Source organism: Mesoplodon bidens (assembly GCF_964165515.1).
Source record: "Mesoplodon bidens genome assembly, contig: HAP1_SCAFFOLD_146, whole genome shotgun sequence".
NCBI classification, from domain to species: domain Eukaryota; kingdom Metazoa; phylum Chordata; class Mammalia; order Artiodactyla; family Ziphiidae; genus Mesoplodon; species Mesoplodon bidens.
The window spans coordinates 1202661-1274398 of record NW_027672719.1 but is presented as its reverse complement, the minus strand read 5'-3'; the positions used below and the strand labels follow the sequence as shown (position 1 = coordinate 1274398).

Sequence of the window (71738 nt, the reverse complement as noted above, 5' to 3'; positions counted from 1 at the left end):
CACTTGCCGGCAGAACCCGGCCTCTGCGATGGTGACAATTTCCACATTTGGGAAATTGCAGCGGAATATGCAGGAGGACATTTGCAGTTTCTTGAGCAGGTCTGAGACCAACAGCCAGTTACGACGCCTACACCAGAGAAAGGACAGTGGTTTGAGTTTCCGGCAAAATTAGAGGCGCTCCCAACTATGAACTACCCGTCTCCTGGCGGTGAAAGGGCCTGCTACTTCCACTTTGATTACCCCACCCCCACCCCACTTCTCACTGTCCTCAGAAGATCTACTTCTTCTTCTTTTTTTCTTTAATTTTATTTATTTATTTATTTTTGGCTGCGTTAGGCCTGTTGTTGCGCACGGGCTTTCTCTAGTTGTGGCTCACGGGCTCTAGAGTGCAGGCTCAGTAGCTGTGGCGCACGGGCTTAGTTGCTCCGTGGCATGTGGGATCTTCCCGGACCAGGGCTCGAACCTGTGTCCCCTGAACTGGCAGGTGGATTCTTAACCACTGTGCCACCAGGGAAGCCCGGAAGATCTACTTCTAGCGGGGGAACTCTGGACTCATGTGCATGTGTTAAGAGACCACCTAGGGCGGATCAGCCAACTTAGACAAAAGCAGGAGCAGCGCCCCTGAACGAGCCTCGTTGCAGGCCACCCCAGTGCTGCCTTGGCTCTGGCCACAACTCAGGTCACCCCTCTCCAAGTAAGTGCACCCCGTTCTAGTCACTGGGGAAAACCAGTCTGTATGCCAACCCAAGGGAGATGGCAAACACCTCTTTGACCTCTCCTCTCCTCCGGCCCTCATGGAGAGAGCATGAGAAACACTCGAGGTCACCCGGCTTTCCTTGCCTCTCCCACACCTCCAACCCGCCCCTCAATGCTGCCGGGAGTGAGGCTCTTTCGAGAAGGGAGGTGGTACAATCCTTCCTGATACCCTGCCACACTTTATCATCTCTATCCCGAATAGAATGTCACCACAAAGGCAGACACGTTCCCAGCCTCAGAGTCCAAGGAGGATGCTACTCCTTAAGCACCGGGGTCAACACACAGCAGAGCAAGGTCTCCTGATGTGTTCACTCCAAAGGGTTGGTCATGGGGCACAGTGGCCCGACTGTGGGGACAAGACTCGATCTAAGCAAATCTGAAGACACATAAGATCCCAGGTGCCACATACGGCTTTCTCTAATCTTATACGAGAAGACGGTACACATCAGTATCGTCCCGTGGACCTCACGCGCCTTGGACGGCCCCTATGGTAGCCGTTTGGGGTGGATCCCTTCCCCAAGAGTCAGAACAGGCCTCCTTGTGACATCTCTCAGGTAACTCATCTGTTAAACCTAAAACGGGGGTCATTCTAGCCGCCCATAAGTGCGAGATGGGTTCTGTAAAACCTTTTATGCCCTTTGGAGGACACGCCAATCAAAGGTGACCACTCACTTGGGAGCGAACTAGAATGTTCCATTTGCTTACCACGTGAACCTAATGGGGCATGCTGGTAAACCTGGCCATCGGTGCCCTGTTACTTCAGGTCACTGCAGCAGCTCCCTTCCAAAACAAGAGGAGGAAGAGAAAAGGCACGCCCACGAATGCGTTTCTCCGTTTACATCCCAACCTGCCAGAAAGCCCACAATCCTCTGGGCTCCCAGGCCACCTGCCCCGAGCCCTGGTATCCAGGATACCGCATGAAGCTGCTGCTCTTTTAGCAGGCCCTCACTAGCCAGACTTGAGTGGACGGCTGCAAGCTAATGAGTTGTGTGCCCCAGCCACGGAGAGGCCCTGTCACGTGGCTCTGGGATCAGGTCTGAACGCCACCAACTGCTGTGCACACATCAATTTACTCAACGCAGGGTTTATTTGCTGTGACAATCATGGCCTTCACCTGGAAACCTTCATCACTACTAGGGCAGATTCAAGGGTACCTAGAAATGAAAGGCCGTCCAAGCTGATGGGTAAGTCAACTCTCTTCTCCTGGAAGATGGCAGCAAAGGCAGCAGTAGCCCCACGGCCAGGTCAGACTTTTTGCCACGGGCTGTCCTAACTCAACCACGTTGATCCCACTATTTACACAGTGCTTCTCATTTCCCCAGAAGAGGACGTCTTCTGTCACCCACAGGAACCCAGGAGATAGCAGGAAAGGAAGGTAGTACTATCCTCATTCAACACTTGGAAACTGAGGCCCAGAGATATTAAACCCCAAGTTCAACATGAAGTACTAGACCTATAACTCAGGTCTTTGGTACCTGGTCAGCTGGGAAGATTCAAAAGGCCCCAGAGGGCCCCAGTTAGAGGGATGCAATCCAGCTGTGACGAGCATCCCACAGGCCTTCTCTGTTGGGGGTCAAGTGGGCTAACTACACTCTCCTAGCTAGGAGGGTGATGGCCTCTAAATGGATGGCAACCATCGCCACCAACACTTTCTCTAACTGAAAGGTGAAGAAGCGGGGCGAGTCTGTCGACGCAACAAATTCCTTGGTCTATTTACTCCGCTAGAAATAAACGGGAGTGTCTGAAGGGCAGCCCAGCCATTCCCGAGCAAAGTCAAACTGCTTTTGTCGGACAGCTCTCTGTTCAGCAGCTATAAGCCGAATGCCATTACCCGGAAAATGTAACCATAAAGGCCATAAGCCCGACGTTGTGAGTTAATTAAATGCCTCATTAACTTTTTAAAAAACATGACATTCAATTCATAGAAAATTTAACCATCACCGCTAAAGGCACAAGCATGTGGTTGCACACTGGCGTTTTAGCCTAAGAAATAGAAGCCTTTTTCCCAGGAGGGAAAGGTTTGAGGTCTTTGGCCACACAAGTGATCTATTTAACGCGGATCTGAAGCCAGAGTGTGTTTCTAAACTTCCAGAACCAGATTATCATGACATAAAGATCAGACAGCCTTTATACTGCACATGGTATCTTTGGCTAAGCAGAAGAAAATAACCAAGAATGCTGAAGACAAAACTTCAGGAAAACCCTCCCAAACCACACCCTTATCTGCTTAAGCAAACTGTCCTTCAATTTGAAAAGGTTGAAGCTGCCACATCTCCCAACTGGGCCATCATCCCAACATTTAAAATTCTGCCCAGAGAAATCCCAGAAAGTTGGATTCAAAGTTGAAAGCGTTCATCTACTTGTCACAATGTTCAGCATCAACACTGGTGATGTGTGGAATCTACATATTGAAATTTACATTTGAAGAAAAAAACAAATCCGACCTTAAACATTCCCAAGGCTTCCTGTGCAATCAAAGGCCAGGTAGCCTAAAAAAGGATGGATCAAGTGCCCCTTGGTCCAGGCCTCAGAGCCACCAAACCAAAATGGAAACTGTCTTAGAGGACCAACGAGGGTCTTTTGACCTCTCTGGTCCCAAAGGGAGGCTGCTGGAAATGATGCCAAGTTCACAGGTGGGGCTCGGAGCCCCGCCCTCCACGGCGGGTGCAGCAGCACCCCGCCCCCCCATCTCCAGCATTTGCTGGAAGCGGGAGTCTACTTTCTCAACCCTAACCCAAAAGTTGGGGTTAGGGGTCTCCCCCGCACCTCCAGCGTTTGCTGGAAGCAAGGAGACTATCTTCTCAACCACGGGGGGTCTAGCTCCACACTATGTGCAACAACTGCTCTGTCCTCCTAGGCGCCCGCTCTCAGCTCTTGGGAAACCAACTGGGTGCTCCTTGGACTTCACCTGCAAGTAACTGCGCTAACTACCACAAAGTGCTCTCTAGCTAATGGAGAGGTCTCCAAGAGACGTGCAGATATAAACAACAGCACATTCAACCCACAACAACAACAAAAAAACACCCCAAACTAAGCATAGCCCTAGTGCTTCCAACTACCCACCCACAGGCATGCCTTAGGGCCAAGGCAGGCACACTTCCAAGGGCTCACGGCACTATGGACCGGGGTGGGGGGACACGACGGGAGACGGGGGACAGGGGCACAGAGCTGGCTGAGGGTGTGGGCGCCAGGGCTCCGGGCCAGCCTGGGTCCTGCCACCCCAGTGCTCAGCCACACCTCCACGCTCAGCCTGCTGCACCGCGTTTTACTGTCACCATTCAACTCCCAGAGGGCTGATGCCAGCACAGAAAAATGCCTTTGCCCTGTGGGCTATTACATCACAATTGCTACTGACAAGTATGGTGGGGGAACTGCACAGGGCAGAGAGAGTCATCTGTCTCACAGAGGTTTTGAACTGTAAAAAGGGCAATTCCAGTGTGAGCCAGTCTTGCTGAGGAGCGTGGTGGGCTGTGGAGCACTGCTGGATTGCTACCTGTACGGGTATCAGCTAACCCCTCTGAGGCTCAGTTTCCTCATCCGAGAGTGGGCTAGTACGCGTTACTCCCAAGTGAAGATGTTAACAGGGTGAAAGGAGTTACTACAGATCACACGGGCTTAGGCAGATATCAGCTATCTTTCTATGTTGCTCTAGCAATAGAGGCCATCACTGTCATCAGCCGTGCTGGGTTGGGATACAGCAGTGTGGACAGGGAGTTTTGTGCAAGGCTCAACCCCTGCTCCCCGCCCATCAGCCTTCGGCTCCCGTGCCCTCTCAGAAAGAGACTGCTCAGGTCTGCCCCACTCCCACCCCTACTCTGCACAGACACTTCCCACCCGCTACCCCACAGGGGCATCACTCTGCCCCAAACAGCACAAGTTAGTAGAGCTAATAACTACTCTCCTTCTTGCTATTCAGAATCCAAAAGGGCTCATTAAAATTCCCCTGGTCGCCAAGCCCTGGGTTAGGTCAGATTTTATATCAGAGATAAGTGAGCCGGACTGGCCAAAGCAGCCTACCTGCCTGAACGGGAACGGAACATCAGAGAGGCCTGCCTTTCTATTCACACCACGACTGAACAAGCCACCAAAGAGCCCGCAGTGTGAGCGGGAGCCAACGCAAACACCCTGCTGGAACACCCAGCCCAGCCCGCCACGTGGAGGGGGCTGGGCTCTGAGACCCGCCCCCCATCCCCAGCCAGTGTGTCCCCCACCCAAGGAGCAGCAGCCGGCGGATCCTGATCCGGGGCACCCACAAGGATGCTCACCTCATAGTCAAGCCGGGAGGCCTGCTGTAGGAGGGTCTCGCCCGCATTCTTATTGACAATAAGTCTCCGCGCTTCCGGTGGCATCGGGCGGGACTGGGTGGTCTCTGGAGGGGAGCTTGACCATGTCAGCTGCGAGGCCTGGGAAGCTGGTAACAATTGCTGCAAACAGTCCAAGGGCTTCTGGTCCTGCTTGGCCGGCGAAGGATCATAGTCGGAACTGGGCTCAGGCCGCTTTCAAAATCTCCGGACGGTCACCTATCACGAAACCAGGCAGCGCACACATTTCAGGCTGTCCTTCCTCCACCCGGCTGGTTCGCCTCCTCCCTGAGTTACAAAGCTGAGTGGAGGAAAGCACTTTTCCTCCTCTCTGTCTGGGGGAGGCAGGGTGCGAGGAAGGGGTTGCATTTTTACTCGCTGGAAACTTCACCGCCACCCAGGAGACACGTCCCCTAGGAAGGGGCAGGGACGTTTTGGGGGGAGGGGTTCAGGAAAAGGAAAGCTTTGTCCCCAGAAGCAGAGAAGTAGGCAGGCGGGATGTGCCTGCATGGGCCCGGGGGGCGGGGGAGAGCCAGGGGCAAGAGGTACCTTGCCATCCGCATTGTCCACCTAGGAGTCCCCTGGCAGCGGCAAGCCCCGCCTGGGCTCCTGAGGGATCAAATGCTTGGTTTTGCACGGTCGCTTCCCGGATGGTTTCTCGCTGTTGTCGGTGTATTGCTGCGGCAGGGGCGAAGGCTGCCGATCCATTTCTTCGTCCATGCACAGCACATCTGTCAGGGGAGAAGAAGCGGGCGTTACAGTTGTAGCCGGTGAGGAAACAAAAGCCCATTGTTAGCACTGATCGTTGGAGCAGCTTCAGTTTTTAAAGATATACCAATTATGTTTTCAAAGCACTAATATTTTAATCATCCCACATTCAACCGGCAAATAGGCTAACCCACGAAACGCCAAATGGCAAGTCGCTTCAAAGGGCCGCAAGAGAGGGCAGAAGCCAGCCCTTCGTGCGCTCCCGGCCCCACCCGTGGGGGGCCTGGGTGCTCGGGACAGGGCGACTGGGGACAGCCTGAGGCTGGAATGAGGGCACTGACAAGCGCCCGGGGTCACCCAAGACTTCCCTTCCTGCCCAGCCGCGGGCTGGGTGACGAGGAGCAGCCCAGGAAATCGAGCTCCCGCCTCACTGTCCATTCCATAAGGAAGTGTGCAGGCTGAAAGGACCTCAGGAAGAAAACTCCCCGCTCGCCACACGCTACTCTTGTCAACTTGGATGGCCCTCAGGTCCCCTCCAGGGCCGTCTCCCACAGAGGGCGGGTGATCCAACCTCCAGGAGCGCCCCCCGCCCCGTGCGTACCTTGTTCATTGTCACTGCATTTAAGGGACTCCTCCAACCAGCTGCTGTTGCTTTTGGCCTCTGCCCTTTTCCTGCCAGGTTTCTCTTCGGAGATGCTATTGTCCTGGGGGGTGACCGCAGGCTGAACCGCCTGGGTCACTTCCTTCCTGCCCTGCCGGCCAGGTTTGCTCTCTGCTCCCGACGTTCTCTAAGGTGCAGCAAGCGGCGCTGCTTTCTGGGATGGAGCCCTGTTAATTCAATGCACACCTCAGGTTGGTCAGCTCACTATAATGTGGCTCTTCTAAGTGGTTAGAGGAACTGTTTGTCATTTCCCTCTCAGGCCAGTCAGCTAATGGAGAAATAACTACAAATTAAAGAAGAAGCCCCCCAGGGCGAGGCGGGGGGGCGAACAAACTGTCTTACACATCACTAACAGGGGTGGGGGAGGGGAGGGGTGTGGTCACTGTGTTGGCTGGAACTTGTCACCAAGTCTCGGGAGGGGGCCTATTTGCCTTTGGCCACCTTTGGGCTCCAGCCCCGGCACCTCGCTTTGGGGGGGTGGGGGGTGGGAAGGTGTGAGTGGCTCCCCCCAGGGCTCCAGGGTGGGACTGGAACTTTCCACTGCTCCGCTCCAGGACTTCCGAAGGGTGCCCTGCGGGCCTGAAGCGACATCGAGCTCACCTTTGCAGACCCGTTTCCGCTTGGCTTTCAGCAGAGTCCTCGGGGAGCACAGTGGTCTCAGTGTGGTTCCTATTGCCAGACACCTTGCGCTTTCTGTTCAGCCGGAGGGTGGGGCTGCGTGACGCGTCCGGGGCTGCCTGGTCGGCGGGGGACTCTCTGGGGGGCTCCGTGTCCATGTCCTCAGGAAGATCACTGTCTTCTGGGGCTTCGAAGGGGTCAGGTTTGCTTCCATCATAACACTCCCCTAGGGGAGGGGAGACAACCCGGAAAGAGGGAACAAAGGTCACCAGGAGCAGGCAGGACCCCCATGCCCAAGGCAATCTGCTACCAACAGACCACCCCCCTTTGGAGACCAGGGGCCTCACACGCCGGAAGCACAAAACCCTCAGAAAGACGTCCCAAAGGAAGGACAGCTGAACACAACCAGCAAAGAAAGCAGAAAATGAGGCGCGTAGCCCACTCACAATCCATCCTTCAAGGGTCAAGGTGAGGCATCTACACCATCCCTCTATAGGCATGTGAGATCACTCCCTAACTGCTTAACTCTCCAAGGTGGCTTACTTTTAAAGGGGGGGTGAGTGACCTCACAGTAAGATCCAACCAATCAGGGCAGAGCTACAAATGACTATGGAAACAGCTGCTAGTCAACAAAAAAGGCTGATGTCATCAAGAGACCAAATAGCCCCCAACTGCCATGTACACAGACATAGCACCAATGTTCACTTGGGTCAGCAGGGGCGAGGGTGAAGAAAAAGGGTACGGAAAGAATGGTGGGAGGCTGGGAAGCTGGGGAGACCAAGGCAAGAGGAGCCTGGCAAAGGGAAAGGAAAGGCTTCCTGGTGCACACACAAGGGTCAAGGGCAATTTCAAAGAACTCAACCAGATTGCTACAACTCCGTCTGTCCTCCTTCCACACCCGTGGGGGGAAAAGCATTTCACTGCCATCGAGGGGCTGCTCCTAGTTCCTGTCTAGGAAGAAGGCCTTCAGTGACACCAGTCACCCACCTGGCACGTCTCCACGCCTTCCTTCCCAGGCAACAAGCATCTAAGGACATTTCAAAGACAAGACTCCAACCCCCTTCGTGGGGGTGGGGTGGGGGGGTGCGGCGGGCAGGGCTGAACTGCTCACACCTCAGCTCCGCCTGTGTTGCTCCTGCCCCCTCTGCTCAATCTAGCATCCACTTGGGGCTTTTCCTCCAATCACCCCAGCCTAACATCACTCCTCACTTTTGCTCTAGCCAAAGAAACAGTTCAACTGCTTTGCTAGTCACATTGTTTCTAACACACAAATAATTCCATAATGATCACTGTGCTGTTAAAGAGTTCCCCGAAGATGACCCTGTGTCCATCACCGGCCGGGGGTGGGGGTGGGCGTATGAGTTTCGTATTTTGTTAACACCTGAGCTAAGCTCCCACAGCCCGTTTTTCTAGATGAAATCATGGACACACCCCTCACATGCTGCTCGCATTCCTCCTCCTCTCCCTAGATCACTTCAAGTATCACTCCCACTTCTGCCCAGCCGGCTGGTCCCCTGATCAGCCTCTCTTGGGGGCATTCCCAGCATTTAATGGCAGCCAGTTGTGGGGATGAACCTCACCCTGGCCTGGGCTAGCCTGACCTGTGTTCTCAATGGTGGAACACACTTAGCTTTTCTCCAAGGGTATCCCAAGGTGGGAGAGATCCCCATCTACTCTTGCCGGAATGGTGGAATCACCCCAACCGCGAGGGTCTCCTGCCATGGCAGCAGGAGAAACCCCAAACTCATGGCCTGTGCTTACGGGTGATGCAGCCCAGGCTACCGCAGGCCCGGTGAAGACGGCGTGCTGCAACTCTCACTCGGGCTGCTCTGTGACCCTCTTAAACACTCGGGCAGGAATGGCGCCGCTTTACAACTCGGCCCCCTTCACTTGTAAAGTGGGAATGTTACTGCTAGCCTCCCTCCAGGGTGGGCTTCATAATCACGGGCCGGGCTCAGCACAGAGAAAGGCTGGAAAAATCCCTTTAACCAAAAGATGCCAAGACTTTCAGACCAGCAAGAATCTCAGGCCCGAAATGTAGGAAATTTTAAGAGGTGAGCCCTGCTGGTTACACCGTTGGACTTCTCTGGTCCAATCTGGTCCAATCAGCCTTCCCTAAAAGCTCCGTGGGAGGGGATCCATGGAGGAATGGAAGGGCTACCTTAAGAACCCCCATGTCCAATTTGAAAGTTTCTTTTTCCAAACTAGGTCCATCTACCCTTCCCCCAACCCCGGAGCCTTTTAGGGCAAAGATCTCAATTCCCCTCAGCTAAGGCCCCCCAAGACCTTACGCTAGTGTGACCTTACCCAGGCCAGTAATAACCCTGAAGGACACCCACCCCGACTGCCCAAGATGCCCATGGCCACCAGCCATAGGGTAGAGGCTCCGTGTCACTTAGAGCTTCTCAAAGACTGTTCTAACCATGACCCACAGGAGGATTACCCTTGAGGGCAAAGGAGATGGGGAGATAAATAGATACACGGGGATCCTAACCATCAGGCTTTGCCATCATTGCTACTTTTGGCCCTTCTAAAAGTGGGAAGCCACGTGCCCTTGGTCACCCAGTCTAAGCAAGATGTGAACGTGGTCCCTGCAGCATGGTCCTATGACTCACAGCACATATATCCCAAATTCATTATGATTGTACCATAGCATCACCTCACAGAAGCATCACCACAGCAACATTTACAAGTCACTGTGGCAGCAAAGCACCCTCACCACTGTTGAGCCATGCCCAGTGAGGCCTAAACAAGGTGAGAGGGTTCTGACCTGCTGGAAGGCTCCCCAGGATTAAAATCCCCTTCTCTGTAGCTTAAGTATAATAGCACCTCCAGTCAGGGCTAACCTTGTTCAAAGTTACACCCGCTACACAAGGAGTGCAGGGGATCTCTGTTCCAAAGTAGTTTACAAACGTGCAAGTGCTCAGCTGGAAGAGAAGTTCCCTGAGCAAAGAAGTTTCATGAAGCCCCTCGACTGAGGCTTCCTCCAGCTCCTGGCCAGGCACTGCCACTGAGCAAGTCCTAGGCCTGTCCCAGCCAAGTGGTTGGCAAGGGAGATGGTTACTCCAAGTTTGAGAAGGAAGGGACCAGTGCCTCCTTGCCCCGCCCCATCTTCAAATGCCACTGAGGGTTCCTAGTGATGAACTTCCAAGTCTGAGGAACCTCCCAACTCATTTGGTGAACTTCCAAAATAAAAATTTCACTCAGCCACCCATGTGATCATAAAGAATAAATGAGTATCTCGGCCACTGTGTTTTCAAGTTAATTCCTTTTTTTAAACAAGCCCCTAGCAACAAGATGCACCCGCACCAGGACAACCAGGGCCACGCAAACAGCACCCACCACCTTGGAAGCTCCTGGGCCCTCCATGGGTAGGGGCTGCCTCAGAAGGGGGAAGGCATCTTGAAGGCATCCTGGACCCTCTCTGTGACCCCTGCCCGCCCCAAATCCCCGCCCCAGCTCCCATGTGCTCACAGCTCGGCTCTCGGCCACACCTACACCCATGAGAAGGACCTGAGCCCATATCAGCTCAAGACATGATGGCCCAAGAACAAGAAGGCCCATTCATATCCAGCTGAATGGAGTGAACACCTGCTGGGCCTTGGACGTGGAGGCCGCAGTAAGAACAGTGGCCCCTTCAGGTGACCTTTCCTGACCCGCTATTTACAAACCCCACGTCTCTACAAGATAGAGGGTGGGTGGGGAACCCACCTCCGTTGCCCCAACCTTTCAAACGGAGCCCCTCACCTTCCCCAACCCTTCTCCTGCCCTCCCATGGTGGCCATTCATGGCTCACTGGGCCATGTCCCGGGTGCTCCAGGAAGAGACCCGTCGGTCGGTCTGAGATTGAAGGCAGGCGGTGGGGGGAGGGGGCTTTCGGAATCATCTGGGGCTCAGGCCCTGCTCCCCATCAGCCACACCGAGTTCTCGTCTCCACGCTCAGCAGGAAAGACTGGGAAGGACGCACACAAACGTCTCTGGGAAGAAGGGCGGGTGAGGCCACTGAGACGTGAAGGGCAGCGGCCACCCTGGGTTTGGCCACGTTGCTGGAGAAAAGGGCGAGAAGACTCGAGGCCGGTTAACTGCCCGCTCCCTTCCTCCAGCCTCCCTCACCGTCCACCCAGAAGAGGCAGATCCCATCCTCAGAAAAGTGCAGCCCCGTGAACTTGGCCTTGCCCACTTTTATCACATCTCTCGGAGAAACTTCCCCAGGAGCTGAGTTATGAGGCCACTCAGGAGGGTAAGGGCTGCGTGTCAGCTGTGAGCACAGGCAAGGAGGGAGGCCTTCTTACTGCTTCACTCCAGGGTGGCCTGGACCCTCCGTTTTTCATTCCAATCCCGAGGGGGAGGAGCTCGGAATCGTCTACTCCAGGCACATCAAGAGCCCCATCCCTCGGGTAAGGCCACCACTGACTAGCCCCAGAAATCCCCTTCTACGGGAGCCACGTGGGACAGACCAGTCCCAGTGTGGCTTACCCAGAACCGTGGCCACAGGCCTTTGTCTGACCCCAAAGATGAGCTGGGGGAGGGCAGTGCTCCAAGCAGCAGAGAGAAGCACACGCTGCTGCTGACCACAATTCTCCCGAACTGCATCAGGCACCCACGACCTAAGCGTGCGGGCCAACGCCGACCCTACGACCGGGTCCAAGGGCCTGGGCTTCCCAAACGTGCCCACCACCCCCGACTGTCCCGTCTCAGGAGGATTTCATGCCCACCCTGTCCTCGACGTTCACCGAGGTGCCCTCACTCACCATCACCGGTGAGGTTTCTGGGGTCCGGAGCAGGCTGCAGGCCGCAGGCCACAAGCACGCACACTGAAGAAAGCGGGAGAAAGACCTCCACTTGCTGCCAACGCATCTCATTCGCCCAGGAAGTCTCGAGGGCCAAGCCCGAAGTCAACCCCAGTGGGGGAGCAGCCGATGGGACCGCAGAGTGTGACTCGAGGCCAACACGAGCTTTCTCTCCAGTTCGGCCTCCAGAACAGAACACACCCGTCTGGTGGGAAGAACGGCCTCGCTGATCCCACGGCCTGGGAGCGTGGTGTCAGCTCCTCATGACTGCAAACGAGCCTCCACAGAACACAATGATGCTCATCTCTCTGGGGCCTTCATCAGCCCTCATCGCACTTGAACGAAACCTCTGCCTCTGGAGGGAGAGTCCGAGTACTCTCCACTCCCTCCCACAGGAGACTGTCACTCTGGAGGGTCTGGCTCTGGCTGCAAGTGCCATTCCACTGCTACCAAAAACCCGTGTCCGTACCTGCTACAAAACAGAACACATACCTGCTACGCCGGAGGTCCTGCACTGCCATTCCTCTGCTCTACTGTATCAGACTATTACTAACTACAGGACTAGCATTGCTCCGGAAAAAGGAGACGCGTGCCAGGGAACAACATTTCATAGGTGCTTCACTCCTGGATGCCGCAACGCTCCAAAGGACAACCAGCCTTGCAATCCACAGCTGGGAAGGGTGGCCAGAGCAGCCCGTTCTCCGAACAGCCAGCACCCAGACGCTGGGCCGTCGGAAGCGTACTGTTTCCTCTCACCTCCCTCGGCACTGGGAGCGGAAGCGCCCTGTTCCCACCGACGTGGTACCACACGCGAGCCGCCTGGGTTCACTTACATCTCTCACTGTCGTTCTGGTTGGCAATGGCCTCCTCCGGGGCGACCGACTTTGGCTTTTTGTCCTGACTTCCTTTCAGCCTTTCCCAGTCAGCGGGGCTGAATTTGCGCACCTCGGAGTCTTTGGTCGTGGGGTGGCCACCTTCTCGCTCTTTCATCTCCAACTCTGAGAAGTGCATCACTGCACGCTACAAAGAGAACGGAGATGGAAAAAAGACACACCTTACCACCAAAGCTATTTCACTGCCCTTACCTTAAAGGAAGGTATCTTCAAAGAAAAGTTTGCCCAAAACCAACCACAATTTATGATACAACTGAGATATTTTAAAATTGAACGATAAAAATGTAAGAGTGTCTATGTGTAACTAGTCACACACTCTTTATTCGTAAAGCCATACGTATGTAGAGATATATGTGGTGTGTATATATAGGCATACATACACTGTGGCATACAGACAGACATTCTCTTTCGAAGGTAAATAAAACAAAACAAAAACACAACACAAAGAAAGCGAAACAAAAACACAACAGAAAAGAAAACAAATGCACAGTGAATAAAGACGACCATGGCCCACAAACTTCCCTTTGTATATTTGGAAATGAAATTTAACTCAAAAGGTTTATGGAAGATTCTAGTAATAAAAATTTGAAGAACTGACCTCACAGTAAGCAGCGGGTAGACATAAAATACTGTCCTCTTGTAATCCTTCCATCTATGTAATTAAAATGGGCACTCAATGGATCATTTAGATAACTTCATCCATTTTTATAAGCATAAACCAATTTTTTTCTTAACATTGCAAAACAATTTGGCTTTATTTGTCTTCTAATTAAAAGTAAAATATCTTAAGGAAATTCCTATACAACATCTATCATTCACTAGCAAGTTAAATACATACTCTATCCCTTTAAGCAAGGTTTGTGTTTTTGTTTTGTTTGTTTGTTTGTTTTTTGGGTGGAAAAAAAATTGCACGAATCTCACAGACATGCGGCCGCTACACACCTCCACCAAGTATCACGTAAGGCATTCTAAGCAGCGCTTTTAGGTATATTTGTTAACGTACAGTAACGGCAGAGAAATCAAAGCGACTGATAGGTAAATGTCATGCAGTCTTTTAGACATCCTTCGCAATAATTGAAACTTCCGTTATCAGCATTCGAGTGGAGTTCGCTTAAAATCTACAGAATAACTTAAAGTATCCACTTACGTCCCCTTACTGGACACATTTCAAACATTTAAATTATCCTAAGCTTCATTAACCAAATCAGCCCGGTGTCCTGCCCTATCATACCCCCGGCCCCCTCCTCTTCACACATTAAAAAAACCTGACAACTGGTCAAGCTCCTGAAATTCGGGTGTGTGTGGGGGCTCACCTGCAATGCCCGCTGCTCCCGGCCGAGCTGACTGGAGTCTGCGTACAGTCCGGTAGCGACACACTTGAACCGGTCACCCACGTAACCAGCGGAGTTTGCGATTCTCTTTGCCAGCTTAGATGGCTTCGGGTTCAGAACTTTGCCATCGGTTGATCCTGCCTCGTCAGCTCCCTCTTTGGTGTCGGTGGGGGTGACGTCCACACTCGGTGGGGCACTGCCCACGCAAAATGGTTTGGGATCCTCTTGGGTTTTCCCGAAAGTGACCGCAGAGCTGTCGCTCCCCAGGGTCGGCTCCAGGAATGGAGTCGAGACCGGCGTCGCTAGGTTCTCCTTGTTGGTTACCACTGGAACATTCTCCTTGCTGAAGCCGGAAACTGGCTGGCCCGGAGCCTGTTTGAAAGTATAGGCTTCGTGGAAGTCACTGATGCGTCCCAACTCCTCTCTCAGGGCAATGAAATCCCGGTGTGGCTGTAGGGCCACATTTTACTTTTTTATTTTTAATATACGTTCACATGTTTCCAGAAAGGATCCAAGGTGGCCCATAACGTAAGGACACACAATATTAGCTTTAAAAAAACATGAAAAAAAAAAAAAGGGAAATCATGATCCTGGAAATGGGTTGCATCCTTTTAAGGGGTGAGAATAACAGAATGAGTAAGCCAAAGATTTGGGAAAGGATCTCACATTTCCAAATGTCCAAATCTTAAAATTGCACCAAGTGGGAATGTAGCTGTGGCAGTATTAACCTGAGAGAGCTCTATGATCGCTGTCTTTACTCATCACTTGGTTGCAAGGTTATAAACGACAGGGTAAGTGAAGGAGGGCAAGTAGACAGATAAGAGTCATTTCCTGATTCTCAAAAGAAGGGGCATCACCTAGGGAAGGGCACTCCAAAATCCTACAGGAATCATCTGGATATACTAAATTTCCTAGGTGGCAAAAGTATCTCATTTGACCCTAGCAGCCAGATGGAACTTAGAAAAGCAGTGAAAAGCTACTCAACTGAATGCAAGTCATATGACTAGGAGCACGTCAGTGAAAAGTTCAAGGGAAGATGCTGTGGAAGAGCAGTTCACCTTGTGGTTGAGCGTCCTCAGAACGTGCAATGGGAGGTGCAGCACCTGCTCTGTCTCACAGGGACCCTCCAATCTCTAAACTCATCTTTCCTGGGAAGCTGAATTCAAAGAGTCAATTTAAAAAAAAGATAGGGCTTCCCTGGTGGCGCAGTGGTTGAGAGTCCGCCTGCCGAGGCAGGGGACACGGGTTCGTGCCCCGGTCCGGGAGGATCCCACGTGCCGCGGAGCGGCTGGGCCCGTGAGCCATGGCCACCGAGCCTGCGCGTCCGGAGCCTGTGCTCCGCAATGGGAGAGGCCACAACAGTGAGAGGCCCGCGTACCACAATAAATAAATAAATAAATAAATAAATAAATAAATTTAAAAAAGATAAAAGTCTCTAGTAGAGAAATTGTATCAGAGCCTAGTATTAAGAGCTGTAGAGCCACAAGTTTCCCACGATACGGCCTTAGCAGAGGCTGTTAAGGCAGTGACAGAAAATTTGTACCGAGGGAAATAGCAGAAGAGTTTGCCTACAACTCACGAAAAGGATCCCTGCACTTGGCCTGAAGGAAATCAGCAAAATTTGTAACAGCTTGTGTATTTGTATGCGGGATTGAGAATGAATTTCATTTTTTAATTTCTCTGAATTATCACGTAAGATTCAGAAGATGCTCTCTCTGCCTAGAAGCCACCCCACTGGGATAACTATGCCTACGGAGTGCCTTTGCCTATGACTCCTACTTGCTAACCGACTGGCAGCCTGGCCCCAGGGCCTGGTCGCTGCTCCCAGTGCAATGGTGGATATGGTGTCAACGGTTGCAAAATCAAAGCCCCGTACATCCTCTCCATGCCTCGGTCCCACCCCCCAACCCACTCACCACTGATGTTCAGGAAGGGGAAGGTGTCCTGGATGGGAACGTGGTGCTGTGACTGGTCCAGCTCACCTTCCTCATCTTCTTCATCCACACCATTATCTTTCTCATCCCAAGGAGCAGATCCAGTGGATCCTACCCGAGAAACACACACACACACACACACACACACAAAGGTCAAAAGGGAGGCGCTCACGTTGCACTGTCATCCCTGCAGCTGACCCACTGTTCAAGCTAGGCACTGCCAGCACAGAGGTTCCTTGGGTTCAGTGTGCACCCTCAATGCCAAAGAGTGGGAACCAAGGGTGTTCACCCCACTCCCAGCTCCTCCTACGGAGCCCCAGTACAAGCTCTCATCCCCTCCCCTATCCAGGAGCTGCAGACCCTACTCCCCTCTCCTAGAAATCTTTTAATTCCTACTCTAAACCCCTTTCTACACATTCGCATCCCTTCTAAGGACCCAAGGAGCACAGCTTCTCTCCTTTGTAAGCTTACTGTGAAGACAGACCCTTCCCTCATGGCAGAGCCTCACTAGATTCACTGGAGGTCAAGTCTAAATTATCTGGCTCTTAGTCGGAACTGGCTCAACATTGAGTAAATATAGGGATCAGGTGGTATTCTCCTAGGAAAAATACCATACAAATTAAATGATCACTTACCCATCATTTATAAAGAGAACTTAATAGCCTTCATAATGTCATGGCAATTGATTCTTAGAACAGCCTTTGAAATACGCAGGAAAGATGAGAACCCAGATTTTATAGTGGAAGAAGCTGAGGCTCAAAACGTTGAATGACTTGATTCAATGTCCCGCAAGTAGTGAAATGGAAAGACCGAGGTTTATAACTCAGACCTTCTAAGTTTTAAGCCCTCCGTCTTCTAAACTACCTGGCCTCTCTTCTCAGTGTTGAGTCCCAAGAGAAGTTATTTTTTATAGAACTCAATACCCCCTCTTCTTTCTAATGCTTTACTGTTCCACTGGGTGGGCAGGAAGACTGTGCTGAGTTTATATCTTTTGTTCTCTGGGTTCTTTCTAGGGACAGCATTTCTTGCTTTGTTTACCAGTCTTCAACTTTGTAAGCGAGGCGACTTTCAAGTCGACTATCGCTTTAAGGGTCCAGCCGGGAACCTGGCACACTGTCCACCTTCTCCCCAGCAGCTGGGGCCTCACCTGGGTTAATGATAGAGCCCTGGGGCTGGGGGATGTCACACACTTGATATATCTTCACTGGGTTCATGGGCACCTCCTTGGTGCCGTTGTACATCAGGTTGAATTCCCTGCTCTTGTTGAGCGCACAGTGGAGCTGGGCCTTCCATTTAGCTGGGTCGGGGTCGTCCACCCCTTCCTGGTACTTCCCCTGTCTCCACAGCCCAGGCCTGAGGGATAGGAAACTGCAGTGAGTGCCTGCTTGTTGCCCAGAAACACTGGAAAGTGTGCCCCTCCTCCCTCGTACAGACACAGATACACACAGCCCTGCCTGACCGCCCCATCACCCCAACTCCAATTTACAGAGACCGCAGCAGAAAACACCACGCTGGGGACCAGGCAAGGCAGGGCCTGAGACAAATTCAGCCAAATGCAAATACAGTATTTTAAAAAGAGGAGCCTCGTTTCAAGTGCTTGTGCCAGCATCATCTGTCAAGACTACAATGGCCTTAATGAAGGGTTGAAAATAAAGAAAAATCTGGAACACGTATACACCAAAATACTAATGGCAACTTTTGGATAGCAAGATTTCAGGTAATTTTGTTTTGTTTTGCTTGCCTTATTTGTTTTTCACATGAATTGCTTATATAATAAGAAGAGAAAGGGAGGTGGCGTATGATATGAAGAATTTAGGCTTGCAGTTCCCTCTCCCTTCAGTCTTTAACCTGATGCACAAATAACTGTTGAAACCAAGTACCTTTAGGAGTAGCAGCCCATAGGAGGGCAGGAAGCACGCTCTGGGGGTTCAGCTGGCCTCAGTGCGAGGCTGAGGGCCTCAAGTCCTAATAAACTCACACCACCTGCCTTTCCCTGCTTCCTCAAACTCCCACATTGGGAACATTTTGCTGGGAACACCAGTGGCTGGTGGCCTGGGCCAAAACCAGTGTGGCGCCGCCTCTCTGGTTTTCAATTTCCAGGTCTAACAGGCATTTATGTGTCTGTTCACGGGATATCAGCCCTCCCCCACTGTTAGCGTATCTCAGATGTCTACACTTTCTTCAGGGCTGTGACGTATGTGCTGGTGCAGAAAAGGGGGATGTCTTTTGCAGAGGACTCAAGATCAAGAGAACGAGATGGACCGGCCAGACTGCTCCCACTCGATGTCAGGAAGATAGGGTGGCCGTGTAGTTAGAATTCTGCAGGGAAACAGAGTCTATAGAGTCTATGGGTTTGCGGATCCACAACTTTTATTTTTTCAGTAATGCCAACCAAGCTCATAAGAGACTGGCATATAATCCAGAATGCCAGTCTACTCATTTTCAATGGGGGATAAAGCTGGTCAGTGACCAGCATGGTTAAGTCCAATAACCTGGACATAACCATGTATGATCTCAACCAGTAACTCCTGTGTCTGGTTTCTAATGACAATTCCAAGAACATAAGACCCACTCAACCTTTAAATCCAAATTTTCAGATGACTCCAAAGCTAAATGGAAATGATTTGATATTGAACTCTAAATCTGCATTATCTAGACTACCTCTTACCCAGTTGGGTAACCCAGAAGCGACAGTAAGAGGCTCCTGCTTTCCCAAACATCACAGGGCGTAAAGATGAAAAGCACTGGACAGGCAAGACCCCCAGGGAATTTGCAAAGCTGCTCTTGTGTCTTTGTCTTTTTGACCTTGAAGCCAGGAGAAATTCTAAAAATACAAATGTATTCATTTTTAAAACTTGACTTTACTGACTATTGCTCAGATCCCCAAGCCTACAAAAATAATTTTATTTTTTTAAAAATGCTCCCTGCCCCAAAGGAGTTTACAATCCCTTAAAGGAGACAGATGAGTCCACAGATCAGAAATACAGATACTATGTGAACACCAGTAAAACTGCCTAATCCATAAAGAGTCGGGGGGTAGGTATGGTTGGCCAAGTTTATCAGAATTTATGATTCTAGGGCTGAATCTTGAACATGGGTAGAAGTTAACCAGGTGAGAAGCGTGGGTCACGATACTCTAAGCAGAAGAAGCTTTATGGGCAAAGGCAGAGGCTGAAAAGCACAGTGCTTAGGGGACCTACAAGCAGTTCAGCTAGCGTGGAGGCAGCATGAGATGCAAGTCTGGGCTTGTAAGTAGGAACCATGCCAAGGAGTTTGGACCTGATTCTTAGAACACTGAGAAACACTGAGAGATTTAAGCAGGTTGTGATGGGATCAGATTTAAGCTTTAGAAAGAACCCTCTAGCTGCAGGACTGAAAAGGGTTTGAAGGGAGGCAAGGCATGAAGATAATACATAGTCTCTATATAATCCATATAATAGTGTCACTAGGGTCTGAACGAAGGAGGTGGCGGTAGGGATAGAGGATACAGGTAACGAAGGAGCCGTTAAAGACGCTGACTTGACAGAGCTTGATGAGGAACTGATTCCTTGAAGAAGGTGAGAGAGAAATCAAGGATGATTCCCTGGTTTAGGGTTTGGGAGACTGGGTGGGGGGTGATGCTGGCCACTGAGATAGGAGCAGGTTTAGAAAGATGATTTCCCTTTGGAAATGTCGGAGTTCAAATGCCTGTGGAAGGCCTAGGGGAGAAGGCCCAGCATGCCCAGGGCAGTTTTTTATCCCCACTCACCTCTCACATCACCTGAGGGACTCTCCCTGCCTGCCTCCAGCCTGGACGAAGGTCCACCAGATTACTGACGTCTCTGCCCTGTGGGCAAGGACCAAGTTCGTTTCATTTCTGTATCCCTGTTCAGGCTTTAGCACACAGTAGGTCAATGTGTATTTGTTGAATTGCCTCAAATTTACAGAAATACACTTCTTGGGGAATGAATAAGTTGCTATTACAGATGGAAGACCAGAAAAACAGCTATGAGCAGAAGGCCAAGGAGACACTGCAGAAAAGTGCTGGAGGAGAAAATGGGTTGCAGAACAGCAACTGCAGAGCAAACAGGTGTGGGGATGCTCCATAATCCTTGGGGCTGGGAACCCTGGGGCAGTCTGGGTGGCAAGGAAGGGAGCCAGCTGCACAACTCCCCGGAACCCCCAAGGCACCACCCTCTCCTCTGATCTCCCTCAGCGGTCCCCGGCCCTGGCCGAGCACAAGTGTGAAGAGTGGAAGAGCCAGTACGAGAGCCACCCCCAGCATGCAACTGTCCCCTACCCTGCCAGCCCAGTAATCATGAACGCCGTCTTCCTTCTCTTTTTTACAATGTGGTACATATGGATTTTTTTTGAATGAGATTCAACCAGCTTTTAAACCTTTCTTCTTTCTAACAATATCAGTACTCTCTGACTCTCCAAATGCGCCTTTTCAAGTTGATTTAATTTATGGAAACATCACCCTTCATACTTTCCCTTTCTTTTTTAAACCTCCCCATGGTAGTGGAATGTAGTAGAAGGAGATTTGGCCTGGGAGTTTGGACACCAGGGTTCTAGCGGCAGTAACCCACAGTTACACACGTTCTATTATTAAAGAAAAAAGTAACTTACAGAAATGTATGAGGCCATTATGCACATACACACAAATATATATTCACTCATATATCCATAAAAAAGTAGTCTGGAAGGTTCTATAAAATGTTAAAGGTGTTCATCCCACGGTGGAGGAGATATACGTTAACTATATTACCCTCTTAAATTTTTACAGTAAATATATATTACTTTTATAATTTAAAAAGCCAAACTTTTCATTTTTAAAAACCTAAAACATGAAAGAAAACTGGAAAACCAACAAAATTAAAACAATCCCTAAGTCTGAGGCAACGATTTCTTTATCCGAGTACAAGTGATGAATTAAAATACTAAGAATGGTGTGTGACACCTTAAAGTATAGAAAAAAATACAGTAAGGCAAGTAGGCATTAAGATAATGGAACATAAAAAGTTACCCAGATATATTCAGACAATGGACTACTATTCCAGTAATAAAAAGAAATGAATTACTAATATGAGCTACACGGATGAGTCACAACAACATGAGGAGCCAAAGAAGCCACGTGCAAAAGGGTACTTGTTGTATGCTTCCATTCATATGAATTTCTAGAATAGGAAACACTAATACATAGTGAAAGAAAGCATGTCAGTGGTTGCCTGATGCCAGGCCTGGGAAACTGACTGTAAAAGGACAAGAAGGAACTTTTTGCAGGTATTGGAAGTGTTCTGTATCTTGACTTTGGCGATGACAATATAGATATACACATTTGTCAAGACTTATCAAATTACACGCTTAAAACGGGTACACCTTGTTGAATGTAATTCATACTTCAATAAAGTTGATTTTAAAGTTAAATTAAAAAGTCACCTATGGGGATTTCCCTGGTGGCACAGTGGTTAAGAATTCGCCTGCTAATGCAGGGGACGTGGTTTCAAGCCCTAGTCTGGGAAGATCCCACATGCCGCCGAGCAACTAAGCCCGTGCGCCACAACTACAGAGCCTGTGCTCTAGAGCTCGTGAGCCACAACTACTGAGCCCGTGTGCCACAACTACCGAAGCACACGTGCCTAGAGCCCATGCTCCACAACAAGAGAAGCCACCACAGTGAGAAGCCGGCGCACTGCAACAAAGACACAATGCAGCCAAAAATAAATAAATTAATAATAATTTAAAAAAAAAAAATAGTCACCTAGATGTCTGAGTGAGACAGAGTTCCTTTCAGCTTTCAGTCCCAGCTCTTCTCTGAAGCCTCCCCTCATTCACCCTGGCAGCATGTGACCACTCTGCATCTCTTTAACACCTTATATTTATCGGTTCCATTCAGACTGGATGCTTGAAAAGTTTTGTGTATTTTATGTCTATCTTCCATTAAACTTGGTTCCTCTAAGGCAGGAACAATCATCTCTTTCATAAATTGAGACCATTACAAAAACAGAATTATGTTCCCTTTCCTCTCAATCAGGGGAATTTGAAGTAGGATTGATGAAATCCTGGAAATCATAAGCAAAAATGTCATTTCTGCATTTTTATGGCCACAGGGTCCTGTGTTTTCATCAGATTCTTGAAGATATCACAGAGCCCAACAATGTTAAGAATCTCTGCTTTGAATCCATGTGCTTTCACCCAGCTCTGTGGTACAAGGCACCCTGCCCCTGGGGCAATCTGTCTGTGGTCCCTGCAAAGATGATAAACCCACATCAGAGACACTCACTCTTCTGCATGTCAGTGGACTCCACTGCCATCTCTTCCTCCACAATGACGTCACTCTCGCCATCTTCAAGATTCATTTCTGTCTCATCTAGAACACTGTCTTCTTCCTCTTCCTCCTCCTCATCTTCCTTGGAGACGTCCTTTAATGTGGCAAGTAGTCTGTTGTAACCAGAAACTTGTTCTGGTTCACTCTATGCTTCACTTTCAGAACTTGAAGTATCTATAAACTCTCTGACTAAAAGGAAAATGGGGATTTTAAAAACAAAAATTATACTGTTCTTGTTGCTACCCCACGACTATCATCAGGCCCACAGTGGAACCAAGTTCAGACTTTTCTAGATAAAAACTAGCTTTTCTGCAAATATGCAGTCCTATCTATTCAACCAGACCTAGCACCAAATTTGTTTCAAACAGCTAATCTAGCTATGATTCTAGAAGCGCTTCCTCTTCTTTGAACTGCTCATGTTCCACATGGGAATACAGCAAACTAAACACACGGAGCTTTAGGTTATAAGGCGATCTAACCTATGTGTCAGACATTTGGCACCTTTAAAGGAGCAACAGGAAAACTTACAACAAAAAAGTGTACTTTATTTCTGAGTCTGTGGTAATGAAATAAGACCTTTGATGATTTTGCACTCTATTTTATGTTAAGCAAACATGACATTCCCTCTTAGGGTTCACCAAGAGCCCTCTGGTAAGCCTCCTTAACAGGTTCTAACAGGCTAATCTCTCAGGACAGTTCCATACTCTATACTATATTAGTTATCACAATGGCATTTTAACAGACATCTGCACTTAAAACTAAGCAATATTACTAAAGTATAGCTTACATCTAAAATCAAAGAGAGTGGAAATGTAGCCAAACTTTATTACCATATATAATCTTAAAAGTAACAGTCCAGAATCTACTATCATAAAGAAGGTATAAAGCATTACCAGTTGACAAGTCTGTGGTTTTGCTTCCTTTCTGGAAACCCTGAGAAGAAACAGGCAATGTTAAACTTTTAACTACAGTAGGTAGCAATTAGGAAAAGTCTAATGATACAACTTTAAATGAACATGGCAGACTATACCGTTATAAATACATTATATCTATTGTCAAGTAAAAACTCCATATGCATTTGGACAGGTTTTGGAAGGATATGCCAAATAAATAAGAGACGAATGAAAAAGTCTAACAAGACCACATGACAAATACTACAGTCACACAGTAACAGGCTCTCATCCAAAAGATGGGAAATTTTGGCAAATAAAAGCCCTCGGGGTTCACCTTTTCTAGCAAATTTCTTAAGTAGACTATCCCTCTAACTGTTGATAAAGCAGCCCAAAGGGGTGGGATGAGCACTAAGATCATAACTGAGAGTCTGGACACTTAGAGAGGAACCCACAACTACCCAAACATTAGTTTCCTCATGGTCATTGAATAGATAGGTGATGTCGAGGGTCCCAAGCAATTCTTTTTTATTTTTTTTAACTTCTTTAATTTATTTATTTTGGCCTGCTATGGGTCTTCGTTGCTGCGCCCGGGCTTTCTCTAGTTGCGGCGACAGGTGGCTTCTCTTGTTGCGGAGCAGGGGCTCTAGGCTCGCGGGCATCAGTAGTTGCACCACCCTGGCTCAGTAGTTGTGGCTCGCGGGCTCTGGAGTGCAGGCTCAATAGTTGTGGCGCACGGGCTTACTTGCACCGCGGCATGTGGGATCTTCCCGGACCAGGGCTCGAACCCCTGTCCCCTCCCTTGGCAGGCGGATTCTTAACCACTGCGCCACCAGGGAAGCCCCCAAGCAATTCTTTAAAAACATAGAAAACGAACACAAGCTTATAAAACCTCTGCCCAGTCGCCACACAGGAGGCGTGCCGTCTAGCATAAAACTACAGGCTCAACAAAGGGTAGGAAGACCGGCGAAGAACCCCACCTCAGGCGGGAAGCCGCCAGGATCCCCGGGCGAGCTAGGCCGGCGCCGGGGCAGCGTGGCACGCGGCGGGAGCTGCCCTGTCACTACCCCCGGGGCACCGGCGGACCAAACGCGGGGACACGCGGGCTCCCACCGGGAAAGGACGCCGGCAGCGCCGGTCCCAGCCTCGCCTCTCCATACCTGTCATAGAAGGGATGCTCCTCGCCGAAATCCCTTAGATGCTTCTTCTGCCTTTTAGTTAGGGAGTTGAGCAGCTGGCGCTGGCTCTGGCTCCGGCTCCGGCTCCGGCTCCCGCGTTTGCCCATGGGGAAGACGTCAAGTCAGCCAACCTCCAAGAATCGCGTTTTTCACCTGGCACTCGTCTCCTCAACCAACTCACGCGGGATTGCCAACGGCGCTTTACGGCGGAAGCAGGGTGCCATAAAGCAGACCCGCTTTACGTCGCGCTTGTACGACAGGCGTTAGAACCTCCTGTTTCCCATTCCGCCCCCTAGCGAGGCGCTTTGGAAGCACGCGCACGCATGCGCAGCTTTTCTCTGAGCCCCGTAAGGCAGGCAGGCAGGCAAGGGAGGCTTCGGGCTTCCCCAGGTATGTAAATGGGTGGGTGTACTTTGTGCGTCTGTTTTGGCTGTGAGAATCAGCCTGCATAAACGTGTAGTAACTGAGATGGTTGAATGCAGTGCCTTTCTATTATGCCATAATACAAATACCAACTAACATTTAAGGCTGCCGGTGCATCTCAATTCATCCTCACAACAGTAAACAAATAGGCCTTGTTAATAAGCCTGATATTGGAGATGAGAAAGCTGATGCTTACAAAAGGTTACATACACACTAGCAAGAGAGGAGATGGAAACCTAATTCTCTCTGATGCGACCACAGGCTTTTCCCACTAGGATCTGCCACATGCGTGTGCTGTGTGAAGAATGAGGACGCAAGGCTGAGATTCCCGCCCTTACCCTACCCCCTCATTTTCTGAAAGTATTGCAAGGACCCTTGGTAACATATCTGTTCTGGCATTTTTCATGTTATAAAAGCAAAAACACATCCAGAGAGGTAAAGTGACTTTCCTAAATCACCCGGAGAGTCGATGTTAGAGAAAGCAGTAAAACTCAATAAAGTGTCTCAAAACTGAATTGGGGCAAATTGGGATGGAAAACTTTTAAAAGTTAAGTAACTTTGCTATATCTGGGTCGTGGTGGTGGTTACACCTGGTATACAATTACCAAAATTAATCAAACTGTACCTTTGAAATTGGTACATTTTAATGCAAGTAAATAATAATCTCAATAAACAAAGAGGTGAGAACAGCGCAACTGGACTTAATACTCTAGAGACAGGCAGAGTGTGCAGGGATACTTAAAAACCACAGGATAGGGCTTCCCTGGTGGCGCAGTGGTTGAGAGTCCGCCTGCCGAGGCAGGGGACACGGGTTCGTGCCCCGGTCCGGGAGGATCCCACGTGCCGCGGAGCGGCTGGGCCCGTGAGCCATGGCCACCGAGCCTGCGCGTCCGGAGCCTGTGCTCCGCAATGGGAGAGGCCACAACAGTGAGAGGCCCGCGTACCACAATAAATAAATAAATAAATAAATAAATAAATTTAAAAAAGATAAAAGTCTCTAGTAGAGAAATTGTATCAGAGCCTAGTATTAAGAGCTGTAGAGCCACAAGTTTCCCACGATACGGCCTTAGCAGAGGCTGTTAAGGCAGTGACAGAAAATTTGTACCGAGGGAAATAGCAGAAGAGTTTGCCTACAACTCACGAAAAGGATCCCTGCACTTGGCCTGAAGGAAATCAGCAAAATTTGTAACAGCTTGTGTATTTGTATGCGGGATTGAGAATGAATTTCATTTTTTAATTTCTCTGAATTATCACGTAAGATTCAGAAGATGCTCTCTCTGCCTAGAAGCCACCCCACTGGGATAACTATGCCTACGGAGTGCCTTTGCCTATGACTCCTACTTGCTAACCGACTGGCAGCCTGGCCCCAGGGCCTGGTCGCTGCTCCCAGTGCAATGGTGGATATGGTGTCAACGGTTGCAAAATCAAAGCCCCTTACATCCTCTCCATGCCTCGGTCCCACCCCCCAACCCACTCACCACTGATGTTCAGGAAGGGGAAGGTGTCCTGGATGGGAACGTGGTGCTGTGACTGGTCCAGCTCACCTTCCTCATCTTCTTCATCCACACCATTATCTTTCTCATCCCAAGGAGCAGATCCAGTGGATCCTACCCGAGAAACACACACACACACACACACACACACAGGTCAAAAGGGAGGCGCTCACGTTGCACTGTCATCCCTGCAGCTGACCCACTGTTCAAGCTAGGCACTGCCAGCACAGAGGTTCCTTGGGTTCAGTGTGCACCCTCAATGCCAAAGAGTGGGAACCAAGGGTGTTCACCCCACTCCCAGCTCCTCCTACGGAGCCCCAGTACAAGCTCTCATCCCCTCCCCTATCCAGGAGCTGCAGACCCTACTCCCCTCTCCTAGAAATCTTTTAATTCCTACTCTAAACCCCTTTCTACACATTCGCATCCCTTCTAAGGACCCAAGGAGCACAGCTTCTCTCCTTTGTAAGCTTACTGTGAAGACAGACCCTTCCCTCATGGCAGAGCCTCACTAGATTCACTGGAGGTCAAGTCTAAATTATCTGGCTCTTAGTCGGAACTGGCTCAACATTGAGTAAATATAGGGATCAGGTGGTATTCTCCTAGGAAAAATACCATACAAATTAAATGATCACTTACCCATCATTTATAAAGAGAACTTAATAGCCTTCATAATGTCATGGCAATTGATTCTTAGAACAGCCTTTGAAATACGCAGGAAAGATGAGAACCCAGATTTTATAGTGGAAGAAGCTGAGGCTCAAAACGTTGAATGACTTGATTCAATGTCCCGCAAGTAGTGAAATGGAAAGACCGAGGTTTATAACTCAGACCTTCTAAGTTTTAAGCCCTCCGTCTTCTAAACTACCTGGCCTCTCTTCTCAGTGTTGAGTCCCAAGAGAAGTTATTTTTTATAGAACTCAATACCCCCTCTTCTTTCTAATGCTTTACTGTTCCACTGGGTGGGCAGGAAGACTGTGCTGAGTTTATATCTTTTGTTCTCTGGGTTCTTTCTAGGGACAGCATTTCTTGCTTTGTTTACCAGTCTTCAACTTTGTAAGCGAGGCGACTTTCAAGTCGACTATCGCTTTAAGGGTCCAGCCGGGAACCTGGCACACTGTCCACCTTCTCCCCAGCAGCTGGGGCCTCACCTGGGTTAATGATAGAGCCCTGGGGCTGGGGGATGTCACACACTTGATATATCTTCACTGGGTTCATGGGCACCTCCTTGGTGCCGTTGTACATCAGGTTGAATTCCCTGCTCTTGGGTCGGGGTCGTCCACCCCTTCCTGGTACTTCCCCTGTCTCCACAGCCCAGGCCTGAGGGATAGGAAACTGCAGTGAGTGCCTGCTTGTTGCCCAGAAACACTGGAAAGTGTGCCCCTCCTCCCTCGTACAGACACAGATACACACAGCCCTGCCTGACCGCCCCATCACCCCAACTCCAATTTACAGAGACTGCAGCAGAAAACACCACGCTGGGGACCAGGCAAGGCAGGGCCTGAGACAAATTCAGCCAAATGCAAATACAGTATTTTAAAAAGAGGAGCCTCGTTTCAAGTGCTTGTGCCAGCATCATCTGTCAAGACTACAATGGCCTTAATGAAGGGTTGAAAATAAAGAAAAATCTGGAACACGTATACACCAAAATACTAATGGCAACTTTTGGATAGCAAGATTTCAGGTAATTTTGTTTTGTTTTGCTTGCCTTATTTGTTTTTCACATGAATTGCTTATATAATAAGAAGAGAAAGGGAGGTGGCGTATGATATGAAGAATTTAGGCTTGCAGTTCCCTCTCCCTTCAGTCTTTAACCTGATGCACAAATAACTGTTGAAACCAAGTACCTTTAGGAGTAGCAGCCCATAGGAGGGCAGGAAGCACGCTCTGGGGGTTCAGCTGGCCTCAGTGCGAGGCTGAGGGCCTCAAGTCCTAATAAACTCACACCACCTGCCTTTCCCTGCTTCCTCAAACTCCCACATTGGGAACATTTTGCTGGGAACACCAGTGGCTGGTGGCCTGGGCCAAAACCAGTGTGGTGCCGCCTCTCTGGTTTTCAATTTCCAGGTCTAACAGGCATTTATGTGTCTGTTCACGGGATATCAGCCCTCCCCCACTGTTAGCGTATCTCAGATGTCTACACTTTCTTCAGGGCTGTGACGTATGTGCTGGTGCAGAAAAGGGGGATGTCTTTTGCAGAGGACTCAAGATCAAGAGAACGAGATGGACCGGCCAGACTGCTCCCACTTGATGTCAGGAAGATAAGGTGGCTGTGTAGTTAGAATTCTGCAGGGAAACATAGCCTATACAGTCTATGGGTTTGCGGATCCACAACTTTTATTTTTTCAGTAATGCCAACCAAGCTCATAAGAGACTGACATATAATCCAGAATGCCAGTCTACTCATTTTCAATGGGGGATAAAGCTGGTCAGTGACCAGCATGGTTAAGTCCAATAATCTGGACATAACCATGTATGATCTCAACCAGTAACTCCTGTGTCTGGTTTCTAATGACAATTCCAAGAACATAAGACCCACTCAACATTTAAATCCAAATTTTCAGATGACTCCAAAGCTAAATGGAAATGATTTGATATTGAACTCTAAATCTGCATTATCTAGACTATCTCTTACCCAGTTGGGTAACCCAGAAGCGACAGTAAGAGGCTCCTGCTTTCCCAAAAATCACAGGGCGTAAAGATGAAAAGCACTGGAAAGGCAAGACCCCCAGTGAATTTGCAAAGCTGCTCTTGTGTCTTTTTCTTTTTGACCTTGAAGCCAGGAGAAATTCTAAAAATACAAATGTATTCATTTTTAAAACTTGACTTGAGGGCTTCCCTGGTGGCGCAGTGGTTGAGAGTCCGCCTGCTGATGCAGGGGACACGGGTTCGTGCCCCTATCCCGGAAGATCCCACATGCCGCGCAGCGGCTGGGCCCGCGAGCCATGGCCGCGGAGCCTGTGTGTCCGGAGCCTGTGCTCCGCAACGGGAGAGGCCACAGCAGTGAGAGGCCCGCGTACAGCAAAAAAAAAAAAAAAAAAAAAAAAAAAAAAAAAACTTGACTTGACTATTTTTCAGATCCCCAAGCCTACAAAAATAATTTTATTTTTTTAAAAATGCTCCCTGCCCCAAAGGAGTTTACAATCCCTTAAAGGAGACACATGAGTCCACAGATGAGAAATACAGATACTATGTGAACACCAGTAAAACTGCCTAATCCATATAGAGTCGGGGGGTAGGTATGGTTGGCCAAGTTTATCAGAATTTATGATTCTAGGGCTGAATCTTGAACATGGGTAGAAGTTAACCAGGTGAGAAGCGTGGGTCACGATACTCTAAGCAGAAGAAGCTTTATGGGCAAAGGCAGAGGCTGAAAAGCACAGTGCTTAGGGGACCTACAAGCAGTTCAGCTTGCGTGGAGGCAGCATGAGATGAAAGTCTGGGCTTGTAAGTAGGAACCATGCCAAGGAGTTTGGACCTGATTCTTAGAACACTGAGAACCACTGAGAGATTTAAGTAGGTTGTGATGGGATCAGATTTAAGTTTTAGAAAGAACCCTCTAGCTGCAGGACTGAAAAGGGTTTGGAGGGAGGCAAGGCATGAAGATAACACATAGTCTCTATATAATCCATATAATAGTGTCACTAGGGTCTGAACTAAGGAGGTGGCGGTAGGGATAGAGGATACAGGTAATGAACGAGCCGTTAAAGACGCTGAGTTGACAAAGCTTGATGAGGAACTGATTCCTTGAAGAAGGTGAGAGAGAAATCAAGGATGATTCCCTGGTTTAGGGTTTGGGAGACTGGGTGGGGGGTGATGCTGGCCACTGAGATAGGAGCAGGTTTAGAAAGATGATTTCCCTTTGGAAATGTCGGAGTTCAAATGCCTGTGGAAGGCCTAGGGGAGAAGGCCCAGCATGCCCAGGGCAGTTTTTAATCCCCACTCACCTCTCACATCACCTGAGGGACTCTCCCTGCCTGCCTCCAGCCTGGACGAAGGTCCACCAGATTACGGACATCTCTGCCCTGTGGGCAAGGACCAATTTCTTTTCATTTCTGTATCCCTGCTCAGGCTTTAGCACACAGTAGGTCAATGTGTATTTGTTGAATTGCCTCAAATTTACAGAAATACACTTCTTGGGGAATGAATAAGTTGCTATTACAGATGGAAGACCAGAAAAACAGCTATGAGCAGAAGGCCAAGGAGACACTGCAGAAAGTGCTGGAGGAGAAAATGGGTTGCAGAACAGCAACTGCAGAGCAAACAGGTGTGGGGATGCTCCATAATCCTTGGGGCTGGGAACCCTGGGACAGTCTGGGTGGCAAGGGAGCCAGCTGCACAACTCCCCGGAACCCCCAAGGCACCACCCTCTCCTCTGATCTCCCTCAGCGGTCCCTGGCCCTGGCCGAGCACAAGTGTGAAGAGTGGAAGAGCCAGTACGAGAGCCACCCCCAGCATGCAACTGTCCCCTACCCTGCCAGCCCAGTAATCATGAACGCCGTCTTCCTTCTCTTTTTTACAATGTGGTACATATGGATTTTTTTTGAATGAGATTCAACCAGCTTTTAAACCTTTCTTCTTTCTAACAATATCAGTACTCTCTGACTCTCCAAATGCGCCTTTTCAAGTTGATTTAATTTATGGAAACATCACCCTTCATACTTTCCCTTTCTTTTTTAAACCTCCCCATGGTAGTGGAATGTAGTAGAAGGAGATTTGGCCTGGGAGTTTGGACACCAGGGTTCTAGCGGCAGTAACCTACAGTTACACACGTTATATTATTAAAGAAAAAAGTAACTTACAGAAATGTATGAGGCCATTATGCACATACACACAAATATATATTCACTCATATATCCATAAAAAAGTAGTCTGGAACGTTCTATAAAATGTTAAAGGTGTTCATCCCAGGGTGGAGGAGATATACGTTAACTATATTACCCTCTTAAATTTTTACCCTAAATATATATTACTTTTATAATTTAAAAAGCCAAACTTTTCATTTTTAAAAACCTAAAACATGAAAGAAAACTGGAAAACCAACAAAATTAAAACAATCCCTAAGTCTGAGGCAACGATTTTTTTATCCGAGTACAAGTGATGAATTAAAATACTAAGAATGGTGTGTGACACCTTAAAGTATATACACATCATTTATTTTTGACTCTTAATGGACATTTGGTTTGTTTTCAGTTTGTGCTAATGCAAATCATGGACAGGAATCCTGCTGTACCCGTTATTCTGGTGCATTTACACAGGGCGGGGGTGAGGGCTGCTGGCTCACAGGCTATTTATATACCTTCAGTTGACGGAGAGGGCTAAATGCTTTCCAAAGTAGTTGTGTCGATTTACACTCCAGTATAAACAGGGTAGAGGATTCCCATAGTACTTCAGGTCTACAATACCTGATACTACCAGACTTTATTTATGTATTTGTCAATCTGATTGGCATGTAGTTTCCTTGGTTTTGACTCACTTTTCTCTTATTACTTAATGAAGTCGTACACTTTTCTGTGTTTACTGGCTGTTTGGATTTCCTTTTTTATGAGGTTTACGTCAACTATTGTTATTTTTTATTATTATTTTTTATTATTTATTTATTTATTTATGGATGTGCTGGGTCTCCGCTACTGCGTACAGGCTTTCTCTAGTTGCGGCAAGCGGGGGCTACTCTTTTTTTTTTTTTTTTTTTTTAAGTTTATTTATTTATTTTTTTAATTAGTTTCTGCTTTATAACAAAGTGAATCAGTCATACATATACATCTGTTCCCACATCCCTTCCCTCATGCATCTCCCTCCCTCCCACCCTCCCCATCCCACCCCTCCAGGCGGTCACAAAGCACCGAGCTGATCTCCCTGTGCTCTGCGGCTGCTTCCCACTATCTATCTACCTTACGTTTGGTAGTGTATACACGTCCATGCCTCTCTTTCGCCTTGTCACAGCCCACCCTTCCCCCTCCCCATATCCTGGGGGCTACTCTTCATTGCGGTGGCTTCTCTTGCTATGGAGTACAGGATCTAGGCGCGCGGGCTTCAGTAGTTGTGGCACGTGGGCTCAGTAGTTGTGGTTCGCAGGCTCCGTAGTTGTGGCGCACGGCCTTTGCTGTTCCGCGGCATGTGGGATCTTCCCAGACCAGGGCTCGAAACCATGTCCCCTTCCTTGGCAGGCAGTTTCTTAACCACTGCGCCACCAGGGAGGTCCAACTATTGTCATTTTGAATTCTTCTCCATTTCCAAGTAATACTCTCACATGACTATTTTCTCACTAAATTGGAGGCATTATCTGTTCACTTTCTGAATTACTAACAAGTAACGGTTTAGTTCCTCTACATTCTTTCCTATGTCCACACTGCTCAGTAAAGTTATGTCATCATGAGTTATTCCACTGCTCACGATCTCTTTGACATGTAGTGATATACTTAAAAATCTACATTGTTTGGCTTCCCTGGTGGCGCAGTGGTTGAGAGTTCGCCTGCCAATGAAGGGGACACGGGTTCGTGCCCCGGTCTGGGAAGATCCCACATGCCGCGGAGCGGCTGGGCCCGTGAGCCATGGCCGCTGAGCTTGCGCGTCCGGAGCCTGTGCTTCGCAACGGGAGAGGGCAAAACAGTGAGAGGCCCGCGTACAGCACAAAAAACAAAACAAAACAAAAAAAAACCCTATATTGTTGATCAACTAGAAACTCTCTCAACGTCACACTTTGTAAAATAAGGACATTCATACCATCTTCCCTTTTTTCAACCTCCTGTCTACCATCCAAACCTAGCTCTTACATTGTCAAAGTTGAAATTTATATTCTATTCTATGTGCAGTTAATTCTTCTGTTAGTTGAGAGTCAGTACGGAATAAGGTTTAAGAGAACAGGCAGAGAGCCTGAACTCAAAGCCTCGATCCAACCTTAAATTAGGTACAACCTAGGCAAGTTCCTTCCCTGTCTTAGCTTCCTGTTCTCAAAAGTGGGAATGATATTAGCACCAACCTCATAAGGCTATTCAGAGGATTAAATGAGTTAATATATGCAAAAACACTTAGAGCCTAATATATACTAAGTACATACTAGTACACAAAACATTTCAGTACATACCAAGTTAATACTAATACATACTAAGTATAGTTTACTTTAGTTGTTTGTGATTACATGCACGTTGACAATAAAAGCTGCAAACCAAGACAGTATTGCCATTATTACAATGAAATTAATATTGCCCACTGCAGATGTACTGTGTCTCTGTGTATAGACTACACCTCGTTCCATACTGTGCCAGTGTCACTGCCCTTGTGCAGGGTGACCACATACCCCAAGCCGCCTTGGGCTGTTCCAGTTTATACCTGTTGTCCTGATGTTACAGCATTAGAGTGCCTCCTTACACTATTGAAGTGTAAGGAGTTTGGACAAGTTCCGGTTTGGACAACCAATTAGATAGGTGGTCATTACCCCTGTGTGTCACTGAAAAGGGGGACATCTATAGTGTCAAGTTGAAGTGGATTCTTCCCTTCCTCACCAATAGTAGGTTAAAAATCAACCATAGTTCAGTGTGCTTCAGTTTTATGTCCGTATAGCCTTTTCTCCTCTGGAGTTCAAGTTCCTTCTCCTCTTCCTCTCCCTCCTCCCTTCCAACAGTGCCTAACACCTAGTAAGTACAATATGCCTCAAGGTGTTTCTAAGCTCTCAATCACACAATCAATAGAAGCCTCTCCACTCTAGACTAGCTGCAATCTGCACTGAATCCCCTATTACCTTCCTTCTTGGTTTATTGCCTCATTTTGCTGGATTATGTCTATAAATAGCTTAAGGTGTAGCATAGGAGGTCAATTTTTCAAATTTCTTTGGGTACAAAATATCTTCTTCAGCCTCCACGTATGACTGATAGTTTGGCTGGATACAAACCCCTAGGGTGAAAATTATGTGCCTGAAAAACTTTGGAGGTATCTTTCTAATGCCTTCCAGGATCCATGGTGCTCATGACAAGTATGATAAAGTCAGATTGTAACCTTTTTTTTTAGGTGACCAGTATTTTTCTCTCTGGAATGGATGTATCCTCTCAGTATTTTATTCTATTTTAATTTATTTTTTCGGTATTTGAAAGTTTCACAATGAAGGGTGCCTAGGTATGAGTCTATTCTTGCTCATCTTGCATAACTATTTTCAATCTGAGGCCTGATGTCTACTTTCAGCTGTGGGGAATTTTGTTGCCCTTTGACAGCTTCCCTCCATTGTTTTTCTGGGTCTGGACTTTCTAATAGTAACATGTGGGATCTCCCAGATGCAGCCTCTCTAACATATTTCTATCACATTTTCCATTGGGTCTTTCTTTTTTATATACTGAGAAATTTTTTAAATTCCTACTGAATTTATTTCAGCACCCATATTTTCATTTCCAGGAGAACTCTCTTGCTTTCTGACCATTCTCCTTTTCATTAATACCCTAGTCTTCTTTTATAGTTGCTAGCTCTTTTTAAACCTCTCTCAGGATACTAATTAGGGTTTTTTCTTAAATTATTCTGTTCCCTAAATTGTCCCTGGTCCTACTAGGATATGCTTTCACTCTTTTTCCCCCTCTCTCATGTTGTAAGCTTTACTCAACTAACAGGCAAATGACACTTATTTTCTATTTAAGAATGAGCGCAGAAAGCTCCCTGAAGTCAACGATTGATTGGCTTCTTATGCAGGAAGAAGCGGGCAGTAACTGTAATAGGATCTCCCCCAAACACAATTTTCTAGGGTGTAAAACCTCCCACTAGCTGCCCCAGTTCTCGCCAGTTTCACTGTTTTCAAAATGAAATCATCTCATTTCAGGAGCATGAGGGCGGGTCTGGGAGTCCACTCCTCCAAACACAACCCTTCAATGAGCTCCCCTATTTCAGTCACACTTTTAACTAACTCCACCCTCTCTCCTACATGCGCACCTGAGCATGGGGCTACTTTTTCAGGTGGGGTCAGAATCCTCCTCAGTTGCACGTGGTCCCTGTGCATATTCTAGATGATGCTTTTCCTCTGTTCTACTGCTTCAGTTTCACACTCTTCCACCTGTCTTCTGTCTTTCAAAACTATGTTGAAATCTCTTGATTGTTGCAGGCATATATACTTAAACACTTTGATACCATCATTGTAGTGTCTTGTCGAAACAGAGATGAGCTAAAAGGGTTCTCAGTGCATTCTGAATCTGCTATTCTGTGGTCCCAGTGTTTAAACTTCTTGGACTTCCCCAGTGTCTATTACTGCTTTTACAAATACAATCTCGTGGTCTATTCGTGAAGGAAATGAATACACCACAACTAAATTGACAAAGAATGCGGGTTAGATGCTCTAGGGTCTTGTCATACTCTGCCATTTACTAATAAACCACTTACGTTCTACAAATTGTAGGTGCTCATTTATAAAACGAAAGGGAGTAACTCTACATGAACTATAGATTTCTCCTACTCTAACATTTCATAATTTTCTAAGTTCTTTTCTTAAAAGTTCTCTATATTATCATTAATTTTAATTAAAAAATAAAAATCTAACTCTTTTGAAAATCAAAGAGTAATTCCCGTACTCCTACAATAATGGGATAATTAGTTCTGAAACCTGTCAAGTGTCATGTTTCATATGAAGAGAAAATCATATTAAATAATTTAAAAAAATTAAACATGGACTTTGTAGCACAAAGACAAGGTCCCCCACAAATGGTGTTCCTTTATTTACTAGAAATGTTCAGCTCTGCATTAAAGTTGAAATAAAATAAATATATTAATTTTGAGGTGCAAAAATTTCTTATGAAAATCAATTTTTCTTTTCTGTCCATACAAACAAAAGTATGGAATGACATTAGAGGTCAGGTTTATTTGGTAATAGAATGTAGCTTCTTGATATTTTTGATTTTAGGAAAGGAGAATATCAACATCGAAACGTTTTTCAACTTTACTTTTATTTAAAATGAGGCCATATTTTCCTCTTATAAAAAGAGAGTTCAACTAGAACTGTCCATTTTCTCATCTGTAAAACAAGAGCACTGAATCAGCTGACTGTATTCATTCAGAACTCAATTTCCTTATCTTATGATCACTAAGTTTCTCCCTAAATCTAATATACTAAGGTTCTAAGGAAAGGAAAATATATTACTAACGACATGTTTTGATTTTAGTTTCTTAGAGTTCAAATGTCCACCATTCACCTTGGTCTAAGCTTAAGGAACCATTCAAGGGGATACAATGCAGGTGGGAGGAGAAAACAGAACCCTCACACAAGCTGTGCTGTGTTGCAATCAGCCTTCCGTTTGAAAAATAATCTTCTCTATAGCTTTAAAGTAATAACTTTGTACCTGCAATGCTTCTTGTTTCAAACGGATTTTCTCTGGCTCCTCCTGAACACGTTCTGAGGAATCATCGACCTCTTCGATTTCTGAGGAGGAAGGACTCCCTACTGTCACAGTCACAGGAAATTCTGATGGACCTGAGTGTCACAAGAAGAAGATAAGAAACCACAGAGTTGTTACACTAAAGTGCAAAGAAAGAAGACAAGATTGTATAAAAGACAACACAAGCCAGATACCAAATATCCAAATATTAGAGGACATTTAACAAAAGTGATCTGAGGTATCATTATTTATAAATGTCTCTCACTGCTCTTTAGTATAAAACAGGCAATGACTAAGTGAAAGTACAGTAACTTATTTTTGCTATGTTACTGTACAGACCTCTGTTGTACGTGGTTAGGATTAGTAATGGGAATTGCCCATATTATTTTATTACGTTTCTTTCACAGAAGCCAAGTGAAGATCCAAGGTAAACATTTTTTCTCAGATCAACTTTATACTGCAAATGAAAAATTTATTCTTCACCATCAGACAAAAACAGTCTGGAAGAAAATGTAGTTTTTCAGAGGAAAATACATCAGTAAAGGGACTGATGAATAATCAGAAAGTCAACATATCTAAGCTGTGAATAATAGACATTAGAATTAAAAAAAATAAATCACATACACATACACAACTAAAACTGACCCATCAAAAATTTCATCTTCTCACCCCCCTTAAGCCAAAACTAGGGCAACAATTCTCCCAGCAAGCTTCACTGCCACTGCAATGTTGTTCAATAGGACATTTCCAAACATTTAAAAACTGACCTGGCCACAACCCCATAAAAGTCTACAGATCATAAAGAACTGTGCTGGGATTATATAACCACGCAGAAGACAAGTCACTAGGACATCATTTTGACAACAAGCAGCAAACCCTGCAGCATAGGAAAACCCTAACAGGAGAACGAGGTGCACACCCCTCTCTCTGGGAATGCAAGGCCAGGACTGACACCCAAGATGCTCTTCTCTCAACCTCAGCAGTGGTGCCTTTCACAGAGCAACTATGCAGTCTCCCAAGACCACTGGGAAGGAGAATCTGATACTGACAGTATTAGCTTGCCACGAGGCCATAAGCGAGGGAATGTGTGCGGCCTTGGTGAGAGAGCAGAGGTTTGGGAGATGTTGCTTTATATTGGCTTTCAGATCAGGAATTTGTACATATAGCCAGCAAACAACGTTTCTTGAAAACATGTGAACATTCTTGAGTATGACAGCTCCATGTGAGGGGTCAGAAATGGCAGTCAAGTTCGTTTCACTGGGTAACAGCTGATTTGCGGACTGGAAAACAGGATTCCTTGTTTACAGACATCACCACAAGGCTGCCCGTTGTGTGCCAAATCCACACAACTACACAGTTGCATTGGGAGAGCGACCAAACATGTTTTACATGGATTTATTTCAGAGAGGGAAATGCTTCTTGGAAGGCTCTGTCAGTTTAAAAAGCAAGAAGAATGACCATCCACCTTTCCCAATTCAAGCCCTATATATCATAAATATGATAGCTACACACCACCAACTGATTACGTACATCACCAGCTTTGATGAATGGAAAGCCCCTAAAAAGATAGCAACAAAACGAAGTTAGATCTTCATGTAAATACATCACCAGTTAAACTCAGTTAATACAACTATGTAGTAGTATGAACAGTATCCATACAGAATTGTGTATAAAAATAAATAAGCTCAAAACAAGGACCTGGAGGGCTCTGCTACGGAGAAAACACAACAGAATTCAGCCTACTGGCTTGGTAATCATTCTCTGAACTGCTGAGAGGCCCCTTCAGCTCCTATGTTCAGGATGGTTGAGATTTCAGTCTCTCTTCTTTAAATGGTGATATTAATCGTTCTCTAATTTACCCCCCTGTGTGAGGAGGATGGACCTGCGATTAAGTGTCTCAGGAAGAAGACAGGAAACCACAGAGCTGTGAAACTCAAGTGCAAACACTGGAGATTCAACACTAGTTTATGCAACAGCAATTCACATTACCATTTGCAAAAAAGTAGTCGGTTGTCCAGTGGGGATTAGAAACATCCATTTAACATGAGCAACTGAACAGATATTTTACACAGGAACTACTTCAAGTACTATTTAAAATCAATTCTCTTTGTTTTCTTAAGCAATTGTTAATCCCCAATTTCCTGATTACTACCAAGTAAGTCACCTGAAGATCATCTAGAGCCATCTATTTCACTTAGCAAGCCTAAAGCTATAATTCAACCATTATATTTACTGTTCTGTGACAAAAATTACTATGAACAGCTATCCCCTGGATAAGAAATCAGGTAATGCTAGTTTGACTCACTAAATCTGATTTACTGAGTTAATAAGCCAGTTGATTTAGAAGAGGTCTAATGCATATTTTTCATCCATTCTGCATTAAACTATTTCCCATGCCTAAAATGTCTTTTTTCCCATTCGTACGTATCCAAATTCTTACTTCTGTGCTGTAGGGCTTCGCTCAACTACACCTGCCTTTAATCAAACTTTCCTCACATGCACAATTGGTGATCATTTTAGTCTCCTCAAGACTCCCACGGAGTTACCTCTGTTGTGACACTTGAGAAACAACTTGAAACTCCCAATTACTTTTAATTTTTCTTCCTTAGAGGGCTCATTAGGCAGAAGCCATGTGTGAGTTACCTTTTTTCCTCTACACAAAATACCAGAGACGACCCACATAATACAAGTTCCAAAATAAAGAACTCTAAATGACTGAAAAAGACAGGGAATGCAAACAGGTTACCTGTTGCTTTTTGCACTTTCTGCAGGACACAATGGCCGGAAACCAGACACTCCAGGTGGTAGCGCTTCAGGAGGGTAACATTCTTTACCAGCAGGGTGTTTCCTTCCTTTACTTACAGGCTTCTTTGCGGCCAAGACTACGTTTGACAAAGCATGAAAACAAGGAATCAAGATGCACCAAAGGTCTACACAGCAACTGTCACATGTGCACACGTCGAAAGGAATCAAAAAGGCACTTGACAATGATGCCAAGCCCATTAAAAAGAGGATGGGTTTTGTACAAAGGTTTTCCATAAGCCAGCATTTTAAAAAAATATAAGTTCTCTACAGTAACAAGTTATTTTAACTAAAACAAAAGTATTGAGATGTGCAGAAATGCAAAAATAAAGTTTAAAAAAATCCCAAAGTATGATACATTTTATGTATCATGCAGAAACACTCAAGTTTCCTGAATCTTAGAACACCTTTGGCATTTCTGAATCTCAAGGACACAGAAACACAGATACACCCATGACTTCTGCCCAACAGAATCTTCAGAAGTAGACCAAAAGTTAAATTTAAGATGAATTTTTCTATGTAAAAACAATACAAGTTATAAGGCTGCAAGTTGCTGGGGGGTAGGTGAGTCAATTTTACCCTCCTATAAGCCTGTCAACCTTCACTGCTCCTTTGATTTCATATAGAAAACACACAAAAAAACAAATGAAACCCACTGGATGAAAGAGTGAAATGTGGAGAATTACCCTATATTTCAGTAGTAAGAGGCAAGTATCTTTATATGAAACATTTGGTTGCAAAAACTAGACCTACGTGTTAATATTTTACTTAGAACAAGCCATATATTAAAATTCACATTTAAATATTTAATTTGAATTTACTGAAAACAAACATCATAGGTTAAAATGGTTATATTTATCCTTCAAAGCTACTGTATTTTATGTTATTTTATTTATTTATTTTAATAGATCTTGATTGGAGTATAATTGCTTCACAATTCTGTGTTAGTTTCTGTTACACAACAAAGCGAATCAGCCATATGCATACCCATTTCCCCATATCCCACCGTCTTGAGCCTCCCTCCCACCCTCCCTATCCCACCCCTCTAGGTCATCGCAAAGCACCAAGCTGATCTCCCTGTGCTATGCTGCTGCTTTCTACTATATTTTAGCAGCATTAGGATGCAGGGTAAAATGGAGTGTATGCGGTAATATAGGACAAATATTTCATAGAGTGTAGCTTATTGATAATCACCACACGATCCTGTGTGATTTACATGCCTCTTAAAAATATATAGGAGGGCTTCCGTGGTGGCGCAGTGGTTGAGAGTCCACCTGCCTATGCAGGGGACACAGGTTCGTGCCCCGGTCCGGGAAGATCCCACATGCCGTGAAGCAACTGGGCCCGTGAGCCATGGCCGCTGAGCCTGCGCGTCCGGAGCCTGTGCTCCGCAACGGGAGAGGCCACAACAGTGAGAGGCCCGCGTACCACACACACACACACACACACACACACACACACACACAAATATATATATATATATGTATTAAAAATTTTTTAAATTACACTTTTCTTGTTAGGAGATTAAAAAATTTCTAATAAAAGTTCCCATCTTTTATTAGGCATACATAAGTACAATATAAATGTGACACAATTCACACCATTATTTCACCCCTATACTCACCTGGATCTAGGTATATACCCAGATACTGATTTGGCTTACCTCTATGTCTCCAAATAACTGAGGCAAATACAAAAAAAAGCCCAAGAAATAAAATTACTCTTAAAAGAGCTCAATGAGCTTGTATACTTCAGTTACATTTCCACTTTGTTTAATCATGCTTACTAAAAAAAAATGTTTAACTGTTCTCATTCCATGATGCCCTATTATTCTGTACTAATTTTACAGAATTCCTAATATGTTTTACATATACATGTTTTATTTATATATCTTTCCATTTCTAATATCATAGCAAAAGTCAATGTAGCTATTTTAAGAATGCTTTACATAGGATATACATTTTTAATAATAATATCTAATTAGTGTGATATCACAAATCTTAACTTCTTTGAATGTACTATTTGATTATTAAAATATCACTCTCTTGAAATAACAATTGGCAGACGATCATAAGCTTTTTTTAGCCTCATAAACACTCTTTTTTTTTTTTTTTTTTTTTTTTTTTTTTTTGCGGTATGCGGGCCTCTCACTGTCGTGGCCTCTCCCGCCGCGGAGCACAGGCTCCGGACACGCAGGCCCAGCGGCCATGGCTCACGGGCCCAGCCGCTTCGCGGCATATGGGATCCTCCCAGACCGGGGCACGAACCCGCATCCCCTGCATCGGCAGGCGGACTCTCAACCTCTGCGCCACCAGGGAAGCCCATCACTCTTAACAACTTATTTAATACACTATTGTCCAAGCAAGTTGATTAATAGAAAATCAAAAACATACAATTTGAAGTAGAAAAAAAAAAGCTGTATTTATGAAGATGTTTAAAATAGTTTATTTTAGGTTATTTCCAATTTTTCACCAATTTAAAAACTTGACCAACTCAATGAAACCTTGTGAATGCAATGTTAAAAAGTATAACTATGAATCACAGAATTGAAATTTAGTATGAAAAGATAAGAATGGCAAATTATATTGAAGCTATGTGGAACTATGTGTATAGACAGCAGGAAGAGAAAATTAAAATGTAAATATTGCTTGATAGGATAATGGGATTAGAGGTGGTCTCTTAAATTTTTCTTTTTTATGCTAATACAATACCTTTATAAAACCCAAAAATCTTCAAACAACACATTTTTAAAAAATTGTGGTAAGCTACACAAAACAGAAAATTTATAATTTTAACCATTTTAAAGTGGACCGTTCAGTGATATGAAGTCAACAAATTTTTAAAACTTTCAGAGGGCACCTGAATAAAAGATGTGTTGTCCACTGGTGATTTTAATGTATCTGGTATATAACTAAAGTCACCACAAAACTCTTTCTGGGAAATTGGCAGATCATAAACATAAAAAATTTATTTTGCTTTTTATTAAACCTTATTGTTTTGCTGTTTCAAAATTCAAATTTACTCACAAGAAAGAGTCAGTTTCATATTAGATTTGGTTTCACAAATGCTGCTCCTGCTATTCATTCTTATCACCAAAAAAAAAGACTATTTGTGACTAACGATAATATGTTACAGAAAATAAAAAGTTAAAAGGTTTTCAATCTGCATATCTGGGAACCTAAATTAAAGCATCACACAACATTTTCAAAAACAGAAAAACCATTTGATTTGACTAAAATCTTAGTTTTAAGATGGCAGAAAGTACCTTGATAATTTTAAGAAAGAAAGAAAACCAAGCCATTAAAGAGAAATTCTTCCGAGAGAACTGAAACATGTTATATACCTCTGACTTGGCACTCCTTCCATCTGGAGAACTTTTTTGGTAACTGTTTTCATCACAGAATGATCTAAAGTAAAATGAATTGAAATTAGAGTAATTATTTTCCAATGAGTGGCTCTTTCCATTTAAAACCAAAAGCCAACTAATTATTGCTTTCCCATACATTTAAATATGAAATCTACATTATATAATTATACACTTATTTCCCCCTTTGTGTATTCTAATTTCTTCCTCAGAAACCTAAGATGCCATCTTGCAGACTGCCCACAGTGGCTACTATTTTGGCAGCAGCAAAGGTCAACTTGAAACATTTTGCATCTAAAGTGGCTTTGGATACCTTTGGATACAAAGTACAGTCTGAGCACCGTCCAGACGCTTAGATACCTAAAGAGCATCTAAGATATCAAACCAGGGCATCCAAGATAACAAACCAAGTCCTGATATTCCCTCAAAAGCTGCTCCTCCCATCAGCCCCCTTCTTCTAAGAGATACTACCCAGTTGCACACATAATCATCAGCGACTTGTCTCCTTGTTACTACTTCCTTCATACCTCACATCTATCTGCAGGTCTTGAGAGCTACACCCTCAAAACACAACCTGAATTCAACCACTTTTCACTTGCTGCAAACTTCCAACCTAACCTAGGCCATAAACATCTCTTATTTGGAGCACTGTGATAGTCTCCTAACTGGTCTCCCTGTTCCTCTTCTTTTTTTTTTTTTTTTTTTGCGGTACACGGGCCTCTCACAGTTGTGGCCTCTCCCCTTGCGGAGCACAGGCTCCGGACGCGCAGGCTCAGCGGCCATGGCTCACGGGCCCAGGCGCTCCGCGGCATGTGGGATCTTTCCGGACCGGGGCACGAACCCGCGTCCCCTGCATCGGCAGGCGGATTCTCAACCACTGCACCACCAGGGAAACCCCCTGTTCCTCATCTTTATCCTCCCAAGTCCCTTCTCTATACCAGGTCACCTTATTCAGATACGATTTGGATCATGCCTTTTTCCAGTTCAAACCCCTCTACTCATTTAGAATAATCCACATCTTTACTCTGGCCTTCAAGACTTTACAAGAGCAGACCCCTGGCTAGCTCCTTGACCTCATGTCCTACCACACTCTTCTTCACTCGGTACTCTGCCCAGATTGGCCTCCTTGCTTTTCCTTAAATACTCCACCCACCTACATGCCTACATACTCATTGCCTCCTTGTCCTGGAATGTGCTTACTCCACATCTTCCATGGCTTGCTCCTCTCTTCATTCAGGTCTCCGTTCAAATGCCACTTCTCCAGTGAAGCTGTCCCCTAACAAACCTATCCAATGGAGTCCTACCTGCTCTCCCTCACTCTCCTTACATTAAGATACTTTTGCACTTCCTACTCTCTAAAGTTATATGACTTATCTGTTTACTCATTTCTATCTGATCTCCTTCACTAGAATGTAAGCTCCATGAGGGCAAGACTTTTGTCTGTCTGGTTCACTGCTTTATCCCTAGTCCCTAAACCCGTCTCTGGCACACAGAAGATGATTACAAAATTACTTGTGAATCTGACAAATGAATAAAGTACTCCTGGCAAGAATTCAGAGGCTGCACAGGAAAGAAAGAATGCTCTTGGTGGAAGCAGGCTTAGTATCTAGGTTCACCTCTATTCAGAGTAGAGATAAGAAAAATTGACAAGTATAATTAACTTTAATTAGTATATTAGCTGCTAAAAACATAAGGGAAGTGCAACACTAGAAAAGTACAGTTGAAGCTTGAACAACATGGGTTTGAACCTCGCGGGTCCACTGACACACGCATAGTTTTCAATACATATGTACTATCATCCTACATGATCCAAGGGTGGTTGAATCCACAGATGTGGAACCACTGACTATAAACTTATACCCAGATCTTCAACAGCGTAGGGGTCGACACCCCTAAGCCCACGTTGTTCAAAGGCCAACTGTATATGATGAGGAAAGTTAAACACATTAAGTTTTAAAAAACTGTTAATATCTGAACAAATTCTTTTTGTTTTGCTATGTGTTTATCAATTTAAAAAAAGTGACCACGTACCAACAAGCAGATTTTTTCTTATATCCAGAACGAGCAGAGTTCTGTTGGTTTCAAGGGCCTTTAGTAAAGCCTTTGCTCCTTCACTGGTGAGGCCGCACTGCTGCAGGTCAAGTGCTTTCAATGAAAGAGAAGAGGTCACTTGCTAACTCTACAGATTTAACATATAGACAACTCTCATTTTCTCACGTGTGGAAGAGTCCTGCACAAGACAAGTCATGGCAAGTTTGTAATTTTGGCTATTTAAAAAAACAGAAACATATACACACACACATAATGCATAATCCAATTTAAAAACCTCTTCTTGGATGTGCAATGATAACCCTGGCTTTAGTACCAATAAATCAGACTACATATTTTACAATTATAGAACTGAAGAATAACTGTATATAACCTATGAGCAAAAAGCATCACAAAATGAATCTCAGTTCATAATTAGCAAGGGCAGCAGGGGCATGTAAACCTCACAAGCAAAACCTGGTGGAGCTCAGAAATGCACTGCATTCTTTTGATCATGATCTTCAGCTCCAAATCACACTTGAAACTAGTTCAAAGGGGAAAACAAAATAGAAGAAATGTAATAACTGTTAGTTTTAGAGGAAAAAAAGACAAGTCTAAGAGGATACAAATAATAAAAACTTTCAACAATGTGTGAATAGAGAATACATACTAAAAACCTATCATGAAAGTATGATGGTCAAGAACCCTCGCAGTAAAAGGTCAGACAAAAACCAGAAAAACTGATCATGAATTCTAGTAGTTCTGGGGCTGAACAACCTACTCATTTAAACCAAAGGGATCATCACTAAAGCACAGGGATTAAAAACTATTACATGAAAGGAAACTATCATGAGTCTTTTGTTTAAGTGTTGTGTGGACCATCACATTAAAATAACTGGAGTCTTTCAACACCCCCATGACACACAGAAATAGCAAGTCAGACATACGGATCTGACAGGATATGATACAACCCTTACAAACTCTCACTACAGAAGAATGGACACAGGGTATAATTAACCAAATAGCCAAAGTAATACAAACAGCCAGTAAACCTCACCAGTCAATCAAATGAATACAAAATAAAACAAAATGTGGTTATTCCCCTATCAGATGAAGCCAAGATTCTGTAAGAAAAGCCTTTAAATAATGTCTATACACTTTGGATCCAACAACTCTCTTTCTAAGAATTTAACCAAAAGAAATAGTCAGAGATATAGGTAAGGATATATATCAGAGTACTATTTGTAACTGAAAAACTGGACAAAGCTTATATACAAGAATGGATAAGCTATGTGCACTGTGGCATATTCATATAATGGAATACTGAACAATCACAAAAAATGATGTAGGAGATGCAAATTTACTGACTTGCTAAAATGCTCATACTAAATTAATTGAAAAAAGTTATAAAATTTGGAGTAATCCCACTTGCATAGAAAATGGAGAGGTACTCATTTTTGTAGTTTCACATTTTTTTACAAGTGCTACAGGCCAGTGTTTGTGAGAGGCAGGCTTCACATCTACTGTTGGGGTGGACTACAAATTGGCATAGCCTTTCTGGGTGGTAATTTGGCCATGTGTATCAAATGTCTTAAAAATAGGTCACACTTAGTCATTCCACTTGTAGTACCTTATTCTACAGAAGTAATCCCGATGGACACAGAGATGTATATACAACGTATTCACATTGTTTCTGACAGGGAAACGCAAACAAACTGTCTAAATAGAATTGCAAAGAATTGATTAAACTATGGGACATCAATACGACGCAATACTACATGATACATCATTAAGTGAAAAAAGCAGGAATGTGAAATAGCAAGTATACTACAATTCTATTTTTGGAATCCCTAAGTGTACATACATATTTGTAGAAGAAAAAAAGACTGAAAGTATATACGCCAAAATGAACAGTGATTATATCTGGGTATTAAAATTATAGTTTCTCTTGTTACTCTGTATTTTCTGTAAAGGATATATGCAACTCTTAGAGAAAGTTGAAAAGCAAAATAAAAGCTATCAGTAAAATGAGGCTTTAAAAATCCTATCACAATAGTATCATGCCAAAAGCTAAGCATATTTCATATTAAAAATTCAATATTTTCAATTTTAGAATTTCCCTCTAAGCCATAAATCCTCACTAAGAGATTCTGCCAAAGCACTTGCACCCAGGTCACCAATGAGCGTGTTGCAGTTCAGAGTGATGCGCCTCAAACCAGCCATGCAGTCAAGATCACGTCTCCTGGAATGAAGACTCTCAGCCCAGGTTTCTTCATGCCTTCTGGTAGTCGGATACTTCAAAGATTTAATGGGATGAAATTAAGATGCTTGAATAAGGAAACAGGGTGTGCCAGAGTATGGCTTATTATGTCAGAGAGTTACACACACACACAGATCAAGCATATATGCCAGGAGCATCAACCTGAGAAATTCAACAGTCACTTCTGGTTTACGAGTCCAGTGACCCAGATTCTGCTCGGTTCTAGCCACTGGATTTCCTGTTTCTGAACACTTATGTAAAGTTGGACAACTCAAGTACAGTCTATGAATTATTTTCCTTATCTTCTAAGTCAGGGAATTGGTTCTAAATTCTATCTTTGCTGAGGCCCTATATTTCATCATCCTGTCCTCCAATGGCCTCCAAACACCTGACTGGGCAAACCATAAGAAAACTTTTTAATATGCATCTTATTTATTAACACATTATATACACAAAGTTCCATACATATAATTTATGTACATGATAAACTACACAGGTTTCTTAAAATAATACAGAGGTAAAAATGTTCTAATATTTTCTTTTCCTACCTCCTAAGGCATTATTTTATTTTACTTATTTTTTTATAAAGATTTATTTATTTATTTGCTTGTTTGTTTGTTTGGCTGTGCCGGGTCTTTAGTTGCAGCATGCCGGATCTTTTAGTTGTGGCATGTGGGCTCTTAGTTATGGCAGGCACGTGGGATCTAGTTCCTTGAGCAGGGATCGAACCCAAGCCCCCTACATTGGGAGCACATAGTGTTAACTGCTGGACCGCCAGGGAAGTCTCAAGCATTATTTAAAAAACTATATTTACAAAATGTATCTCACATGCTACCTAGGGTGTGCACACAAGCTTTAGAGGCCTGGACTATGCAGAGCCAGTTTGATGTGCCTTGGGAAAATAATGGTTTGACATTTAAGCAAAAGTACTGTCTTGAAGACATTCAATTCTTTATATTCATAAAGTAAATTTTGGTAACAGAGAACACTGACTGTCAATGAAAAAAGTCTTATTACATTCCTGAAAAAGTAAAAGACTCAAAGTGCCTTTGTTACTCTAAAAGGAAAATCATTAGTGTCATTTTTCTATTAACAATAACTTATTAAAACTCCAAGCAGAAACAACAGCAATCACTTACACAGTGCTTAGTATGTGCCAGGCAGTATTTATACAAATAAGTGCATTTAAACCTCGTAATGAGGCATAGAGGTTAAGTGATTTGCCCATGGTCACTAGCTATGAAATGGGAGAAAGGGAATTTGAACCTAGGCCATTTGGCTTCCGCACCCAAGTTCCTGACTGTTTTCTACCTCAGGGGTCAATGGACTCGCCCTGTATAGGCTCAAAGAATTATTCAATTTTTAAAATGTAAATTTAAACATTTCCAGATTTGTGGGCTATACAGTTTCTGTTGCAACTACTCTGCCCCACTGGTGTAGGGTGAAAGGAGCCACAACTACCACGTAAACAATGGGTGCGACTATGTTCCAGAAAAACTTCCTTTACAAAGCCAGGCGACGGGCTGGATCTGGCCCACCAGCCAGAGTTTACCTATCCCTTATCTGCACCATCAAACTATTAAAAAGCCTTCATGTCAAATTATTAACTAACTTTAGGCCTAAATACAGTCATTATAACCACTGTAAAGTTGTTAAGGCATTATTTCAAAAACTGTATTTACAAATTGCTGATGTACTGACTTTTATTAGTTTAAAAACTACAACAGCTAATAAACACTTGATTCATTTAAGTCTTAAAGACTAGAATGGCATAGTTTCTTCACAGTATTACAATAAATGTTTTCAGTAAAAAAACATACATAAAAGTATTATTAGGTATTATATATTAAATCTCTTATTTCTAAAATTAAGTGGACTATCTTTCCTAAATGGTAGAATCCCAAACTGAAAACTGGTCATATTCTTTCAGCAAACTGAAAGCTGCGCTCACATGTATCAAAAGACAAAAATTAGGGCTTCCCTGGTGGCGCAGTGGTTGAGAGTCCGCCTGCCAATGCAGGGGACATGGGTTCGTGCCTCGGTCCGGGAAGATACCACATGCTGTGGAACGGCTAGGCCCGTGAGCCATGGCCGCTGAGCCTGCGCGTCCAGAGCCTGTGCTCCGCAACGGGAGAGGCCACAACAGTACCACACACACACAAAAAAAAGACAAAAATTAACTGCCCTCTGTATCAATATATTAATGTGTTTCAAGCACATATGTTTTCATGAAAGTTTAAACATAAAATCACCTTTAAGATCTAGGCCATGTGATCTGCTCCATGCCATGTCAGAATACACCCCGTGAAGTTTACTTGTCTTAAGTGTGATAGAATTCTTTATACCTTGACAAATAACTAAAAGGAAAAAAAACCCACACACACAATAAGATGAAGAGCCTATACATTTGTCAATCTTGACTTATTTGCTTTTCTTGAGTCAGTTGGAGGTTTATAGCCACATTCTCAAAATCATTAACTACAATCTTCCCAAACAGGTAATTGACGAACAGATGCATTCTAAAACTTGTCAGTAACAAAGTGCTATTCCCGTTTACAGCAACAGTTTAATTCTACTTAGATACTAAAACTGAATACACTGAATACTGCAAACTTGATTCCCAACCACTCAGCAAAGTACTACATACCTTTTCAGATATAGAAAAAAAAAGAAAAAGCATACGATTCTTCCTATTTTCATTTCCAAAGATACATCCCAATCTTAATGATCAATCAGCGATTTAAACGTCAACTATAAACCCAGTATACTGCTGCTATGCAGTGTACTAGAGCAATAGAAGAGAGAGGACCTCAAACCCTCTGTTCCCTCAAATTCAAAGGCAGGCTTCCTGACCCCTCCAGACCACTACTGGACACAGGGAAGGCACACTAATGTTTCAGGACCCCAACCAACAGTCACCTGCTTTGTGATTACTTCCATGACACACCCTCACCAACACCACTGAGTTTGCTGCTCCTATGGGACGTTACATGTATTTACTAATTTAACACATACCACAGTGCATCATAATTATGATTGCAGATAGATGTTCTAACAATTGAAAGAGAATGATGACTTTTTTGCTCTTTACATCTTGCTATTTCCCTTCCCATAATATTTCTTGAAGCAAAACCATAAAATATACACAAACACAAAAAACAGAAAATATACAAAACGTGAGCTTTGCACCTTAATGCAAACTTAAGTAAAATTAGTTCTGAGAGTATCCAGCATGACAAACTTCCATGGTAAAAATGAGAATGGACCAAGGTTTGAGCAGGTACAGGAGACAATCCAGGCATGAACAACACCAAGGAAAGGTAGACAGGAAGTAACATGGTGTGTAGGAAATCACGAGACCAGTCTGATGGGAAGAGACTTAAACAAGACTGAAACTCACTTTCTAAACCTCCATCTCCAATTGGACAATTCGCAGGACACAGGTGCACCGAAGTGGCCAATTTATTCAATCCCTTTAATATGGAGGAGGAGTTTAAAATTTTACTGGTTTAATTTGCCCCAAAAGCAACTCTCAACAGTTATGGCCTCTGTCATCGGAGCTTTGTATGAAATTAAGTCAAAGTGTGGAGCTCCTTTGCCTTTTCTTTTTCTCCTTAAAAAAGAAAAGAAACAATTGTTCCGAGTAAAAACAAACATATTCCAAAGCATGTGTACATTGAAAAGTAAAGAAACTTTATTAACAACTTCATAAAAACTGACTTAAAATTTTAAAAAGAAAAAAACATGTTTTGAAGTCCTTCCGACTGGAGTTGTGTCTCATCGTGTCCTTTCTTTACAGAAATAGTCGTATTGTGACACATATGCACAAGGATTAACACCATGACACACTGTACACGGCGGGCCCCGGCGAGCTCACCAGGCGTCGTCTGAGTCCAGGTCTCTGGGGAGGATCCACTCCACAGATGAGCCCAGCAGAGTCTGAAGCTCGTTCGTGAACTCCACCACATCTAAGAGCTCCTTACTTTCCGGATTAAAGGACTCCAGGTCTTTGGGGCAACAGAATAAGAGACTTGCTGACACTTGCCGGCAGAACTCGGCCTCCGCGATGGTGACAATTTCCACATTTGGGAAATTGCAGCGGAATATGCAGGAGGACATTTGCAGTTTCTTGAGCAGGTCTGAGAGCAACAGCCAGTTACGAGGCCTACACCAGAGAAAGGACAGTGGTTTGAGTTTCCGGCAAAATTAGAGGCGCTCCCAACTATGAACTACCCGTCTCCTGGCGGTGAAAGGGCCTGCTACTTCCACTTTGATTACCCCACCCCCAACCCACTTCTCACTGTCCTTAGAAGATCTACTTCTTCTTTTTCTTTTTTAATTTTATTTATTTATTTATTTTTGGCTGCGTTGGGCCTGTTGCTGCGCACGGGCTTTCTCTAGTTGTGGCTCACGGGCTCTAGAGCGCAGGCTCAGTAGCTATGGCGCACGGGCTTAGTTGCTCCGTGGCATGTGGGATATTCCCGGACCAGGGCTCGAACCTGTGTCCCCTGAACTGGCAGGCGGATTCTTTTTTTTTTTTTTTTTTTTTTTTTTTTGCGGTAGGCGGGCCTCTCACTGTTGTGGCCTCTCCCCCTGCAGAGCACAGGCTCCGGACGCGCAGGCTCAGCAGCCATGGCTCACGGGCCCAGCCGCTCCGCGGCATGTGGGATCCTCCCAGACCGGGGCACGAACCCATGTCCCCTGCACCGGCAGGCGGACTCCCAACCACTGCGCCACCAGGGAAGCCCGGCAGGCGGATTCTTAACCACTGTGCCACCAGGGAAGCCCGGAAGATCTACTTCTAGCGGGGGAACTCTGGACTCATGTGCATGTGTTAAGAGACCACCTAGGGCGGATCAGCCAACTTAGACAAAAGCAGGAGCAGCGCCCCTGAATGAGCCTCGTTGCAGGCCACCCCAGTGCTGCCTTGGCTCTGGCCACAACTCAGGTCACCCCTCTCCAAGTAAGTGCGCCCCGTTCTACTCACTGGGGAAAACCAGTCTGTATTCCAACCCAAGGGAGATGGCAAACACCTCTTTGACCTCTCCTCTCCTCCGGCCCTCACGGAGAGAGCATGAGAAACACTCGAGGTCACCTGGCTTTCCTTGCCTTTCCCACACCTCCAACCCGCCCCTCAATGCTGCCGGGAGTGAGGCTTTTTCGAGAAGGGAGGTGGTACAATCCTTCCTGATACCCTGCCACGCTTTATGATCTCTATCCCGAATACAATGTCACCACAAAGGCAGACACGTTCCCAGCCTCAGAGTCCAAGGAGGATGCTACTCCTTAAGCACCGGGGTCAACACACAGCAGAGCAAGATGTCCTGATGGGTTCACTCCGAAGGGTTGGTCATCGGGCACAGTGGCCCGACCGTGGGGACAAGACTCGATCTAAGCAAATCTGAAGACACATAAGATCCCAGGTGCCACATACGGCTTTCTCTAATCTTATACGAGAAGACGGTACACATCAGTATCGTCCCGTGGACCTCACGCGCCTTGGACGGCCCCTATGGTAGCCGTTTGGGGTGGATCCCTTCCCCAAGAGTTTACTGACTGAAACTGTGCAATTGCAGTCGCTGACTCCCGTGTCCTTTGGGCTCTAGTGGTGTGTTCCAATGAGGGCAGTTGGCTGGGGAGCCCTCCCACCCCACAAACTTTTCTGGAAAAGTTCCACTGCATTATGTGAGGTCGGTGGACACTTGGTGAGGGATTCACTCACCCCCCAACCCAGCCACCCTCATCTGCTGAAGGGGATTTCTAACTCCTGCCACCCCACAGAATAGCTGGGCTGGCTCTAGACCACATGCTGGCCACGCTCACCCCTGAGCGACGGACACCTGGACGTTATAACACGACAAAACGGGGTCTTCGGAAAATTCAAACTCCAATAGGTCACCATAGGCCTCGTTGCTGTCATCCTGGTCCTCCGGTCCTGGGGGATTTGCTAAAACATCGTAACCACTTTCATCATCTGGTTCTAACCGGGGGGGCGGGGGCAAACAAGAGAGAGGTCAGTAAGCTGGAGCAAGATTCCAGCTGCTCTCCAAAAAGGACTCTGGAAAAATTCTTTCCCAAGCAAGCCCTCCTCACAGCACCACCACCACCCCCAGCCCCACCTCCACAAGCCCAACTGAAACGAACAAGGCTGCTCACCACACACACAGCTGCCAGAGAACTCCGAAGAGCAACCGGGGTTACCGTCGTCAGGAGCCTGCAGGTTATTTAAAGCCTGCAGAGAGAGGGGGAGAGAGAGAAAGAGAGAGAGAAACAAGATAACGCCTGCTGGTAAGAGGCAAATGCTGCTGGAGTTCGGGAACATCTCACGCTGGGGCTGGTGTCACCTCCTGATAAGTCCCACTGCACACGCCTCCAGGTATCTGACTGAAACCTCCCCACGCGTCCACCCGCCTTCCTGAGGGACTGCCCGGCTCACCGCCCCAGCCTGCCAAACAAAAGCTAACCTGGCTAGCTAAGAGTTTTCCAGCCCCCCACCTCGCAAAACTAAAAGTACGTATCTCTTCTTTGACAGACTAACGTTGGGCCGCTTTTCCCCGTAAAGGGTCACTTAGAGTAAACTGGGGGTGGGGGTAGGGGGAACCCAGGTGAAAGGCTGTGAAGTCACCGTCTAGATGCTTGAACAAGACCGTGTCTTGACCTCTGCCGTACCTGTTAAGAACTTCTCCAGAAGTTCGCTGTGGTTCACTTTCTTGATGGTTCTACCTGAGTACGTAGCCAGGGTAGGATCAGCACCGTAGGAGAGGAGCAAGCGGACAATTTCGAGATGATCATTCTTGACAGCATCGTGGAGAGGCCTAGGAGAGATGCGGAGGATTACACCTATGCACGCGATGCTTGCTTCTAAGGACACGGGGCAATATCGAGCGTGTGCGGCCAAGCCTCGTAGGCGCGCTATTTCACCGAGGAGGTGAGTGTACGGTCGCTGCGACAAATTACTCTGTTATTTCAACACATAACCCTTTACGGGACAGGTGAAGGGACCATCTCAGGCCTCATTCTTCAATGCAAATCTCTCTTAATGCATGGCCCAAGGAGGAACTCAGGCCACGATGAAAACGTTTCCAATGAACTTAAATAGTGACAGACTGTAAGAAGGTAACGTACGGCGGGGTGGGGGGAAGAACCCCAGCATCACGGAAGCAGATACGACAAGCCATTGTTATACCATTACAAACAAAACCCAAAAAGTGCAGTTTGTAAAAGAAACTAGGGGCAAAGTGGAACCTCTCCTGAAACCAACTTGGAGATGAGTGATCAACCCTCTCGCCCAGAAGCAGTCGACAGGCAGGGCGAGTTCTCAGGAGGATACAGAGTCCTCCTGCCCGTATCCGCTGGGGTCAGGAACACTGACCGCAGTCCCATCCAGAAAGGATGCTATTTGAAAACCATGAGCCACCAAATACCTTACGGTTTTGCTAATGTTATGACCGTCAGGAAAGCCCCAGTGCCCTGCCTCGTGGTGGCATCCCAGGTACAACCGGGAAGATGATTGGGCTGACTCAGACCTGGGCCTCTGGCCAATAAACCGAGGTCAAGGACAGAGTGGGGGCCAGGCCCGGGGATGTGGGTGGACACGGCAGGTCCTATCAAGCCAGTTGCCACTGGACCTGTCTGTACTCCTGCAACTTTCAACTCACATATATGTTCAAGATTGAGATTCAACAGACGCTGGTGAAGAGTCCAGGGTCTTAAAAGAGAACACCCCTGATTATTCATGCAGGCTCAACATTTTCAGGGACTTCTGTCCATAAGAGCGTCACAGACTTTTAAAGTTCTATGTAAATTTGCCAGAAAGATCTGTCCGATTCCATTCTAGAGGACTCCGCCATCAGTGTGCTTACATGGCACTCACTCTCCATCTTTCCTTCTGGGGTTCCCCGCACACCCTGAGAACCACTGGCTATGCCCCAAAAGGGCCAGGCCAAGAGCAAGACCGCCACTGACCCGGTTTCATCCTGGGCACTGCAGTTGACATCGACGCCATATTCAAGGAGGTGTCATACGATGTTGAGCCAACCTCTTGCACAAGCCTCGTGCAGGGCACAGTAACCCGCGTTGTTGCAGTGGTTCACATCACAAATCTTGTTCTCCAGGCAGTACAAGACCACTTCCTACGGGGAGAGGAGAGGAGAGGAGAGGAGAGGAAATACCATCAGACCACCATACAGTGAACCTTGTAAGGGTGACCTCCCCATAGCTTGCCGGTGCCCACTTTCAAAGGCATACATCCTTGGGGCCAAAAGCCCACCATGGCGCGGGGAGGCGGCAGGCATCCTGGTGGGGCATGAGAGTGTGTGAGAAGGGCTTGGAGATGCAGACAGTGTTGTCTAAGGCTCTGCTGCACCAGTGGCCTGGACATGGGCAAGTTACCCTTGAACTTCTCCAAGCTTCCACAGGGCTGCTGAGAGGACGCATTCGGATAGCGATGGAAGCCCTCAGCCCAGGGGCCGACGTGACCAGTACAGAGGTGTCACGGCTGCTAACATCTTAGATGACACATTGCCAAGCACAGACCATTCTCACTTGATGGGTCTGTTCAGTCGGTGGCAGTGGACGATAACACAAGTTTAGATAAAAGTATGGATGACCAACACTTAAAGAGAGCTTAAATCAGCCGGAGAACATTCCCCAGCTTAGAAAAGCAGGGACACCCAGGTCAGCTACATCCTCGCGCCCCCTGTTAAGACCCCAAATCAGAACCTAGGACTCAGATGCTCTTGTCTGTATGTTAAGTAGACTTAAAGAGAAGCTCTCTCCCTCCATCCTCGAGGAATGACACAAAATGCCTCCAATAACCCCACCCTCTATTTTGCCTCACTCCACCCTCTCGGGGCAGAATCAGTCAAAAAATTTCATATTTACTCAAGTTAATGACAGGAACCTGATACACCACAGGCTGCAACCTCCACATTTCAAGAATCAAATAAAACGTTCACCGCCCCCCCACCCCCACCCCCGGAGATGTTCTGTGTCAACACTGTGCATTAGAATCACTGTTATTAACCTTCTTTCTTTGGCTTGTTAAAATATTAATATGAACCACTCCCAGTAAGCAGAGCAGGAATTTATTCAATGTTTTATTACCTTAAGAAAGTTTTCAGACACATGGAAAGCATTTGCCAACAGAAAACACGTTATACTGTTTATACTGGGTAAGTCGTGCCCAGCAGAGAGCCGGCAGGTTCTGAGAGCTGGGAGTAGGCAGAACGTGCATGTGGCCCAGCACATGGTCTGCTGGGTAAGGGGGGATGGGATGGGGTCAGAACAGGCCTCCTTGTGACATCTCTCAGGTAACTCATCTGTTAAACCCAAAAAGGGGGTCATTCTAGCCGCCCATAAGTGCGAGATGGGTTCTGTAAAACCTTTTATGCCCTTTGGAGGACACACCAATCAAAGGGGACCACTCACTTGGGAGTGAACTAGAATGTTCCATTTGCTTACCACATGAACCTAATGGGGCATGCTGGTAAACCTGGCCATCGGTGCCCTGTTACTTCAGGTCACTGCAGCAGCTCCCTTCCAAAACAAGAGGAGGAAGAGAAAACGCATGCCAACGAATGCATTTCTCCGTTTACATCCCAACCTGCCAAAAAGCCCACAATCCTCTGGGCTCCCAGGCCACCTGCCCCGAGCCCTGGTATCCAGGATACCGCATGAAGCTGCTGCTCTTTTAGCAGGCCTTCACTAGCCAGACTTGAGTGGACGGCTGCAAGCTAATGAGTTGTGTGCCCCAGCCAGGGAGAGGCCCTGTCACGTGGCTCTGGGATCAGGTCTGAACGCCACCAACTGCTGTGCACACATCAATTTACTCAACCCAGGGTTTATTTGCTGTGACAATCATGGCCTTCACCTGGAAACCTTCATCACTACTAGGGCAGATTCAAGGGTACCTAGAAATGAAAGGCCGTCCAAGCTGATGGGTAAGTCAACTCTCTTCTCCTGGAAGATGGCAGCAAAGGCAGCAGTAGCCCCACGGCCAGGTCAGACTTTTTGCCACGGGCTGTCCTAACTCAACCACGTTGATCCCACTATTTACACAGTGCTTCTCATTTCCCCAGATGAGGACGTCTTCTGTCACCCACAGGAACCCAGGAGCTACCAGGAAAGGAAGGTAGTACCATCCTCATTCAACACTTGGAAACTGAGGCCCAGAGATATTAAACCCCAAGTTCAATTAACATGAAGTACTAGACCTATAACTCAGGTCTTTGGTACCTGGTCAGCTGGGAAGATTCAAAAGGCCCCAGAGGGCCCCAGTTAGAGGGATGCAATCCAGCTGTGACGAGCATCCCACAGGCCTCCTCTGCTGGGGGTCAAGTGGGCTAACTACACTCTCCTAGCTAGGAGGGTGATGGCCTCTAAATGGATGGCAACCATCGCCACCAACACTTTCTCTAACTGAAAGGTGAAGAGGCGGGGCGAGTCTGTCGACGCAACACATTCCTTGGTTTATTTTCTCCGCTAGAAATAAACGGGAGTGTCTGAAGGGCAGCCCAGCCATTCCGGAGCAAAGTCAAACTGCTTTTGTCGGACAGCTCTCTGTTCAGTGGCTATAAGCCGAATGCCATTACCCGCAAAATGTAACCATAAAGGCCATAAGCCCGACGTTGTTAATTAATTAAATGCCTCATTAACTTTTTAAAAAACATGACTTATTCAATTCACAGAAAATTTAACCATCACCGCTAAAGGCACAAGCATGTGGTTGCACATGGGCGTTTTAGCCTAAGAAATAGAAGCCTTTATCCCAGGAGGGAAAGGTTTGAGGTCTTTGGCCACACAAGTGATCTATTTAACGCGGATCTGAAGCCAGAGTGTGTTTCTAAACTTCCAGAACCAGATTATCATGACATAAAGATCAGACAGCCTTTATACTGCACATGGTATCTTTGGCTAAGCAGAAGAAAATAACCAAGAATGCTGAAGACAAAACTTCAGGAAAACCCTCCCAAACCACACGCTTATCTGCTTAAGCAAACTGTCCTTCAATTTGAAAAGGTTGAAGCTGCCACATCTCCCAACTGGGCCTTCATCCCAACATTTAAAATTCTGCCCAGAGAAATCCCAGAAATTTCTGCCCAGAGAAATCAAAGTTGAAAGCATTCATCTACTTGTCACAATGTTCAGCATCAACACTGGTGATCTGTGGAATCTACATATTGAAATTTACATTTGAAGAAAAAAACAAATCCGACCCTAAACATTCCCAAGGCTTCCTGTGCAATCAAAGGCCAGGTAGCCTAAAAAAGGATGGATCAAGTGCCCCTTGGTCCAGGCCTCAGAGCCACCAAACCAAAATGGAAACTGTCTTAGAGGACCAACGAGGGTCTTTTGACGTCTCTGGTCCCAAAGGGAGGCTGCTGGAAATGATGCCAAGTTCACAGGTGGGGCTCGGAGCCCCGCCCTCCACGGCGGGTGCAGCAGCACCCCGCCCCTCCATCTCTAGCATTTGCTGGAAGTGGGAGTCTACTTTCTCAACCCTAACCCAAAAGTTGGGGTTAGGGGTCTCCCCCCCACCTCCAGCGTTTGCTGGAAGCAAGGAGACTATCTTCTCAACCACGGGGGGTCTAGCTCCACACTATGTGCAACATCTGCTCTGTCCTCCTAGGAGCCCGCTCTCAGCTCTTGGGAAACCAACTGGGTGCTCCTTGGACTTCACCTGCAAGTAACTGCGCTAACTACCAGAAAGTGCTCTCTAGCTAATGGAGAGGTCTCCAAGAGACGTGCAGATATAAACAACAGCACATTCAACCCACAACAACAACAAAAAAACACCCCAAACTAAGCATAGCCCTAGTGCTTCCAACTACCCACCCACAGTCATGCCTTAGGGCCAAGGCAGGCACACTTCCAAGGGCTCACGGCACTATGGACCGGGGTGGGGGGACACGACGGGAGACGGGGGACAGGGACACAGAGCTGGCTGAGGGTGTGGGCGCCAGGGCTCCGGGCCAGCCTGGGTCCTGCCACCCCAGTGCTCAGCCACACCTCCACGCTCAGCCTGCTGCACCGCGTTTTACTGTCACCATTCAACTCCCAGAAGGCTGATGCCAGCACAGAAAAATGCCTTTGCCCTGTGGGCTATTACATCACAATTGCTACTGACAAGTATGGTGGGGGAACTGCACAGGGCAGAGAGAGTCATCTCTCTCACAGAGGTTTTGAACTGTCAAAAGGGCAATTCCAGTGTGAGCCAGTCTTGCTGAGGAGCGTGGTGGGCTGTGGAGCACTGCTGGATTGCTACCTGTACGGGTATCAGCTAACCCCTCTGAGGCTCAGTTTCCTCATCCGAGAGTGGGCTAGTACGCGTTACTCCCAAGTGAACATGTTAAAAGGGTGAAAGGAGTTACTACAGATCACACGGGCTTAGGCAGATATCAGCTATCTTTCTATGTTGCTCTAGCAATAGAGGCCATCACTGTCATCAGCCGTGCTGGGTTGGGATACAGCAGTGTGGACAGGGAGTTTTGTGCAAGGCTCAACCCCTGCTCCCCGCCCATCAGCCTTCGGCTCCCGTGCCCTCTCAGAAAGAGACTGCTCAGGTCTGCCCCACTCCCACCCCTACTCTGCACAGACACTTCCCACCCGCTACCCCACAGGGGCATCACTCTGCCCCAAACAGCACAAGTTAGTAGAGCTAATAACTACTCTCCTTCTTGCTATTCAGAATCCAAAAGGGCTCATTAAAATTCCCCTGGTCGCCAAGCCCTGGGTTAGGTCAGATTTTATATCAGAGATAAGTGAGCCAGACTGGCCGAAGCAGCCTACCTGCCTGAACGGGAACGGAACATCAGAGAGGCCTGCCTTTCTTTTCACACCACGACTGAACAAGCCACCAAAGAGCCCGCAGTGTGAGCCCGAGCCAACGCAAACACCCTGCTGGAACACCCAGCCCAGCCCGCCACGTGGAGGGGGCTGGGCTCTGAGACCCGCCCCCCATCCCCAGCCAGTGTGTCCCCCACCCAAGGAGCAGCAGCCGGCGGATCCTGATCCGGGGCACCCACAAGGATGCTCACCTCGTAGCCAAGCCGGGAGGCCTGCTGTAGGAGGGTCTCGCCCGCGTTCTTATTGACAATAAGTCTCCGCGCTTCCGGTGGCATCGGGCGGGACTGGGTGGTCTCTGGAGGGGAGCTTGAGCATATCAGCTGCGAGGCGTGGGAAGCTGGTAACAATTGCTGCAAACGGTCCAAGGGCTTCTGGTCCTGCTTGGCCGGCGAAAGATCATAGTCGGAACTGGGCTCAGGCCGCTTTCAAAATCTCCGGACGGTCACCTATCACAAAACCAGGCAGCGCACACATTTCACGCTGTCCTTCCACCCCCCACCTGGTTCGCCTCCTCCCTGAGTTACAAACCTGAGTGGAGGAAAGCACTTTTCCTCCTCTCTGTCTGGGGGAGGCGGGGCGCGAGGTAGGGGTTGCATTTTTACTAGCTGGAAACTTCACCACCACCCAGGAGACACGTCCCCTAGGAAGGGGCAGGGACGTTTTGGGGGGAGGGGTTCAGGAAAAGGAAAGCTTTGTCCCCAGAAGCAGAGAAGCAGGCAGGCGGGATGTGCCTGCACGGGCCCGGGGGGCGGGGGAGAGCCAGGGGCAAGAGGTACCTTGCCATCCGCATTGTCCACCTAGGAGTCCCCTGGCAGCGGCAAGCCCCGCCTGGGCTCCTGAGGGATCAAATGCTTGGTTTTGCACGGTCGCTTCCCGGATGGTTTCTCGCTGTTGTCGGTGTATTGCTGCGGCAGGGGCGAAGGCTGCCGATCCATTTCTTCGTCCATGCACAGCACATCTGTCAGGGGGAGAAGCAGCGGGCGTTACACAGTTGTAGCCGGTGAGGAGAGAAAAGCCCATTGTTAGCACTGATCGTTGGAGCAGCTTCAGTTTTTAAAGATATACCAATTATGTTTTCAAAGCACTAATATTTTAATCATCCCACATTCAAACGGCAAATAGGCTAACCCACGAAACGCCAAATGGCAAGTCGCTTCAAAGGGCCGCAAGAGAGGGCAGAAGCCAGCCCTTCGTGCGCTCCCGGCCCCACTCGTGGGGGGCCTGGGTGCTCGGGACAGGGCGACTGGGGACAGCCTGAGGCTGGAATGAGGGCACTGACAAGCGCCCGGGGTCACCCAAGACTTCCCTTCCTGCCCAGCCGCGGGCTGGGTGATGAGGAGCAGCCCAGGAAGTCGAGCTCCCGCCTCACTGTCCATTCCATAAGGAAGTGTGCAGGCTGAAAGGACCTCAGGAAGAAAACTCCCCGCTCGCCACACGCTACTCTTGTCAACTTGGATGGCCCTCAGGTCCCCTCCAGGGCCGTTTCCCACAGAGGGCGGGTGATCCACCCTCCAGGAGCGCCCCCCGCCCCGTGCGTACCTTGTTCATTGTCACTGCATTTAAGGGACTCCTCCAACCAGCTGCTGTTGCTTTTGGCCTCTGCCCTTTTCCTGCCAGGTTTCTCTTCGGAGATGCTATTGCCCTGGGGGGTGACCGCAGGCTGAACCGCCTGGGTCACTTCCTTCCTGCCCTGCCGGCCAGGTTTGCTCTCTGCTCCCGACGTCCTCTAAGGTGCAGCAAGCGGCGCTGCTTTCTGGGTTGGAGCCCTGTTAATTCAATGCACACCTCAGTTTGGTCAGCTCACTATAATGTGGCTCTTCTAAGCGGTTAGAGGAACTGTTTGTCATTTCCCTCTCAGGCCAGTCAGCTAATGGAGAAATAACTACAAATTAATGAAGAAGCCCCCCAGGGCGGCGGGGGGGAACAAACTGTCTTACACATCACTAACGGGGTGGGGGAGGGGAGGGGTGTGGTCACTGTGTTGGCTGGAACTTGTCACCAAGTCTCGGGAGGGGGCCTATTTGCCTTTGGCCACCTTTGGGCTCCAGCCCCGGCACCTGGCTTTGGGGGGGTGGGGGGTGGGGAGGTGTGAGTGGCTCCCCCCAGGGCTCCAGGGTGGGACTGGAACTTTCCACTGCTCCGCTCCAGGACTTCCGAAGGGTGCCCTGCGGGCCCGAAGCGAAATCGAGCTCACCTTTGCAGACCCGTCTCCGCTTGGCTTTCAGCAGAGAGTCCTCCGGGAGCACAGTGGTCTCAGTGTGGTTCCTATTGCCAGACACCTTGCGCTTTCTGTTCAGCCGGAGGGTGGGGCTGCGTGACGCGTCCGGGGCCGCCTGGTCGGCGGGGGACTCTCTGGGGGGCTCCGTGTCCATGTCCTCAGGAAGATCACTGTCTTCTGGGGCTTCAAAGCGGTCAGGTTTGCTTCCATCATAACACTCCCCTAGGGGAGGGGAGACAACCCGGAAAGGAGGGAACAAAGGTCACCAGGAGCAGGCAGGACCCCCATGCCCAAGGCAATCTGCTACCAATAGACCACCCCCCTTTGGAGACCAGGGGCCTCACACGCCGGAAGCACAAAACCCTCAGAAAGACGTCCCAAAGGAAGGATAGCTGAACACAACCAGCAAAGAAAGCAGAAAATGAGGCGTGTAGTCCACTCACAATCCATCCTTCAAGGGTCAAGGTGAGGCATCTACACCATCCCTCTATAGGCATGTGAGATCACTCCCTAACTGCTTAACTCTCCAAGGTGGCTTACTGTTAAAGGTGGGGTGAGTGACCTCACAGTAAGATCCAACCAATCAGGGCGGAGCTACAAATGACTATGGAAACAACTGCTAGTCAACAAAAAAGGCTGATGTCATCAAGAGACCAAATAGCCCCCAACTGCCATTTACACAGACATAGCACCAATGTTCACTTGGGTCAGCAGGGGCGAGGGTGAAGAAAAAGGGTAGGGAAAGAATGGTGGGAGGCTGGGAAGCTGGGGAGACCAAGGGAAGAGGAGCCTGGCAAAGGGAAAGGAAAGGCTTCCTGGTGCACACATAAGGGTCAAGGGCAATTTCAAAGAACTCAACCAGACTGCTACAAGTCCGTCTGTCCTCTTTCCACACCCGTGGGGGGGAAAAGCATTTCACTGCCATCGAGGGGCTGCTCCTATTTCCTGCCTAGGAAGAAGGCCTTCAGTGACACCAGTCACCCACCTGGCACGTCTCCACGCCTTCCTTCCCAGGCAACAAGCATCTAAGGACATTTCAAAGACAAGACTCCAACCCCCTTCATGGGGGGTGGGGGGTGGGGGGGGCGGCGGGCAGGGCTGAATTGCTCACACCCCAGCTCCGCCTGTGTTGCTCCTGCCCCCCTGCTCAATATAGCATCCACTTGGGGCTTTTCCTGCAATCACCCCAGCCTAACATCACTCCTCACTTTTGCTCTAGCCAAAGAAACAGTTCAACTGCTTTGCTAGTCACATTGTTTCTAACACACAAATAATTCCATAATGATCACTGTGCTGTTAAAGAGTTCCCCGAAGATGACCCTGTGTCCATCACCGGCCGGGGGCGTGGGTGGGTGTATGAGTTTGGTATTTTGTTAACACCTGAGCTAAGCTCCCACAGCCCGTTTTTCTAGATGAAATCATGGACACACCCCTCACATGCTGCTCACATTCCTCCTCCTCTCCCTAGACCACTTCAAGTATCACTCCTACTTCTGCCCAGCCGGCTGGTCCCCTGATCAGCCTCTCTTGGGGGCATTCCCAGCATTTAATGGCAGCCAGTTGTGGGGATGAACCTCACCCTGGCCTGGGCTAGCCTGACCTGTGTTCTCAATGGTGGAACACACTTAGCTTTTCTGCAAGGGTATCCCAAGGTGGGAGAGATCCCCATCTACTCTTGCCGGAATGGTGGAATCACCCCAACCGCGAGGGTCTCCTGTCATGGCAGCAGGAGAAACCCCAAACTCCTGGCCTGTGCTTACGGGTGATGCAGCCCAGGCTACTGCAGGCCTGGTGAAGACGGCGTGCTGCAACTCTCACTCGGGCTGCTCTGTGACCCTCTTAAACACTCGGGCAGGAATGGCGCCACTTTACAATTCGGCCCCCTTCACTTGTAAAGTGGGAATGTTACTGCTAGCCTCCCTCCAGGGTGGGCTTCATAATCACGGGCCAGGCTAAGCATAGAGAAAGGCTGGAAAAATCCCTTTAAGCAAAGGATGCCAAGACTTTCAGACCAGCCGGAATCTTAGGCCTGAAATGTAGGAAATTTTAAGAGGTGAGCCCTGCTGGTTACACCATTGGACTTCTCTGGTCCAATCTGCTCCAATCAGCCTTCCCTAAAAGCTCCGTGGGAGGGGATCCATGGAGGAACGGAAGGGCTACCTTAAGAACCTCCATGTCCAATTTGAAAGTTTCTTTTTCCAAACTAGGTCCATCCACCCTTCCCCCAACCCCGGAGCCTTTTAGGGCAAAGATCTCAATTCCCCTCAGCTAAGGCCCCCCAAGACCTTACGCTAGTGTGACCTTACCCAGGCCAGTAATAACCCTGAAGGACACCCACCCCGACTGCCCAAGATGCCCATGGCCACCAGCTATGGGGTAGAGGCTCCGTGTCACTTGGAGCTTCTCAAAGACTGTTCTAACCACGACCCACAGGAGGATGACCCTTGAGGGCAAAGGAGATGGGGAGATAAATAGATACACGGGGATCCTAACCATCAGGCTTTGCCATCATTGCTACTTTTGGCCCTTCTGAAAGTGGGAAGCCATATGCCCTTGGTCACCCAGTCTAAGCAAGATGTGCACGTGGTCCCTGCAGCATGGTCCTATGACTCACAGCACATATATCCCAAATTCATTATGGTTGTACCATAGCATCACCTCACAGAAGCATCACCTTACAGAAGCATCACCACAGCAACATTTACAAGTCACTGTGGCAGCAAAGCACCCTCACCACTGTTGAGCCATGCCCAGTGAGGCCTAAACAAGGTGAGAGGGTTCTGAGTCGCTGGAAGGCTCCCCAGGATTAAAATCCCCTTCTCTGTAGCTTAACTATAATAGCACCTCCAGTCAGGGCTAACCTTGTTCAAAGTTACACCCGCTACACAAGGAGTGCAGGGGATCTCTGTTCCAAAGTAGTTTACAAACGTGCAGGTGCTCAGCTGGAAGAGAAGTTCCCTGAGCAAAGAAGTTTCATGAAGCCCCTCGACTGAGGCTTCCTCCAGCTCCTGGCCAGGCACTGCCACTGAGCAGGTCCTAGGCCTGTCCCAGCCAAGTGGCTGGCAAGGGAGATGGTTACTCCAAGTTTGAGAAGGAAGGGACCAATGCCTCCTTGCCCCGCCCCATCTTCAAATGCCGCTGAGGGTACCTAGTGATGAACTTCCAAGTCTGAGGAACCTCCAAACTCATTTGGTGAACTTCCAAAATAAAAATTTCACTCAGCCACCCATGTGATCATAAAGAATAAATGAGTATCTCGGCCACTGTGTTTTCAAGTTAATTTCTTTTTTAAGCAAGCCCCTAGCAACAAGATGCACCCGCACCAGGACAACCAGGGCTGCGCAAACAGCACCCACACCTTAGAAGCTCTTGGGCCCTCCATGGGTAGGGGCTGCCTCAGAAGGGGGAAGGCATCTTGAAGGCGTCCTGGACCCTCTCTGGGACCCCTGCCCGCCCCAAATCCCCGCCCCAGCTCCCATGTGCTCACAGCTCGGCTCTCGGCCACACCGACACCCATGAGAAGGACCTGAGCCCATATCAGCTCAAGACATGATGGCCGAAGAACAAGAAGGCCCATTTATATCCAGCTGAATGGAATGAACACCTGCTGTGCCTTGGATGTGGAGGCCGTGGTAAGAACAGTGGCCCCTTCAGGTCACCTTTCCTGACCAGCTATTTACAAACCCCACGTCTCTACAAGACAGGGTGGGTGGGGAACCCACCTCCATTGCCCCAACCTTACAAACGGAGCCCCTCACCTTCCCCAACCCTTCTCCTGCCCTCCCATGGTGGCCATTCATGGCTCACTGGGCCATGTCCCGGGTGCTCCAGGAAGAGACCCGTCGGTCGGTCTGATATTGGAGGCAGGCGGTGGGGGGAGGGGGCTTTCGGAATCATCTGGGGCTCAGGCCCTGCTCCCCATCAGCCACACCGAGTTCTCGTCTCCACGCTCAGCAGGAAAGACTGGGAAGGACGCACACAAACGTCTCTGGGAAGAAGGGCGGGTGAGGCCACTGAGACGTGAAGGGCAGCGGCCACCCTGGGTTTGGCCACGTTGCTGGAGAAAAGGGTGAGAAGACTCGAGGCCGGTTAACTGTCCGCTCCCTTCCTCCAGCCTCCCTCACCGTCCACCCACAACAGGCAGATCCCCTCCTCAGAAAAGTGCAGCCCCGTGAACTTGGCCTTGCCCACTTTTACCACATCTCTCTGAGAAACTTCCCCAAGAGCTGAGTTATGAGGCCACTCGGGAGGGTAAGGGCTGCGTGTCAGCTGTGAGCACAGGCAAGGAGGGAGGCCTTCTTGCTGCTTCACTCCAGGGTGGCCTGGACCCTCCGTTTTTCATTCCAATCCCGAGGGGGAGGAGCTCGGAATCGTCTACTCCAGGCACATCAAGAGCCCCATCCCTCGGGTAAGGCCGCCACTGACTAGCCCCAGAAATCCCCTTCTACGGGAGCCACGTAGGACACACCGCTCCCGCTGTGGCTTACCCAGAACCCTGGCCACAGGCCTTTGTCTGACCCCAAAGATGAGCTGGGGGAGGGCAGTGCTCCAAGCAGCAGAGAGAAGCACACGCTGCTGCTGACCACAATTTTCCCGAACTGCATCAGGCACCCACGACCTAAGCGTGCGGGCGAACGCTGACCCTACGACTGGGTCCAAGGGCCTGGGCCTCCCAAACGTACCCACCACCCCCGACTGTCCCGTCTCAGGAGGATTGCACGCCCACCCTGTCCTCGACGTTCACCGAGGTGCCCTCACTCACCATCACCGGTGAGGTTTCTGGGGTCCGGAGCAGGCTGCAGGCCACAGGCCACAAGCACGCACACTGAAGAAAGTGGGAGAAAGACCTCCACTTGCTGCCAACGCATCTCATTAGCCCAGGAAGTCTCGAGGGCAAAGCCCGAAGTCAACCCCAGTGGGGGAGCAGCTGAGGGGACCGCAGAGTGTGACTCGAGGCCAACACTAGCTTTCTCTCCAGTTCGGCCTGCAGAACAGAACACACCCGTCTGGTGGGAAGAACGGCCTCGTTGGTCCCACGGCCTGGGAGCGTGGTGTCAGCTCCTCATGGCTGCAAACGAGCCTCCACAGAACACAATGATGCTCATCTCTCTGGGGCCTTCATCAGCCCTCATCGCACTTGAACGAAACCTCTGCCTTTGGAGGGAGAGTCCGAGTACTCTCCACTCCCTCCCACAGGAGACTGTCACTCTGGAGGGTCTGGCTCTGGCTGCAAGTGTCATTCCACTGCTACCAAAAACCCGTGTCCGTACCTGCTACACAACAGAACACATACCTGCTACGCCGGAGGTCCTGCACTGCCATTCCTCTGCTCTACTGTATCAGACTATTACTAACTACAGGACTAGCATTGCTCCGGAAAAAGGAGACGCGTGCCAGGAAACAGCATTTCATAGGTGCTTCACTCCTGGATGCCGCAACGCTCAAAAGGACAGCCAGCCTTGCAATCCACAGCTGGGAAGGGTGGCCAGAGCAGCCCGTTCTCCGAACAGCCAGCACCCAGACGCTGGGCCGTCGGAAGCGTATTGTTTCCTCTCACCTCCCTCGGCACTGGGAGAGGAACCGCCCCGTTCCCACCGACGTGGTACCACACGCGAGCCGCCTGGGTTCACTTACATCTCTCACTGTTGTTCTGGTCGGCAATGGCCTCCTCCGGGGCGACCGACTTTGGCTTTTTGTGCTGACTTCCTTTCAGCCTTTCCCAGTCAGCGGGGCTGAATTTGCGCACCTCGGAGTCTTTGGTCGTGGGGTGGCCACCTTCTCGCTCTTTCATCTCCAACTCTGAGAAGCGCATCACTGCACGCTACAAAGAGAACGGAGATGGAAAAAAGACACACCTTACCACCAAAGCTATTTCACTGCCCTTACCTTAAAGGAAAGTATCTTCAAAGAAAAGTTTGCCCAAAACCAACCACAATTTATGATACAACTGAGATATTTTAAAATTGAACGATAAAAACGTAAGAGTGTCTATGTGTAACTAGTCACACACTCTTTCTTCGTAAAGCCATATGTATGTAGAGATATATGTGGTGTGTATGTAAAGCCATACATACACTGTGGCATACAGACAGACATTCTCTTTCGAAGGTAAATAAAACAAAACAAAAACACAACGCAAAGAAAGCGAAACAAAAACACAACAGAAAAGAAAACAAATGCACAGTGAATAAAGATGACCATGGCCCACAAACTTCCCTTTGTATATTTGGAAATGAAATTTAACTCAAAAGGTTTATGGAAGATTCTAGTAATAAAAATTTGAAGAACTGACCTCACAGTAAGCAGCGGGTAGACATAAAATACTGTCCTCTTGTAATCCTTCCATCTATGTAATTAAAATGGGCACTCAATGGATCATTTAGATAACTTCAGCCATTTTTATAAGCATAAACCAATTTTTTTCTTAACATTGCAAAACAATTTGTCTTTGTGTTTTAATTAAAAGTAAAATATCTTAAGGAAATTCCTATACAACATCTATCATTCACTAGCAAGTTAAATACATACTGTATCCCTTTAAGCAAGGTTTGTGTTTTTGTTTTGTTTGTTTGTTTGTTTTTTGGGTGGAAAAAAAAATTGCACGTATCTCACAGACATGCGGCCGCTACACACCTCCACCAAGTATCACGTAAGGCATTCTAAGCAGCGCTTTTAGGTATATTTGTTAACGTACAGTAACGGCAGAGAAATCAAAGCGATTGATAGGTAAATGTCATGCAGTCTTTTAGACATCCTTCGCAATAATTAAAACTTCCGTTATCAGCATTCGAGTGGAGTTCGCTTAAAATCTACAGAATAACTTAAAGTATCCACTTACGTCCCCTTACTGGACACATTTCAAACATTTAAATTATCCTAAGCTTCATTAACCAAATCAGCCCAGTGTCCTGCCCTATCATACCCCCGGCCCCCTCCTCTTCACACATTAAAAAAACCTGACAACTGGTCAGGCTCCTGAAATTCAGGTGGGGGGGGCTCACCTGCAATGCCCGCTCCTCCCGGCTGAGCTGACGGGAGTCTGCGTACAGTCCGGTAGCGACACACTTGAACCGGTCACCCACGTAACCAGCGGAGTTGGCGATTCTCTTTGCCAGCTTAGATGGCTTCGGTTTCAGAACTTTGCCATCGGTTGATCCTGCCTCGTCAGCTCCGTCTTTGGTGTAGGTGGGGGTGATGTCCACACTCGGTGGGGCACTGCCCACGCAAAATGGTTTGGGATCCTCTTGGGTTTTCCCGAACGTGACCGCAGAGCCGTCGCTCCCCAGGGTCGGCTCCAGGAATGGAGTCGAGACCGGCGTCGCCAGGTTCTCCTTGTTGGTTACCGCTGGAACATTCTCCTTGCTTAAGCCGGAAACTGGCTGGCCCGGAGCCTGTTTGAAAGTATACGCTTCGTGGATGTCACTGATGCACCCCAACTCCTCTCTCAGGGCAATGAAATCCCGGTGTGGCTGTAGGGCCATATTTTACTTTTTTATTTTTAATATACGTTCACATGTTTCCATAAAGGATCCAAGGTGGCCCATAACGTAAGGACACACAATATTAGCTTTAAAAAAACATGAAAAAAAAAAAAAAAGGGAAATCATGATCCTGGAAATGGGTTGCATCCTTTTAAGGGGTGAGAATAACAGAATGAGTGAGCCAAAGATTTGGGAAAGGATCTCACATTTCCAAACGTCCAAATCTTAAAATTGCACCAAGTGGGAATGTAGCTGTGGCAGTATTAACCTGAGAGAGCTCTATGATCGTTGTCTTTACTCATCACTTGGTTGCAAGGTTCTAAATGACAGGGTAAGTGAAGGAGGGCAAGTAGACAGATAAGAGTCATTTCCTGATTCTCAAAAGAAGGGGCATCACCTAGGGAAGGGCACTCCAAAATCCTACAGGAATCCTCTTCATATACTAAATTTTCTAGGTGGCAAAAGTATCTCCTTTGACCCTAGCAGCCAGATGGAACTTAGAAAAGTAGTGAAAAGCTACTCAACTGAATGCAAGTCATATGACTAGGAGCATGTCAGTGAAAAGTTCAAGGGAAGATGCTGTGGAAGAGCAGTTCACCTTGTGGTTGAGCATCCTCAGAACGTGCAATGGGAGGTGCAGCACCTGCTCTGTCTCACAGGGACCCTCCAACCTCTAAACGCATATTTCCTGGGAAGCTGAATTCAAAAAGTCAATTTTAAAAAAAGAAAGGGCTTCCCTGGTGGCGCAGTGGTTGAGAGTCCGCCTGCCGATGCAGGGGACACGGGTTCGTGCCCCGGCCCGGGAAGATCCCACATGCCGCGGAGCGGCTGGGCCCGTGAGCCACAGCCACCGAGCCTGCGCGTCCGGAGCCTGTGCTCCGCAATGGGAGAGGCCACAACAGTGAGAGGCCCGCGTACCACAAAAAATAAAAAAATAAATAAATAAATTTAAAAAAGATAAAAGTCTCTAGTAGAGAAATTGTATCAGAGCCTAGTATTAAGAGCTGTAGAGCCACAAGTTTCCCATGATACGGCCTTAGCAGAGGCTGTTAAGGCAGTGACAGAAAATTTGTACCGAGGGAAATAGCAGAAGAGTTTGCCTACAATTCACGAAAAGGATACCTGCACTTGGCCTGAAGGAAATCAGCAAAATTTGTAACAGCTTGTGTATTTGTATGCGGGATGGAGAACGAGTTTAATTTTTTAATTTCTCTGAATTATCACGTAAGATTCAGAAGATGCTCTCTCTGCCTAGAAGCCACCCCACTGGGATAACTATGCCTACGGAGTGCCTTTGCCTATGACTCCTACTTGCTAACAGACTGGCAGCCTGGCCCCAGGGCCTGGTCGCTGCTCCCAGTGCAATGGTGGATATGGTGTCAACGGTTGCAAAATCAAAGCCCCTTACATCCTCTCCATGCCTCGGTCCCACCCCCCAACCCACTCACCATTGATGTTCAGGAAGGGGAAGGTGTCCTGGATGGGAACGTGGTGCTGTGACTGGTCCAGCTCACCTTCCTCATCTTCTTCATCCACACCATTATCTTTCTCATCCCAAGGAGCAGATCCAGTGGATCCTACCCGAGAAACACACACACACACACACACAAAGGTCAAAAGTGAGGCGCTCACGTTGCACTGTCATCCCTGCAGCTGACCCACTGTTCAAGCTAGGCACTGCCAGCACAGAGGTTCTTTGGGTTCAGTGTGAACCCTCAATGCCAAAGAGTGGGAACCAAGGGTGTTCACCCCACTCCCAGCTCCTCCTACGGAGCCCCAGTGCAAGCTCTCATCCCCTCCCCTATCCAGGAGCTGCAGAGCGTACTCCCTTCTCCTAGAAACCTTTTAATTCCTACTCTAAACCCCTTTCTACACATTCGCATCCCTTCTAAGGACCCAAGGAGCACAGCTTCTCTCCTTTATAAGCTTACTGTGAAGACAGACCCTTCCCTCATGGCAGAGCCTCACTAGATTCACTGGAGGTCAAGTCTAAATTATCTGGCTCTTAGTCGGAACTGGCTCAACATTGAGTAAATATAGGGATCAGGTGGTATTCTCCTAGGAAAAATACCATACAAATTAAATGATCACTTACCCATCATTTATAAAGAGAACTTAA

At 47.3% G+C, this 71738-nt stretch overlaps 1 protein-coding gene and 2 long non-coding RNA genes across 4 annotated transcripts; all 3 read right to left on the bottom strand.

The window, feature by feature from the left end:
* Positions 1 to 50746: 50746 nt before the first annotated feature.
* On the bottom strand, positions 50747 to 53046 carry LOC308609782. Its single transcript, XR_014014344.1, has 2 exons — positions 52898 to 53046; positions 50747 to 51239 (listed from the first exon to the last, which is right to left on the bottom strand). It is a non-coding gene; the product is annotated as an uncharacterized lncRNA (long non-coding RNA).
* A 184-nt stretch (positions 53047 to 53230) lies between these two features.
* Positions 53231 to 60226, bottom strand: LOC308609781. The gene is made up of 4 exons (XR_014014343.1): positions 60112 to 60226; positions 55040 to 55206; positions 53744 to 53889; positions 53231 to 53306 (listed from the first exon to the last, which is right to left on the bottom strand). It is a non-coding gene; the product is annotated as an uncharacterized lncRNA (long non-coding RNA).
* A 50-nt stretch (positions 60227 to 60276) lies between these two features.
* LOC308609778 (BCL-6 corepressor-like) lies at positions 60277 to 71130 on the bottom strand. Of its 2 annotated transcripts, XM_081259085.1 has the most exons (6): positions 71068 to 71130; positions 69140 to 69529; positions 67773 to 67959; positions 62115 to 62360; positions 60697 to 60878; positions 60277 to 60366 (listed from the first exon to the last, which is right to left on the bottom strand). In XM_081259085.1, exons 1-5 carry the CDS (start codon positions 71068 to 71070, stop codon positions 60718 to 60720), a joined length of 987 nt encoding a protein of 328 aa, XP_081115211.1. In that variant the 5' UTR covers positions 71071 to 71130; the 3' UTR covers positions 60277 to 60366; positions 60697 to 60717. The 2 variants fall into 2 exon arrangements, with proteins under 2 accessions (XP_081115211.1, XP_081115210.1); XM_081259084.1 differs by lacking the exon at positions 60277 to 60366 and having other exon boundaries at positions 60604 to 60878.
* Between the last annotated feature and the right edge of the window lie 608 nt (positions 71131 to 71738).

Coding starts and splice junctions, on each gene's coding strand:
- LOC308609778 (XM_081259085.1), bottom strand. Junction 62,361..67,772: donor CCAGAACAACAGTGAGAGAT/GTAAGTGAACCC, acceptor CCCCTCCCCTAG/GGGAGTGTTATGATGGAAGC. Junction 60,879..62,114: donor GCGGAGACGGGTCTGCAAAG/GTGAGCTCGATT, acceptor TCCCCCTGACAG/ATGTGCTGTGCATGGACGAA.